General features: G+C 40.1%; 1 protein-coding gene across 2 annotated transcripts; it reads left to right on the top strand.

Annotated features, from left to right (window-relative positions):
* The first annotated feature begins 13,339 nt into the window (after nucleotides 1-13,339).
* NPR3 (natriuretic peptide receptor 3) lies at nucleotides 13,340-53,057 on the top strand. Of its 2 annotated transcripts, none has more exons than XM_048931992.1 (8): nucleotides 13,340-14,312; nucleotides 20,105-20,227; nucleotides 25,159-25,325; nucleotides 39,757-39,892; nucleotides 44,216-44,310; nucleotides 48,115-48,250; nucleotides 50,030-50,114; nucleotides 52,645-53,057. In XM_048931992.1, the coding sequence occupies exons 1-8, from the start codon at nucleotides 13,598-13,600 to the stop codon at nucleotides 52,754-52,756; spliced, it is 1,569 nt and encodes a 522-aa protein (XP_048787949.1). In that variant the 5' UTR covers nucleotides 13,340-13,597; the 3' UTR covers nucleotides 52,757-53,057. The 2 variants fall into 2 exon arrangements, with proteins under 2 accessions (XP_048787949.1, XP_048787947.1); XM_048931990.1 differs by having other exon boundaries at nucleotides 50,027-50,114.
* Nucleotides 53,058-72,089: the final 19,032 nt, after the last annotated feature.

The following is a 72,089-nucleotide window of genomic DNA, read 5'->3' as shown; positions in this document are numbered from 1 at the left end:
CATTCTAATAGTAGCAATTCCCATACTATCTGTACAATGGAAGCATACTCTACGCAGTGACAGCTTATCCCATCTCTGTCCGAGAATGCAAGTCCTCTTCAGTTTTCCTTCAGCCATCCTTCATATCTGCGGCTGTGAGGATAATGCATTCAAATTAGTCAGTACTGAGGGAAGATACAGGTTTGGTTTGTTGTCTACTACCAAGCTTGCTTGTTTTGTTTGTTTGTTGGATTTTGTTTGTTTGTTTGTTTGTTTCATTAAGGTAACAGTATAGGCTGTATTTGATCAAATGTGGGAGACATCCAGTTTCTTTGTTCATGGTTACATATGCTAGGATCACAGGTTAAAAATTTTTGGTGAATCTTAAAACCAAGATTCATTCCTTGACGTTGCAGCAAAAGGCCCCTACTAGGATTAGTTAGGCTTTTTAAAAACGTGAGACAATAGGTGATATTTCTTTTCTTGAATAAAATCTAGTGCCTTCTACCTCAGTAACAAATATGCCAGTGGTAATTCATGTCTCATGTTTCCCTTATACTTCAGAATTAACCCTGCTTCACTTGGCTGAAGAGTTCTAGTTTACTTACAGTTAAGTCAACAATATTTTGTTATCTCACAGCGTGAAAAGTAATAGCTTTTCATTCAGTCAAAGTCAGATCCTAGAAATCATACATGTCATTTTGAAGGGAGCATGTTATTAACCCAAATGGCATATTCAGTAGTAAGTCTTCTGCATTTACAACAAAATGTCCCCTTTACATTATCACTAAAAAGATTTGCACTTTAAAGTATTTAAAAAAAAGAAAAAAAAAATACGAAAACAACCACCCACAAACAAACAAGCAAAAATACCACTACAGAACGCCTATAAAACCATTTTTTGTTTTTCACAGAAATTTCTTTTTGGGTATTTGTCTCGGGAGAAGATAGACTTCCTATGTCTGGATTTGTGATTCCCACTCTATTCTCCACTCCAAATCTTATGAGTGGACTGTGAGATGAAGATTCAGAGCTCCTACCTTCTGTTTCTTGCTTAGTTAAGATAAGATTGTGAGACAATATTTAAAAAGGGAAATAAAATGTTAGCATTGTTATATATTCAGGAGAAGAAATGACAAACTACAAAAATTAAAATAAGATTTTTAACTGTCTTTAATTGCACCTTAGGCATTTTCAGTATCATTTATTTTATTGCCCGAATATGTTACCAGTTTCTTTTTTTTAGGCATGACTCAAACGTTCTGGTGATTTTCCTATGAACATCCCTTTTTAATGACATTTCATGGACACATCCCAATAATATTGCTTCAAGTAAAAACATTCAAGATGATCCAAATTGGGCCATCTTCTACTGTGAATTTTGTCAAACCACTCTTGATGAGTCATGTAAAGGCATTTTTCTTTGTGTCCTTACTATTTATTATCTTAGTAAAATTATTTCAAGATTTTATAACTACAGAGATGGAGGATAGAACATTTTCCTAATTTTATGGGAACTACCACGAGTTGGATTTTTGAGGGATTCGCTCTTAGATATTTAAAGGGGAAGATACTCTGAGAGGAGTTTAAAATTTGATTTATTCACAGTCTACCTGGAAGAATGAAAGAAGGAGTCTTGGCAATAAGTCCATTAGTTCCATATGGAAGGAGTGTAGTACCTCTTTACAGTCTTCTCTTTTCTAGACTAAGCAAACTTAATTTTTGAATCTGTCTCACAAGACATGGTTCCAGACTCTTGTTCTTCCCTTCTGAACGGTCCTGTTTATCTGTGTTTCTCTCATAACAGTGCTCCAAGAGAGCAGAGAAGACTATTACTCATACCTGACATGAAGCACTTCAGATAATTTAACAATATCATATCTTTCACTGTCTTTCAATTAATTGTCAGCCCAGTATTTATCTTGGCATGTTCACAAACTTCTAATATAATACTCCTTCCTTATACAACCTAATGACTTTTTGGACTGGAACCAGAAGAGAATGTTCTTGAAATTTCTGTCCAATTTAACTCAGGTAGCTGTAGCTGTAGTACTTTAAAAAATATATATATATATTTATGCCAGTTTCATCTAACCATGCAAGAATTCAGTAAGCTAATTCCGAACACACTAATGCAGACATTTTGCTGCAAATAAAATAATCATTTACCATAAAGGTGGTGAGGCACTGGAACAGTTTGCCCAGAGAAGTTGTGGATGCCCCATTCCTGAAGGTGTTCAAGGCCACATCAGACAGGGCCCTGGGCAGCCTGATTTCATGGGTGGTAACCATTCCACGACAGAGATTGCAGCTGGATGGGCTTTAAGGTCTCTTCCAACTCAAGTCATTCTATGATCCTATTAGTCTTTGACTGCCAAGGCTATCTGCACTTCTCATTTCTCTCACATCTCTCTGATCTTTCCCCATTTGTCAAGATTCTGGCCCTGTCTTCAAGTGATTCTACCATATCCAACGCTGTATGAGGAAAGCACTACATTGTTGTATACGGCACGTACTTAGATAGCCTGTGCTGGTAGGCCCTATTCCTAAAGGCTTCCTTTCATAAAAATTGTATGGTCCATTACCCTTTTAGACAGTGGTACTGTTTAATGTCTGCTCCAAAGGTAAACCACAGGAGAAAGACAGTAAAAAATGTTATTGTCTGTGTAAATGTCTGTATTCTCTTCTACATTATGAGAGCACTGTATGCCAACTTGGGTGCAGCTGCCTTGGGGTAAGAAATTTGTTTTTACTCAACTGGAACTGTTCACTTCACCAGAAATTATTGTCCCCTCCACACTCTTGGCATTTCTTCATACGAATCTGCTCCCTAGACTGGTTCTGTCAAATGACCTAGTTTAGTAGAAACACCTTTTAAACTCAAAATCAAACTGACACAATTGGGGTAGGTAGCAATTATTATATCTGCCATTGTCCTGGCATGTCTAGTAGGTCAGTAAACTCTGGCAGCAGGAACTAGCTAGCCAGCTAGGGGCTGGATAACAGTACTCAAAGCCATGTGTTTCATTCAGACCTTCTGCTTCCAGTATGGATATGACATTAAGTCTTTTTTCTTGTTATTGCTGTTGTACACAATCCCTAGAACAGTCACACTTCAGCTGCAAATTATGTTATGTTTATTCTGTGCTCTTTGTAGAGACTATCTATAGTATGTTGATGCAAATGTGAAATTTGTTGTGTTAGAGAGCTGGCCTTTCCATAAGTTGTTCCTTCTTTATCACTCACTTAAACTATTCCATTTTCTGGGACCTGCCATCTGTTCCTGACAGTTCTGGATGTTGCATAGCACACCTTGCTATGAAGGACCAACAGAAGCTTCTGACTGCTCTTTGAGACAACACCAAATAGACTTCAGTTTGGGTTCTATAGATAGCGTAATCTTTATATTCAGCATAGATGCATAATTAAAATAGGAATTCCTCCTATCTATTTTACTGATTCAACTTTTGCAGCTGACCATAGCTGGACTATGCTAGGACTATGCCAACTAACTTTTAAAAATGCAGAGATGATTAGGGTTTCTGCCTGTGCTTATTGCTTACATAGATACCTTTTCTATAGTCATGAGATATACAGTGTCTTAGAGGGATACTGAGGAAGAAACCATTGTCCTCCATCTTCAGACAGACAAGATGAATTTTGATCTATACAAGATCTTAAAATTTTCAGTCTTTGAATACACTATTTGTTGGTTGTTTAGTATGGGATTCACATCATCTCTAAGTATCTTGCAAATCTTAGCAGGTGTGCTAGACCAAATACCACCTTTTTTCTCCAAATATGACTAAAAGGAGAATGAAATAGGTATTATATCTTTAATTAATTACTAATTAAATTTTAAGTCACTAGCAGTTGTTTTAGAAGAAAGCATTAGATATTTTTTCAATTTATGCACAGGTTTTAATGCTATCCAAATCTGAGGCAGATTTCTCAATTAGTATTTAAAGGTGTTTTTTTGTGGAGATCATTATGTAGGTGTTCTTCATCGATCAGACTGGGTTTTGACCATACAGTTGTAAAGCAATCCTCCTGAATCTCACATCAGGGCTGAAAGACGAGTCTTACCTGCATAGCTTCAGCTATGAACTAGAATCCAAATATTCCACTAAGCTGTGGTACTTGTAACGGTAGTAGACTTGTAACACTAGGAAGCTCTTTTTATCATGGCTTGATTTCATTTTCACATAATAATCTCTCGAAAGCTGACAGAAGAAATGTGTGGAATAACATCACTTCTTCCTGCATCTAGAATTACCTCTGATGAAATGCTACACACCACATTTAACCATCAGTTCAGGAAGCAGTTGTTTTTCAGCTGAAGGCAGAGAAATAACATCTTTCCTTTTTCACTTTCATTTGAACTGATCTATGGACAGTTACTAATAGTCAGAGCACTGTACTACAGAAAGCCCTTCTGTAAAAGCAGATTACTTGTCAAAAACTGTGATTTGTTTTAAAATAGAGTTGGATTCATCTCTAAATGTCATTCACTGCATCCATTGATTTATTCATTTGTTTGTTTTATACGGAGGGACATATGACTGCTGTTGATAGCAGAGAAAGAGATGTGACAAGCCTGAGGAGTTTAACAACTTTGTGTTGCCTAAAACAGAGGTGTTTCTATTACTCTCTCACAAGCCAACAATACTTCAAAAATTCATTACACAATATCCCAAAATCAAGATAATCAAGTAATTGCATAAAGATTAGTCAACACTACTGAAAGTGGTTAGGTTTTTAATTTGTGGTTTTTGTTGGTTTTTTTTTCTGTTTTCACCATAATTTATTCATTAATTAATACAAGGGGAAAACACCTAGGGAGGCTTCAGCACTAATACCAGCTTTCAGGAGTTCCTGTCTTCCGTCTTAAGGCTTGCTGCTGTCTTTTAGATCCCCTGCTCCACCATGCCAGGACAACTGCAAACCACCTCAGTGATCTGATCAGGCCTAAAAAATAAACCCCATTTTCTGCCAGAATATTGTTAAAGATGAATGCGTTCCTCTGTTGATGGTACTATGTAAAGCAATATTGCCTGTAAGGCTGAATATCCAGCCAAAAATTCGAAGACTTGTTTCTTTATATTGTGAAAATTCTACTGCTTTTATATAGGAATAGATGTGAAAACAGCATATCAGAATGGCTCCCGATTTGATATAACACATAACAGCAATTGGTTGATAGTGGATCTGGAATGTCTGGTTTTGAGGAATACCATGACAGAATTTATAACATTTATTTTACAAACGATATTTGTACCTATCTTAGAGTTATTAAAACTAGATCAGAAAAGATCTTTGCTCTCCAAAACCTTTTCAAGTGCCCTGGTGGAATACTTGGTGAGGTACAGCAGATGTTTGTATTGCAGCTCCTGCTACTTATCTCAAACTGTGACTTGATTCTTTGATAGAGACAAATGCATATAAAAAACAGAGTGGCCATTGCCCCATGCCTGTCAGAGGTGATCAACCAAGGCTAAACTGAGTCCAGGAAAGTGTCCAATGTATTATTTCTTAGTATAAGCATTAATTATCGTAATCATTCATTATTATCATAATCATTGGTCATAATTAATTAGTAAAATCCCAGGAGCAAAATCTATAGGTGTTGTTTTAATACAGGGAAGTGAAAAAGGCAGCAAAAATCTCCACAATTTTAAGTAGTTATCATAACTTCACTTTGATCTGAATCAACATGATTCTCATTGTAATTGAATTCAGTTTTCATAAATGGTCTGTTTTGAACTCAAATATGATCTATAAATTTAGAAATTGGTTCTTTGAAGTGAATCTTTTCTAATGTTAACATTGGCAGAAGGTGGACAAGAAGTATTATTCCTTCTTGAGCAGCCAATGCAACAAGTTTAATATTTGTAATTTATGCAGGAGAAAGGAAAGATAGCTTCCACTCTGTGACAACCTAGTACTTTCAAGGAGTAAGGTTGTAGAGCTCAAATCAAATCAGTGGTATCAAGCTGTCTGACTTACTCATTTCCATATATGTTTACCGAAGATGCCTGCAGCCACTCATTCAGGATTGTCACCCCTTTTCTACAGAATGACAGTTGTACAGTTGTACATTGTACAACTTTTGTGCAGTGTATACTTCTGCTGTTGCTGAAGAATACTTAAAGAAAAAATGGACTTTTTTTTTTCTTATAAGCTAACAAAAGGAACTGGAAAAGATTTCATCCAAAGTACACTGTGATAATTCCTATTAATTCATCATTACCTAGAAATTTCATTTACTTGTTTACTGTGTAGATCCATAAACAAGGAGCTTCTTTTGCAAAGGCTATTGATGGAAAAATCCACATTTTTCAAATTTTTAAAAAAACTATTATATTAATCTTATGGTAAAAGACAGAATTCCAAATTTTATCCTCTATAGGAATTCTGCTCTTTTTTCTTCTAGTTCAATTGATGACAAATTATTGAAAAGGCATCACACTAGCAGAGCCACATTAAATATTTTCAAGAGATAAAAGATATCAAAGTTTTGAAGTTTGATGGTTGTTGAATTTGTACTTGAATTATACTTCAAGTTTTATAGAGAATTCCTATATAGTAATAAAGCTTTATCTTTAATATCCAGCATTTGAGACTGGTTCAGAAGTAAGATTCCTATTTCACAGCCCCTATTAACTGATTTCAACACCACCATTAGATAACGTCAAGTAGAACATTACTCACAGAATTTCTATCAACCCAAAAGAGCACTGGGTTTTGTTTGCCTGTGGTACAGAAACAATGCCTGTGCCATGTCAATAATGATGCTGCACAATCAGGGCATCTTCTCATCTGTGGATTTATGAGTAGTGCCATACTCCAGTAGTCCTTGAGAGCTTCTTATTTCCTAACCTTCTTATTTCCACTTGTGAACTGGGTTATGATCAGCCAATCAGTTATTTCATATTTCATTTCACCTTTCAGTGAAGCTTGCAAGTATTCCATTGCTTCTGAGTGTTTGTCCACATTGTGTATCTGTATGTCTGGCACTGTTTCAACACTGTGCAATCTCTCCTCTAGCACAACGCACAGACAAGCCACATGACAAATTCTGTAGTGAGAATTCAGTGAGTCACATCTAAATGGGTGTTCTGCACTTTTATTGGCAACTAATTACCTTCAGAGTCGATGCTAACAATTGAAACTCAGCTGGTTCTTTTTAATAAGGCTGTGTAAACAAATTAAGCTGTGTTTTCTGGTTGGCCTTTGAACTATCACACCTTTACTTGGTCTGTTACTTGCTGTCAGTAAAATCTAGAGGCTACAGCTTGCAGATGTTGGAATAAGACTGAGTTATAGATGTACATCTACACATAATAAGACTAAATTCTCCTTAGCCCAGTTTTATAATTAAAATATCATGCAAATATAGTGTACTTTCTTATTACTAATCAGAACTATCTAAAATTACTCCAAACTAAATGTTGGCCAAAGTGAATAAAAATAATAAAAAAGGAAGGATTGGTTCCTGTTATCCAGAGTGTGTTTTTTGGCTTTTGGGTTTTTTGATTGTTTGTTTTGATTTGTTTTTGGTTTTGATTTTTGTTTGTTCATTTTTTGTGAAGCATGTAAAGTCTGGTAGGACGCAGAAAGGAATCACTGTGGCTAGCTAGCTCTGGTGCAAGTCCTGGAGAATTGCCAGTGCTGCCAAGTCTCAGGAGGCTGACCAGCTTTTCCCTGGACTATCCAAAGAAAACGAAAGGATCCAGCTTCACGATGTAATGTAATATTTGGTACCTTCATCCAGCATAGTTTGGAGCGGTTTGGGGTCTCCCAAAGTCCTATCCCAAAGGAATTACACTCATCCAATGCAGCATGTGCGCTGTAGGGTGCAGAGGTGCTGTGCAGCTAAAGCTGAGTTAGTAAAGGTAGACTGCGCATACAACACGGTGAGCAAGCTGCTATGGGATGGTGCACACAGAAGACAGATGAAATCTTGCTTATAATCTGTTTATAATTAACCTCTAGCTGCTGGTGGGACTGTTTGTAGGACCAGTTTTTCAAACTTTATAGTTTGCATCTGGTTAGGTGCAAGCGTATTTTCGTGTGTCTGTACCTCACACGTAGTCTCTTTCCTCCTCCCTCTCACCAGCCTGATTCGATTTGAAGGGCTAAAATCAAAAAGAAGTTGCCAGAATTTTATTTCTTTTTACAGGAGTAAGGCAGTGCCTTTCCTTACTCCTTTAAGGCAGTTCCTCAACCTTTTTAGGAATGGCCAAGTTTTTCCAGCTCAATACTCAATAAGAATAAAAGTTTAAAAAAAAAAAAAAAGAAGAAGAAGAACAGAAAGAAAGCCTGCAGTAAACGCACATCTTGAAAACTTGGACCCAAACTATTAATGTTCAGCTGAAATCATAAGCAACTGAAAACAGTGTCAGTATATATTTATATAATTGTAATGTCACTATGTAAAGGGCAATATCAAGTGAACTTACTGCTAGGTAGACGCTATATATAGTAGACACTATATGCTGGGTATTTATAATTACGCTATAGTAGCAAAGGTTTTTTATTGCTACATTTAGTGAAGAAAACTATTGGCCTTCTTTGTAGTCATGTCTTTTTTCAGCTTTCCTTCATTTTGGAAAGAAAAAGCACAGGTGTGGCAAAGTTACGGTAGCTGCTACAGACACACATTGACTGTTGAAGTACAGGCATTCATTTTTTCATGAATATTAGTCACAGGTCAGAAAGAAAAAAGTACATTGCAATAAACCTGAAACAATAACTTCTACTTGCCAGTAATGGGAATACTGAAGAGAAAATTATTTTGAATAGAAGTATCGTTTTGTGCAAACTGTTCTATCATACTTTGAAGCATTTCAGAAGATGATTTTGTCTATTCCTCACTAAAATTGCAGTGCTTCTTCCTGCAGTCAACAGGCAGTAGTCTTCCTGAGGCACTTGACAAGTGTCTTCAGGAACTGAAAAATTTGTGACAACTTTAGTATGGTCATAGAAATGAAACATGATTTCTCTCTATTTTAAAATTAACATGAATTTTTCTCAGCAAGGCCTGTATTTCATACACTTTCTATTTAGACACATTATTACAAAGGTGGACAGTTTATGGTTCATATAGGCTAGGGAAAGGGAATATGGAAGATAATCAAATATAGTTCATGGAATTGAATATAATTCACGGAATATAATTCAGACATGCTGTCCTGGTGACCTGCTACTGTAAAATAATTATTCTCACAGCTTCACAAGCAATCTATTCCTTATCTTCAGCTTTCTTTGACATGGAGTATGTCAGGGCTAATATATCCCTGCCGTAGATTGATGGATTGACCTGAATAAGGAAGTAGAAAAAAAATGAGATGTCTGAAATGTGTATCATACAAGGGCTAAAAACTCTAATTTAAGATCATTACAGTTGTTCCTCCATGGAAGGGCAATGCTTCAGGGAGCCTCTGAAGTCTTTGCTATTATTACATGGAGCATAAAAATAAATCTGTTATAAGACACTTTCTGACAGTGATTTATACTTAGTCTCAAAGTATTAATTTTGGCAATGCAGAAATTGCTCTAACTCCTACCAGTTTGTCAGTAATCTAATTCTGATAAATCAGGGCATGTCGTACATAAAAGAAACATATAATCATGTCTGTCATAATTTTTCTTTTCTCAGGCTGGAGCCTATTAAGACAGTTCGAAGAGGAGGATTTTTCTGTGGGCCATGGCAGCTCTCCTGTCTTTCTTTGAATGTTCTGTCTCTTCAGAGATTTCCTGTTTTGTTGTCTCTCACTGCATTATCTCACATTCAGTATTACCTTGCAGATTTGAAGAAAAACAGCAAGTATTGATTGGTTATGTCAGGATATATAAATATATATAGGCTGGAATTCAGCCCCATAATTTGTATGTTTTAGAAGCATCTAAAACATTTTTTGCTTTCAAAATACTCCCTGTGAGTGTGAGCAAAATTTATGACCAGTTGAAGGGTGAGGGGGAGATGTTTTCATCCTAGAACCTGCTTTTGTGCAATTGAGGAGCACACCTCTCATGTGGCTGAATTCCAGAGCATCTTTCAGGACCAGTGGGAAAGGAAAGGTAGGTATAGCACCGTGTAACCAAAGCAGATCCTCAAACCTTGATTCTGCACTGGAAGGGAAGATCAGCAGCACGGTGAAGGAATGACCCTGATATCACCGTAGATCTTTGATACATCAGGTTTGCCCTCCCAAATCCTGTTCTCCCCAGTCCTAAGAGAAGCTTCACCTTCCCACTTAACCTTACTTTGAGCTGTGAAGCGGAAGCAACAGTAACTAGCTCTGTGAAGTGTTGTTCCTATATGTAAGCCTTGTTTTCTGTGTGCTATCCTGTCACTACGTAGTTCTCGTATAGATATCTACAAATACGCTTGTTTCAATTAAAAGATAGACGTAAACATGACTCCTTTTTATTTCTTAGTATCAGATCTGCTCATCTCAGCTTTCCATGCTACAGCATTTTTTACCTAATGGCAGTGTGCATTTTTATATAACCATACAAAAGTGGGACCGTAAAATGCAAGAAGAGACACCCAGATTCAACACATCACAATAAGAAATATGTTATGGGTGTTCCAGATTCCTTGAAATAGTGAGGATAGATTTCTAGGGGAAAGAAAAGAAAAAAAGAGAAGAGGAGAGAAGAGGAGAGAAGAGGAGAGAAGAGGAGAGAAGAGAAGAGAAGAGAAGAGAAGAGAAGAGAAGAGAAGAGAAGAGAAGAGAAGAGAAGAGAAGAGAAGAGAAGAGAAGAGAAGAGAAGAGAAGAGAAGAGAAGAGAAGAGAAGAGAAGAACAAAGAATTTGAAAGTCTGAATGGCACAATATACTTGCAGTATGGCTTATTTTAAAATATTTCAGCCTTTCAGCCTCTAGGGGGGACTATGTTTTCAGCGAATCTGTCTGTGAAGAATTTTCTTAATCTCTAGCAGGCAACTCAGACTGTTGTTAATGCTAGCTGGGGTGAGTCAAGTGATTCTTGATTTGTGTATGAGTTATTTCTGTGGGGAAAACAGCCTATGTCTATAATGACCTTAGTCCTAAAGGACCGGTTTGAGGCCTCTGCTCTTGCTGCAGTCCATGGGCGTTCTGCCTGCTACTGATTCACAACTTCAGGATTTGTTCCTATTAAAAAAGCATTTATGCAGCTGAAAAAATGTCAGTGGAGAAATGCTGGATTTATAGCTATGGAAAATACTGGAAGTGAACAAATGGTGAGGTGGATTAAGTGACATTTTGAATTGGGATTAACAAGTAAATTCTCATACATAACTGTCTGGCTCAGAAAAATAAATAAATCACCAGGATTCACCTTTATAAATTGCTTAAGATGAAGGGAAACAACTGAAACGTTTGTGACACTTTGGGCCTGCAGAAACATTGCAGAATGCAATTGCTCATGCAAGGACCACATATTGCGGGCCACATCTTTTCCACAAGCATCAAAACCAATTTACACTGCTGTTAAATAGCACTGGCTCAATGTCTTTCTCCCTCCACCCCCCAGGCTGGCCGTGCTTCTCCCTCTTATTCATTCCCAGCAGTGCTTTACCTCACAAGGAGTAGCTGGAGTGAAGGAAGGCAACCATGTGATTTATGGGCTTACTATCTCTTCCATCGTGTTTACACAGCTTACACTCAAAGAGGACAGCTAGGATAGTATGGAGCTCACACGTAAAATGAAGATATTCTGCTGGGGAAGGGAGAATCAAAAGAGATCCTTCCAGATTTTGGTCCTGTAAACACATCTGTAGGTTCAGCATAAAGCAATGACTACAAAGGTCAGCATTTCAAAATGTGTCTTAAGAAAATGTTTTTGCAGGCTTTGTGGTGTAGATGGCTGGCATTCTGTATACTGTAACATTCAGCTTAATCTCCAGTGTGTCATATAGTCATCTACAACAGAAAATGTCTGACATAGTAGAGGAACACACAAAACAAGCTTCACCAGGGTGGATGTTCATGTAAATTTCAAGAACACTCTGATGTCGAATTCAGTAATCAAATAAAACTACATTAGAGGCACATTTCCCAGAAAAGCTATACACATCTTTACATTTGTGAGATTTTTCATTCCACCGAGATCTGTCAGATCAATGCTCCTAAATACATAAATAAATATTTTTGGATGGTTATTTCTGCATGTGATATTACCTGTTTTTTCATTACACTTCTCAGCTGTAGTTGCACAAACACTTACAGCTTTCTTTCCCTTATTATCAAGGAACCTTAAAGGTGAGGTGGTGGTGACCCCCGGGCTCCCACCATCCCATTCATGGACTGCACAGTGAAGACAGCAACAACTGAGTTCACACACTTCTCTGAAAACAATCTCCATGATGAACTAAACAAATCCTTCATGTAAAGTGAGGAGCAGTTCACTCACCTTTCTAATGCAAACCTGGCACTCTCTGAGTAATCACAAAACATCAAACCGTGCAGCCCTGCTCTGGGTTTGAGGATGCGTACACAGAAAAATCCGCAGCAAGGCATCCTCCAGGATTTTATTGTTGAAAAGCATCAGGTGTCCAAAAGCCTCTTTCACAAAACATTCTGCACATTTCACACTGACACCGTTCCTTATTCCAAAACCGTTCTTCCATTTTAAATGGATTGTAACAAAGCATTAAGCATCGCAGCCTGATGAGCAGTAAAGAGAGGTGCATAGGGCTGCATTTAACATGCTCTTATCAGGCAGTGCTCTTAAGAGAATTTAAAAAGTAGGTTTTCTTTTTTTCCCCCCAAGAAAATAATCTCAGAGCAACACTCGTCTCCTCTTCATTGGGGAAATCTCAACTCCTTGCGGCATGAAATCGTGCCTCAGAGCCACACTGGGTTGGAAGGGGCAAAAAACCACAGGGGTCTCAGAAGGACTCTAGCAGACTACAGGGGTGGCAGCCTGTGGGGCTTTGCTGACACGGGCATCTTTCGGGGCGAGGAGACGCGAGCCCTGCGCAGCCCACCCCGCTTTGGTGTGCAGCCTTCACCCCCAGCGCCGGCGCTGCCCTTCTCCTCTCTCCGCACATCCCCCAGCACCGAACCCTGCCCTATTCCCAGCCTGCGGGGTGCTCAAACCCCCGCACAACTGAAAAGAACTGAAGCGCAGCGGAATCCTTTATTTCCCAGCCCCGGCTGCCAGAGCAGACACCTTGGCCGTCCCCCGGGCTCTCGGCGCTCAACCCCGCGCTGCAGCTCCGCGCGGCCCGGCCCGTGGGCGAGGTGTGGGGCGCGGGGGGGCCGCCGGAGGGCGGGGGCGGGCGGGAGCGGCGGGGCCGGCTCCTCCCTGCGCACAAACCCGGCGGCGCGGCGCCGGGCGTGCGGAGAAGCCGCCGCCGCTCCCGCGTTACTTAAGCGGGGAGGGAGCGTGCCGGCAGCCCCGCGGGGGGGGCGAGTGGGGGGAACCGAGGGAGAAAGGCAAACCCAAAGCATTCCGAGCTACGCCGAGATGCGCCGTCCGTAACCCGCAGGCTAGGGCAGGTTGTTCGTTTGGCCAAACACCTGAGCAATAAAGCACGACCGAACAATTGAGAGCGGGAGGGCGGGCAGACGGGGCAGCGCAAACTTTGCCGGAGTTGGGGTCTGCCGGGGGGGGCGGGCGCGATGCCGCCCTGGCTGCTCGGCAGCCTTTGCTGCGTGCTGGCGGCGCGGGCGGCGCTGGGCGGCGGCCCCGCGGGCGCGGAGGCGGCGGCGGCCGAGGAGGAGGAGAAGCTGATCCGGGTGCTGGTGCTGTTGCCGCAGGACGACGCCTACCTCTTCTCGCTGGGGCGGGTGCGGCCGGCCATCGAGTACGCGGTGCGGAGCCTGCGGGAGAGCGGCGCCGGCCTGCCGCCCGGCTACGCCTTCCAGCTCACCTACGAAGACTCGGCGTGCGGCAACCGCGCCCTCTTCAGCCTGGTGGACATGGTGGCCCTGCAGCGCCGCCGGCCCGACCTGCTGCTGGGGCCCGTCTGCGAGTACGCGGCGGCGCCGGTGGCGCGGCTGGCGGCGCACTGGGACGTGCCCATGCTATCGGCGGGGGCGCTGGCCGCCGGCTTCGGGGCCAAGGGCGGCGAGTACTCTCACCTCACCCGCGTGGCCCCTGCCTACGCCAAGATGGGCGAGATGCTGCTGGCCCTGTTCCGCCACCACCAGTGGAGCCGTGCCACGCTGCTCTACAGCGACAGCAACCCCGAGCGCAGCTGCTACTTCGCCATGGAAGGCGTCCATGTGGTCTTCCAGGACGAGGCCTTCCACATGGCCGTGCACAGCTTCGACGAGACCAGCCGCCACCTCGACATCGATGATGTCGTTCGCTCCCTTCAGACTGGCGAGAGGGGTGAGTGGCAGCCACGCAGGGCGGGACGTGGTGTAGAGGGCATGCTGATGATGGGCTGGTGGTTGGACTGGATGCTAAGAGTTCTTGGATTGGATGATCTAAGTGGTTCCATGATGGAGCAGTGGGGCTGCCCGCTGCCTCGCTAGCCCGTTTAGTGGGGACCAGAGCTGGAGGTGTGATGGTTGGAACAGAAAGTTGGGTAGGGATGTCCTCTGGGATAGGTGGGAAAAGGACCACACAAGCATCCCTGGGTCAGGTGTGCAGCAGCTTGCAGTAGACTGGGACTGCCTTGAGCAAAGCTTTGCCTGCTACAGTTCCTTAGAGCTTCACCTGTTGCATCAGGAAGCACGGATTGCCCTTGGGACTGCATTGGGATGGTGTTGTGGCACAGGAAGAAATTGGCTGGTGGTATGTGCTCATCCACAGCTGAAATTGCTCCTTTCTGCTCATACATGCAGAACAATGAATCTCTTGCTTGTTCTCTGAGATTTTAACCATCTCCATGCAAGTTGAAAGGCTGAGCAAAGGTAGCTTTTTCTTCACTGTGCTATGTCCTGCCATGGGGATCCTTTTCCCTCTCCTTCTGTTAGAAACCCTGTGGAGTAGTTAACACCTTTGGTGTTAGTGGTCATTTCAAGGCACGTTTGAATGCATAACCCATGAGTGTGTAGTTACATTGCCACCAGCTGCTACAAAAACATATGCAGATAAATCAAGGAATCACAGAATGGCCTGTGTTGAAAAGGACCACAAAGATCATCAAGCCTCAACCCCCCTGCTATGTGCAGGGTCACCAATCACCAGACCAGGCTGCTCAGAGCCACATCCAGCCTGGCCTTGAATGCCTCCAGGGATGGGGCATCCACAACCTCCTTGGGCAACCTGTTCCAGTGCTCACCACCTCTGTGTGCAAATCTTCCTCCTAATATCCAACCTAAACTTCCCTTGTCTCAGTCTAAAACCATTCTCCCTTGTCCTATCACTATCCACCCTTGTAAACAGTCTTTCTCCCTCCTGTTTATAAGTGGCTTGTAAAGAAAGCTGGGAAGTCACCCATGGGCTGGCTGAGCTGGCTTGGCATCATGAAGTACTAAAAGCATAAAGTACTTCAGGATGTAAAGTTTGTAGTTAAGTGTACTTCAAGGTGAGATTGTATCAAGCAGTGTGTGGATACATGGGCTCATCTAAATGGACCAGCCATAAATTTCCACAGTAAGCTATTGCTAGAAGAAAAGAGGAGCCATTCAGGACTGCTGGATCAAGCTAAAGAAAGTCCTCAGCTGTTTTTCTAGTAGAACAACAGACATAAAAAAATACTTGGTGCTATATTTACATCCCTGTTTGCTTAATATTAAAACAGTATCGAAACTGAGCAGATAAGGATAGTGCTGTGTTGACTCAGCTTGTGCTACCATGCCACAGAGCTTTGACTTAGCAGTCTGGTGTTGGTGCTGTGGTTACACTGCTGTGATGTCTTCTGTGCACTCTGGACACTGTATAGGGGATAGCTGAGATCTCTGGATATGTGGAGCTTTAACTCTTCTTTATAGAAGTGCTGGAGCAGGTGCTTAAAATTGAGCTGTCCAAGGAATTGCCATTTAGGTAAATACACTGAATGGAGGTAAAGAAATGTGTGAGTGCTAGAGGAAACAGCTATGTATGAAAAGATGCCTTTTTTCTTTTAATCAGCCTAACTTGGGTGTATGTTTGGCTTTCCTAGCATAACAGTGTGACTATAGCAGCAGAAGACGAGTGTTTGCTCTTAGCCAGAGGGAGCTCAGGATGTCTGAATGTGCTACAGGAGCATGACTGATGGCTAAGGGCAAAAACCCACTGAACCATACTTGCACTCAAGGAAGAGAGGCTTAGTTTCAGCTCAGATTTAAATGCTTTGTTGAACTGAGACTTCTGATTCAACCTTATTCTGTAAGTTCAGTGCAAGAGACTGAATAAATGCAGCCCTCTGTGGTTCTTCTCTACACCTCTGTGCTGTGCTGGGGAAGAGGGGTACCTCTCTCCATCTCAGCTTGTAACTTGTTTTCTGGTCCATGCTGCTACTGAGAGATGCAGCACGTGAGGCCTTTCTGCCTCTACTTGTGCATTCCTGTCTTTAAGGACTGACTGCATAGCTTACCTTGCATGTTCCTCTGGATCATGGCACTTTAAAAGTTGTGTATCTTGTGATGGATACACCATGTGCCTTGGCTTACTGGGTTAGGTCTTCATTTTTTCTTTGGCCTCCTAGGAGGTCACCCCGTAGGGCAGTGGGACTGGTGGATGATGTGACACTGTTCAAAGCATGTAATTTTTCTTTAGGTTTTAAGGGCTCCACTATCACATCTATAGTGATACCATCCTGTGCACTTACCCAGCATTCTCTACCTTCTTGGAGATCACTGCTGGTGGTGGCTGTAACTTGAGCGATAGGGCTTTTCTGAACAGTTATTAAGTAGTACAGGATATGTGCTCCCAGACCCTCCAGGGGTTGAGAAAGAAGTCATCCCACCAGGTGGCCCATGGAGACCCAGGTACTTCTCCTTACCTGTAGGGCAAAGGCTGGCCCCATGGGTTGGGTTGCAGCTGTCTGGGGGCTGGTGTTAGATTCTTGGGGGCCCACAGGCCCACTTGGCCACCAAACTCATCTTGTTCAGTCCATGCTTTGGAGCCACTTGGAAAGATCTAGAGATGCAAGAAGATCATGATGAAAAATACAATTATAAAAGTTAACTACTTTATTGCATTAACAGTTAAAGCTGTCTAGTAAGCTTGGTTCACTGAGCTGATACTGTAGGCCAAAATAGTCAAGAACTCAGTATTGTGCTTAGACATGTTCTAGATAAGGCCATAGTCTGAGGTAAGTGCTTGGCAAAGAGAGAGACTCCTTTAACTGAAATTAAGTGTTTGCGGGATTAGGCAATAAATACAGAATACAAGTATTAGAATTACTGTCTTCTGTGTGTATAGTCCTGAAGGGATAACACTGTGCCTGTGTGCACGTGCATATTTTTGTGTGTGCAATTAAAAGGTACAGATGTAGATCAAATAAGCATAATTTACATTTTTGGAAGATTGTGAGACTTGCCCGTAGCGTATTTGCTTCAAAATCTTGAAATATGTACTCTTAGCTCTCCTGCTGGGTTAAAAATTACATCCACATTGTTAATATCACTTCCTTTACATTCCTTTAGAGATTTACAAAATATTACTTAACATATTTAAAAGTAGTCTTTTTTTCATCCTGCTCTTTTTTTTTTTTTTTTTTTTTCTTTTTTTTTTTTCCATTTGCTCAAAATCTTTCACTGATGATATGGTGATACGGAAATCTTGATTCCATCTGCAGGCTACAGTTCTGTGATAGACATGAATTACACGGGCAAAGTCAAGGGAGAGTTGGGTGAGCAGAAAGGAAACATTACAGAAGGAAATCTCTCACCTATCCTGAAATTAGGAACAGTGAGACAAATTTATTCCTGATGTTCATCTGGAAAAGATTTGGTCCAGATTTCATTGCAAGAAATTCTTCTTTTATTTCATGCTAATATAGCTCATGAAATATGCCTTGCTCTGCTGCTCTGGAAATTGTTACGTTACTCGGCTGTGATGATCAGTAGGACAGAACTTTGCTTGGTATTGCTCTCCTGATAGGTGGGGATATACCAAACGTGATTCATCCTGGTGGTGCTTCTGAAACTTTACACCTGTGATGACATCCAACCAGAGAAGTGATGAGAGAAGATTCATTGGCTGAGTAAAAACGCCAAATAGGCCAAATGTTAATTTCTTATAATAGCAGACACAACCAGAAAAGTTGAATACGATTCTGATTCATATTTATCATGGGAGTGGAAATATTTGCATTCATTATTGCAGTTTTTGAGCCCTGCCATGCCTGACAGAATTCTTGGAAACATGCGTGTAGTCATCCCAACATCTTACACCCTTAATATAGGATGTAGCCACAAAGCATGCAATGACAAAACATTTTGCAACAGTCTCTTGTCATTAGCTTCATAGTGATAGTCCCATAAATGCGTATAAAAGTTTATGGTATAACATGCTTCATGCAAAAGATGTTTTTCTCCCTGTTGCTGAATTCCTGCTTTCTATCTGCAGGAGGATGGGGTGGCAAGAAGCATAGTTTCCCCTATGATTGGGAAAGTGACTTTTCAGTCATCATAGTTAGTCTAAAGAGAAAAAACACATTAGACATATAGAATCATAGAATTCTTAGAGTTGGAAGGGATCTTTAAAGGTCATCGAGTCCAACTCCCCTGCAATGAACAGGAACATGCACAGCTCAGTCAGGTTGCTCAGGGCCTTATCCAGCCACACCTTGAATGTCTGCAGAGACAGGGCATCATTTACATCTCTTGGCAATTCAGTGCCTCACCACTCTCACTCTAAAAGACTTTTCCCTATATCCAATCTAAATCTACCCTCTTTAAGTTGAAGCCATTTTCCTTTGTTCTATCACCACAGACCCTGCTAAAGAGTCTGTCACTATTTTTCCTGTAGCTCCCCCTTAGATGCTGAAAAGCTGCTATCAGATCTCCTTGGAGTGTTCTCTTCTCTGGGCTGAACAGCCCCAGCTTTTCAAGTCTATTCTTGTAGGAGAGGTGTTCCATTCCACAGATCATTTTTGTCGCCCTCCTCTGGATGCACTCCAATAGGTCCATGTCTCTCCTGTACTGAGGACTCCACAACTGGATGCAGTACTCCAGGTGAGGCTTCACCAGTGCAGAGCAGAGGGGCAGGACCTCCATCATCCTGGTTGCCATGCTTCTTTTGATGCAGCCGAGGCTACTTTTGGCTTTCTGGGATGCAAGAGCACATTGCAGGCTCATGTCAGCTTCCTATCCACTGGAACTCCCAGGTCTTCTTTGGTGGAGGAGCACTGCTATGAAATCTGTCAGGGTGAGAAGCTGTGGATTTGGCTTGCACACTCAGGTTTTAGGCAGGGTTGCCTGAAGGTGATCAGAGGGCTGGAGCACCTCTCCATCAGCATCTGCGTGGAGCACAGCTTTTCGGACCTGTAGGCATAGAAGCCCCTGTTTGGCTTCTATTCCATCGTAAATGAGGCTTTGTGGCATTTAATCTCTCATCCACATTTAGTCTTCTGAGTCTGAAAATGGCACTCATTTAACATGAACATTGTGTCCCATCAAAGGTGGCTGACTAGAATTATCATGTAGTTGTTGAAGATAAAATCATATCTTGAGCAGATTTGTACCACAGAATCCCCAGGAGCTGTCAAGGGATGGAGTGAAACAGCTGAGGAAGTGTTGCCTCTATACTACCATCATAGAGCAACAAATTGTAGACTAGGTACTTAAATGTTAGGTAACATGAGTGTAGGCAAAAATCTACGCCAAACAACTCAATAGAATTGAAATGGTGGTGTCATTGTATCTTACTACTTAATCTTCAGATTGTTTTATGCACACTTTAAAATAATAACCAAGGCTTATGATTGCAATCAACCCTGCAAATAGATGTAATTGAAGAAATCTGAAGGCAGAACTTGTCATATGCTGCACGAGTAAGAAAAGAAGATAATATAGGGCTCTATTTAATTATTTTCAGAGAAGATGCAAATAAAATGTCAATCTGTATTTGATGCCTGTATTCTGTCAGCAGTTGGGTAATAAACTTTGTTCTTTATGTTGTCACATTTGTTGCAACACTGGGAGGACAGCTCAGGTCACTGTGTCTGGCAGCATTCATGCTAAAGAATCTGTTCCATAAAGTTCTTGAACTCCTTCTTATCTGTGTTTTCTGTTTTCTTCCACCAGTTGTAATCATGTGTGCCAGCGGTGACACAATCAGGAACATCATGTTGGCTGCTCATCGGCAAGGAATGACCAATGGGGACTATGCTTTCTTCAATATTGAACTCTTCAACAGCTCATCATATGGTAATGTTTTTCCTGCCTGAGTATCTTGCAAAGTCTTTTGTAAGCCTGATAATATTTTTAGATTTGTTAGTCTTAAAATGTGCTGTACTGAATGCACCACCATTTCTCCCTGTCTTCTACTTAGATTATGAAATTGCAACTGAATGGATTACAGGATACTGAAGAATAGTTTTAAACTAAAAGAAAGTAGATTTAGATAAGACATGAGGAAGAAATTATTTACCCAGAGGATCAGAAGGCCCTGGCACAGGCTGCCTAGAGAAGCTGTAAATGCCCCATCCTTGGAGATGTGAACATGGCTGGGCTGGATGAGGCTTTGGGTAGTCTAGTGTAGTGAAAGGTGTCCTTGCCTTCAAGAGGGATTCAGAAATAAAAGGTCATTAAGGTATTTTCAAAACCCAAGCCTTTCTGTGATTCTAGGAAATACAATACAGGTATTATTTATTTGGTTACTTTTAGGGGAGACAGCACCAAAAAGACATATTAAGCAGCCAAATGTTTGGTACCGCACACTGCAGTGTGCATTTTCAGCATGGGGCTGCTTGTGCCATCCCCAGCCTTGTGACTGGAGGATGTCAGAGCAGGGGCTCTCCTGGCACTCTGGTGTGCCCTGGTTCATGTGGCCAGTTGAGAGGAGGCATGAGGGCTGGCAGTGGGAATGTGTGGCTGCAGGTCCAAGGTCTCCAGTAGTCACTTCTATGCTAGGAGTTCCATACATCCTGTTTACTTTTGATCACAAACTGTATGTGCAGAACTATCCAGCACTGTTGTGTTGAACAGAAAGCACTGACAAGCAAAAGCACAGACTGTCTAAATGTGCTAGGTTTGGGTAGATAATAGCAAATTACTTAATTCCAAATAAATATGACAGGCTGTGTCAAGTTAAATTAACTGAAAAATTAAATACTTTTCTTTTCAAAATACATCCCTGTTCAGTTACATTGTTGTTATGTCAGTATATGATAGAGACTAAACCTGTTCTCAGCTGCCTAAGCTAAAAGGAAGGCAATACTGGAACAATGTGTTTATTGACAGTTTTTAAAAATGTCATATGGCTGAAGCTGAAGGAAGTTTTTGTCTAGATTCTAGAAGTGTCAAAGTGGCTTTTGAACAGAGCAGCTTCTTTTGCAGGTGCAGAGAAAATATTTTTCCCCTGCAGCCTGCCTGCCTGAGCTAATCCATTAAAATAACAGATTCATTTTGAATTGAAAACCAGGAGGAGTTGTGAAAGGAGGAAAACTTGTTGTCTTTCAATCCTTGAAAAGCTGATAAAGATGAAAAAAAAACATATTCACAAAAAGACGATGTATTTTGTTTAATGAATCAGTTAATTGCAAGTTAAATTCTCTTACATAAACTTCATTATCCATCTATCACTAAACTTTGTTATCCATCTATCACCTCTGAGATTATTAAAAAAAAAAAAGTTGAAAAGCTTGTTGAAAAGCTCTATAATGAACATGTGTAACTGCTTAAATTCAGAGTTGTAGGTACGTAAAGAAGCAAAGATAGCACTACATAAGCCTTCTAAGCTAGCTAAGGAAGTGCCAAGTTCTACCAGCCAACAAGGAAATTACTTCTATAACTAAAAGATAAATTTGCAGAGCAAGATCAAAGCCAGTGATTCAAGTCAAGGTGGTCTGTTAGCTGACTGAATTTCAGAATGACTTCATCCCTTGTGTCATAAGTGAACCATTTGTCACTGCAGCTTCAATCAGGACCAGTCTGAAAAAGTAAAGGTTTACTTGTATCAATAGTCACAAAACTCTGATGTTTCAAGCTTTCTGTAGACTGTGGGAGCTCTGCAGACTTGATTTCACTTGTGCCTAGAAACCACTGATCATATAGCCCCTTCACTGCTGCTAGTGCTTCTTTCTGCTATGCTACTGCTCTATTTCATCTCAGAGAGTAAAATTTCATTAGAAGTGATTCATCTGGTCCCAAGTACAAGTCTGCATGTGAGCTGGGCTCCTTTCGGAGTCACAGGAGAAAGTTAGGCACCCCTGGATGGTGATTCACCTCATCTTGAAGTGTCTGAAATGGCCTAGATGAATTGCGCCTTAAAACTGGTGATTTTGTTACCTTGGATGAAGCGAGCAGAGTGACTGGCTGTGTTACAGAGGTCCTTGTGGAGCAGGATTTGCTCATGTAAAAGCAGCAGCTGCAGGATATATGCTGCTGTGTTTTGTAATGTGTTTTGCATTTCAGGATGGTGTTTACTAGGAGGCAATGTTGCAAAAGCGCTCAACAGAGATGTGCCCATTTGTCTTGGAGGTCTCAGCATCCTCTTCCTTTTGCATTACAGTTAGTTCAGTCTACTTGTAGCTTTTCCAAGGGATAAATTACAAATATCTACCTCCTGTTTGAGTTATCAGAAATTTCTTGATGCTTCTATGGAATAATTCTTCTAATCATTTTTTCTGTTTCTTCGCAAATTTTTCCACTGAGGAGCAAAATAACTGTTGGAAACTGACTTGAGGTGGTCATTGCATGCAGGAAGCAAATGTGGTAGGGAAATGTAGAGACATTTTCTGTGAATTCTTTGTTCCCAGTGGCACGGGGTGCTGGAATTTTAAGAGGCACATGATTTAAGAGTTGATGTGACAGACGATTGGCATTTTCCCTTTAAGCTCAGATGACTGTATTGCAGTTTGTTGTTGCCCTCTGTTCTGAATATTTTTAATTTTTCATAAGAGCAGACGCATTTAATGCCAAGAGAGCAATAATTGCAGATAAGTACTGTGGCAAGATTACATCCCACAAAACAATCCATGAAGGAATTTAAATATGGAAATTATTTCAGGAACTCTGTTATGCAAGTGCAACTTCTTGTTTCAGTGTCAGTATTTTTAAAAATAAATATGTATAATGTCCAAGACAGAAATTTATTCACATTCCACCAGCACTATCATTTTTTTAATATGAACCCACTCTTCTTAGTAGTCTGCCTTAGTAAGTGCAAAGCCATAGCAAACCCCTCCATGTTACAGTCTCTGTCATACTTTAAGTGCTGCACTTCTGAAAAGCAGGTACCCAACTGGGACAGAGGTTTTTCAAGCTTTAAGGCTCCAGCAAGGTTTGTACCCCTTTTTTGCATCCTCCAATGTATTTCTTTTTTGAAAGCAGTGAGAAGGACTGGGTACTGGCAAGGAAGGAAGCAGTGCTGCCTCTCAGGGCAAAACTGTGCTACAGGATGATAGCTGCTGTCCAGTGTTTCCACCCAGTCTGATAAATGGAGTCCTGATATACATAATTTTGACCCTAAACCAAGTCAAGTTTCTTGAGTTTCTTTGTAAGAGAATGAAAGAGCTGGAAAAAAAAGCTGGTGGGGAAAAAAAACTGCTTGTGACCAATCCTTGCTGATGCTGAGCTGTGATAAGTAAGGCTTTCCTGGGGTGAAAGAGAGGCAAAAGAGTTTCCATTTAATGAGAGTATTTTTCAGGGCACAGCTGGGTTTGATCTCCCTGCCCTGTGCTCTGTAACAGAAGCTGTCTTTGATCCAGAATCACCATGAGGAAAGAGTTTTTATCCTGAGAGATGCAGGCCTTTCATTGCTTTCTCCACACTCTTTGAGGAAGCAGAGCAATTTTTCCATTGCCTTTATTGCTTGTTGGTTTTTTGTTTGTTTGTTTTTGTTCAATAAAACAAAATCCCAGCAACAGTATCTGGTATACTGGGTATTCACCTGCTTTAGGGGGGCCTGATAGGTCTTGTACATGAATTTGATCTCGCACAGACTCTCCTTGAAGGCTGCAGTGCCATGTAAACATTACTGAGGGTTTGACGCCTGTACTCTGTTGTCACTATGCCATTAGCATCTTCCTTTAAAAAAAAAAAAAAAAGAAAAAAAAATATTTATTTTTAAGCACAAAGTTCCCCAAGCATTTACTTATTTTGGTTCAGACAGCATCATGGTCTTCTAACTAAGCAGAGGAGCACATCCACTCTTATCCCAAGGTCATGTGTGTTCCCTGATTACCTTCAGGAGCTTAGTATTAGTCTTCATCATTGCTCATTTAGCCATGACAGGAGTTTCTCATGGTTGTTCCAAAAATAAAAAGATTGTCTAGTTCTGAATCATTTCTAAGCATTTAAGGCACACTGTTCAGGGCTATCACTGTTCTCTCTTTTATTAATTTTTTTATGCAAAGATAGCACAGAATCTGACCCAGGGCAACCTTTTCACTGAAACTTTATATCAGGTTTTCAGGACCTCTTAGCATCACTGCTTATTAGATAGAAGGATTTTTCTGTTATGTAGCAGCTAGTCAACTATTTTGCTTTTAAAGTTATGATTAATTTACTGGTATTCTGAGTTAAATTATTTCCCTTCTTTGACTATAAAATGCAGCACAGACACAGAATCCTGATTGTTTGTAAGTATTTTTTTTCCATTAAGAAAAATGATGCACTGGCAGCTGCTGCCCACGTGGTTTTCTTCTTGACTGCAGTAGGAGAGCTGTCAGAGAAGTAGATACAGCATCTACCTCCTATTGAGGGTGTTGATCATACTACTGACTTTATTGGAGCCATTCTGACTGCCCAGGACTAAATAGTGTTGCCAATGAGGTGACATGAAATAAAAAATTTGTGGTCAAATCCACCCTCACTTGTTGTAACTTAAATTTCTGTGATCAAGATCTGGCTTGTTCTTTGTTCTGAGATGTATTCTCATCATATTTAGACTTCAGCCCACCCTTTAAAAATAAGCAAGCACAGCATGGGAGTAAAGCTGTCTTTCCATTTGCACGTTTACTTCCCATCAGCCATTCCTCACTGCCTGATTTCCAGCTTCTGGAGGAGGTTCAGTTTTCCCTTGTACTCCATCATCTCCCTAAAGTATGGGAAAGGGGACATTTGGATGGAAAAAGGAAGGTGGTCCTGTAGTGGAACCTAGTTTGCAGCTGAAAATGTGCCTATTTTTCTCTTAGGAAATGGCTCTTGGAGGAGAGGAGACAAGCATGACCTTGAAGCAAAGAAGGCATACTCATACCTCCAAACAATCACTCTGCTGAGGACTGTAAAGCCTGAGTTTGAGAAATTTTCCCTAGAAGTGAAAAGTTCTGTTCAGAAGCAAGGTCTGCACGAGGATGACTATGTAAGTACTTGGTAACACACTTCAGGTATTAGCATCTCTTTCAAGTAACTTAAAGCTCTCTTAAAGCAAAAGTAGCAGTGAGCCTCTTCAGAACAGAAACAGCCTTGTTCAGTTCTAAAAAACTTGTTGTTGCCTATACAGTGTTTTTTTTCCTCTTTCTTCCCTGAGGATAAAGCAAATAGCAGCTACAATAGATGTGTTTAGGTCTGTGCACCATTGTCTGTGGCCACTTCTGTGCATATCCTAAACATTTATGTTAAGAAACAGGTGATGCTTGAAGAGAGTTTGATCAGTCTCCATTTGTAGTAAGGAAGGGCTGTAATATGAACAGCTCACTAGGAATAATGGCTGTTGGGGAAAAGGTTTGAATCTCCTGCAGTTAAGAGTGTGAGACAAAGCTTTTCTTGCTATCATATATGCCTACAAAGAGAGGAATTAACCCATGAAGTCAGGCAAAATTTTGACTTCATAAGCTAAAGCAGTATGTTATGCTGCTTTTCAAACAAATTCAAATGTTGCTGGGAAGTAGACTATGAAATTAATATTCTGCAGAAAGGCTGAATTTGCTTGAAAGCGGTCATCTTGGCTGAAAGAGAGAGACATCCAGAGCATTCCTAAAGGAAGAGTTGAGGGAATTTATGCTCTAAATTCAAGAAAGTAACACAAAACTCCCGTTCACTAGCTTCCGCATAGATACCTATCTCAGCTCTTTAAGAATTGTGTCTCTCTCTCCCCTGTGGTGGTATCATCATCTAGTTCAGAGCAAAAGTGTGGATTTACTTTATTGAAAAGTACTAATTTAAATGTTATGTTGAGTCACATCAGTGGCTGGTATTGTAAAAATGAAGCTTTCACAGTGTCAGAAAATAATCATTTGTTAGCATTCTTTGCCTCATATTACTAGAGAAATCCCAGCAGGCAAGTTCAAGGTGCTACTCACTGAAGAACCTACTAAATGTGTTTTGAACAATGCATGGAACTAATCTGTGCTGTTCCTCCCTTTCCCCTCTACGTGCCTTTTTGCAGATGTAACTTAGCAAGACATGTATCTTGAAAAATTGCCATTTGTTCTTGGTTGTGGTTGGTGAGAAATGCAAATTTCAATATTAAAGATCAGTCACCCTTGAAGAGTCTCAGTCATTTCTGGCATTTCTAATGCAAGCAGTGTGACATTTTCCCAGATGAAAGAAAGCTCAAACTACTGAGAGCTCAGGAGGCTGTCTGCCCAGCTTATGGATGACAGGCCGTCTTAGGGGAAATGATTTGGATCAGGAAGCTTTGCTGTTCTGTAGGATGGAAGCCCACTGCAAACCTCAAGCCAGTTCAGCATAGGTGCTGAGTTGAGGCCACTGGACAGATAAGAGCTGTGCTATGGTCAAGCAGAATTGCATCCATTGTACCCTCTAGTGCCAACAGGGAGAGATTTTGCAAGCAGGCTGTTGGACATACTCCTTCAACATTTTTGTACTTGCTGCTGGAAGTCTTTCTTTCTCAGGCTGTGGTTGCTTATATAATCAGGGTTGGTCATGCTCCTGGCAGTCTCAAGGCAGCTGCAGGGGTGCCTGGCTTCCCACTGCCTCAGCATCAACCTTTTGCCTAGCTCAGAGGACCGCCTCATCATATATTCTCTTCCTACCTGAGATTCAGAGCTTTTGCTTTGTTCCAACTGCTTCCGTGCCCAGGAATATCAGGCTTTGCCAAGCAGTAGCATGGGGCTCCCACTGCTGATATTTCTACTTGTCTGCCCACTCTTTCTTTGCCACTTGGCTTTATGAACACTTCCCAGAGGGGAAGGGAGAACACAGGGAGGACTCATGATTTATCTACACACACTGCAGTTTCCTTGACTTGCAGGAAACTCCTAGTGGAGGCTATGGGAATTTTGGACTCCCATGTAGGAGTTACCAATCTTGGCTATGGGGAAAAGAAGTTAGGAAAAGCAGAGTAGAATGTCCTAATATTGGATGCTTAATGTGTATACAACAAACTCTTCCACACCTGCTTTTTCACAGCTTTCTAACAAAATGGGGAAATACAACTTAAGAGCACTGGGCTTGGGTTGAACATAACAAAAACACTGAGTGTGTTACATTCACGTGTGTACATGAATTTTTATAAAATTTCTGGTGCAAAACCATTTATGATGGATTTTGCCTTTTTTCAGTTTTGACAGTGAGAAAGAGATGGCTCATATTCTCTAATGGTTGTCTTGCTGCCATGTTGAGAGGGAAAACATTTCAAGGAGAAGTAAGAAGCTAAAGTGAGAGCCAGTTCCTTCCTCTCTGAAGGATATGAGCGTAGTGGATAGGCACCTCATTAACAGTACCTCTTTTGGCAGCATAAGAGGAAAGTGGCAGTGTTAGCTTCAAAGCATGCTGACCTGCACTGTTTTCTCCAAGGGAAGCTCTCTAGGGAGAGGTCATTCAGCCGAGAGGGCTGTGAAGTGACAAAGACAGATTTTCTCTGCTGGATTCTGCTCCTCGAAACAAAACCTGTGGGGAAAGATGATCTGTGGTACAGTCTATCTCAAGTCCTATCAGCGGGTGTTGAAATGTAATCCTCATCCGTTTCTGCAAGCTGTGTCCCAAGAGGACAAATTCAGAGAAATTTGGATTTGAAGCATTTAGTGTTTCTGCTTCTCTGTGTGGATTTTTGCAGTGTTATGGGAAAAGTGGGCCCTGGATCTATGGCCTAAATTATCTCATAGTGACTCTAACTCAAACAAAAGTAGTTAGCGCTGCCATTTTGTACTGGCCTCTTGCCAACATAATCCTAAAGGCATTATTATCTAGTAAAAAACAATATAATAAAAATGGAAAATAACCAGATGACAGAAGAAAAGATAAGGGAGACAGAAGGGGCAAAGTCCTAAAACACCAGCTGTCAAACTGCTGGACTAGAGAACACATGTGGCCCTTAGAGGACTGTTAGGTCAAAGGGTATTTGTCATCCTCATCTCCAGCTGTGAAATCACACAGAAATAAGTGGGGAAAAAAAAATAATCAGGACATGTGTTCTGGATGCATCTTTTCCATGTCAGAAATTGCTGTTGTTTTTGCAGGGGTGTTGCACTGTGATGGTGGGAAAAGTAAAAGAGTCCACATCTTTTGAGTGAGCAGGAAGGTGTGAGAAAGACAATTTCTGTCAGGGAATCTGTTGTGTAGGAAGAAGTTTCCTTAAACACTTTTTTAACAAAACAGCTGTGAAATTTAAGGGATATGAAGTGGTTCTGAGAAGTTATCTTATAATTGTCTGGATAGTCAGTAATTGTAGAGGATAGCGTTCCCTGCCTGCACAATCCTGTTGCATGATTTCAAGAAGCACCACGTTTTTGGTAGAAAGCCTGACCATTTTATTTACTGCTTACTTAGAGGCTGTTTTCTATAAAAATATACCCAAAGTGGGATTTTTTCCAAAAATCTGTTCAAATACAGAGTTCAGGCATAGAGACAATAGAATTGCTTTAATGTTATTACACTTACAGCATTTTAATCAGCTTCCAATGTTGATTTATTGCCAAGATATTAACAGCAACATGTCCTGGGCTTTCTGGAGCAATTGAGACCCTTGATTTAACAGCAAAATATGGGAATAGCTCTGCTTGCAGACCTGTAGCCTAGTTTAGGCAGCAATGGGAGTTGCGTGCTTTTACTTGACAGAAGAATTTGAAACTGTCTTTGAATTGGTATGTACATAACTCCCAGCAGATATTCTAGTTAAAAATGTTTATGAATAAATAGTGTTTCAGTTAAAGTATATGCATAAGCCATTTTTATTAAATAATGATGAACACATAATGAGTTGGCAGTATGGTGCAGTTTGGAAGTTCTTAATGCATCTTCTGTTCTTGACTCAGGCCTAGGATTCAATAAACACTTTTTTAAAATCTAACCCGTATTCTGAGCTGGGTTGATTTTACAGCCTGGGATATTTGCTCGTCTGAGGTTACAGACCACCCATGGCTTGTTTTTTCTTCTCATTTAAAAGCTGAAAGTGCAACTAATTAAATATTTCTGCCATGTTAACTACATGACAGTATTGTTTGCTGGGTGAATGCATGGGGTTTATCCTACCCACAGACCTTTTTGCAATGCTGAAAGTAGGCTGCAGGAGGAGGGAACTGCTGCCCAATTTGCATGTAAATCTTACTGAAAGAATGAGCACAGAGTCAGAGCTACATAGATTAATTAGATCAGCGAGATGCTACTACCTTTTAGAAAGGGCAAGTCTGTTATCTTTTGGTTTTAGCTTTCTGAAATGAGAAATGATCAGCATCAGAAATGTTCAAGCTCCAACAGTTAACAATAAAAGCTACGTGGGAGGTAGCTGTGCTCATAAAGTTTATCATCCCATCCACAACATCCGTGCCAGACTCTTCCCTGTGTGTATTCCTTACGTCAGCCTTTTAATTAGGATTGTATACCAGCTAAGATAAGTGTTGGGAGAAGCAAGCAATTCAGTCATGTCACTGAGAGAGATGGTAAAAATATAACTGCTGTATTCAGCAGTGTATGTCCCACTTGTGTTTTTCAGACATAGCCAGGCAAAATTAACGACAGGGCAGGCTTTTGTGTCTCTTCTGACTACACCAGAATGGGAGAGAGTTTGGGGTTGATTTTTTTAAAACTCTGCCAGGGAATAATTTGTTTAAATGAATTGGTCTATTCAGCTGCTGGAGTGCTTTGCTAATTGTGCTCAAAAGAATAAAAGCAAACCACAGGCTGCTTTCAGCAGCCGGAAAGAAATGGGTTCACATGCCAGCTTATTAACAAGATGATTTCTATTTGTAAAACATATTTAGGATTTTTGAGACCAGCTTTTCATCCTGTGAAATTAATGAGACTTTTTTCAATTTCCATAGGAATGGGGTTGATCTCTGAACAGCTAATTTTTGTGAACATAACGGACACTTTTTTTTATTCTGCTGAAGTTAATTGTTTCTCAATAATATGAAAGATCACTGTCTTCCAAACTGGAATCTTAGGGAAAGCTACAGTGTAATAGTATGTTATTTGCGGTTAACAGATGTCATAAAAGACAGGAAAAGAAAGAAATTATCATTCTCTTCCAGTAGATTTCTGTTTAGATTTTCTAGTCTGCCTAAGCATATTTTTGAAGCTGTTCAAACTATGAATGCGATAAAATAAAAGTAGGTATACCTGAAAATAGTAACATCTGAACTCTTTGGGAATGTAGAAGTTTAGAATTGATCCTCATATATATGTTGTATATTTTCCATAGCCCCATGTTTTCACTTTGGTTTCATAGACATTCACATTCCACTTTACTGAACAGACACACAGACATTTATGGGAAGGCACTATTTCTTTGAAGAACCTGCTAGAACTGCATTTTATTTTCCACTAATAAAGGGTGAAAAATATGCCTTTTAGCAAGGTTAATAAACTGTTTTCATTTATAAGGTGTCTTCATGCTAGTTGCATTGCTAGTGATCCAAAAAAACAAAAAACAAAAACAAAACAAAACAAAAAAAAACAGAACCGACAACAAATTCACATAAACCATGCATAAATTGTGTCCCATGTTGGGATGCTCCTTGTAGCAAGATGCGGTATAAAAACAGTGTACTGGGTGGGAAGCTGCCTGCTGTGTGCTAGCAGAGACATCTGCATGGCTCATCTCAAGCTACAGAAAAATTTACAGAGCAAAGATTGCAGTATTTTGTTTTCTTTAGGGATGTTAAGAAAGGGGCAATTCTTCAACACCCAAATTGTGTATTCCTGTTTCAAGGGCTGTGGAGCAGAAGAGCTGCTGCCTCCCCAGAGGCAGATCCCACATAGAGTTTCTTCAGCCACGCTTTCCTGTACTCACTTGGGCTACTGATACTGCAAAATCCATCCCTAAGAATAGAAGGGGACCCTGTGACATTCAAGTGACAGTCTTCCAGGAAATTTTACAAAGGTGGAAATCAGTAATGCCACATGTCTGTGAGCTCTTGCTACACTGGCACTCTCACTGCCAAGTGCTGGAAGCTTACACTGCCTGCAAGTAGCATTAAGACAGACCCATCCTCCAAGGTCACACATCCTTTAACTGTAGAGGGCGCATAGCAGCCCCCATGCCTGAATGCTGTCCCCACATGCAGAGAAGGATTAAGGAGCAAGCAGAATGTGTTTTGTCAGGTATTCAGTATCTGAAGGAAAATAACAAAAATAAGTCATCTATTTTTAAAGTGTTTGGAATGAAAACAATTAATAGCTGCCTGGGGGTTTGCATTAGTTCCGTGTCATTGAGGTTTACAAGTCAGTATGGCCAGTTACCTTGGTATTTAATGGTAAATGATTTACTTCTCCCCCAGCACCTGAGTTTTGGTCCAGGGCACGCATGCCCCAGAGTGCCCTGCAGACGGGTGGCTGGTGCCAGGCAGGGGAATGCCAGAGTTCAGGCTCCGCCAAGGAAGGATGCAATCATGGATTACTTTCATGCCAGCAAAGCTGTTGCAGCCCTGGGGCTTTTAGATGAAAAGAGCAAGGGATTTGAAATAACTGTCTGCCTGTGGGTTTTTTTTCTAAAAACTACTGTCTGTATGCTGCAACGAGTTTGTTACCTGCCTGGGTGAGAGCAATGGGGTCATGTCTGACTGTCCTTGACTTTCTCAAGGAGGTGGAAGTCAAGAGTGAGCCACTGTGCTGAAGCTTATGAATCCTATTTTTGTGTACCTATTCCTCGCCCAGTACTGAATAAGGAGCTTAAATGTCTAATCCTAGCTCTGAGGGTACTTTTGAGCTAAGCACCGCTTTTGGCCATGCCTAAATGGTCCATGTTTATCCATACCTTACAATAGTTTTTAAAGCAAATGCCACGTTGGATAGCTTTTGCTAACTTGCTGCAAAGCAGAAAAAACACTTTCCTTCCGTAGTTCAGTGAGTAAATGTGATAAACTTATGTGGCTTTTTTCCTATCTAATTTTTACCAGCCCACCCTCATAGTATTTATTCACAAGCTAACACACCACAGGTAAATTCAGTGTGAGCCTGAGTTTCCACAACAGTGATATAGTGGTTTTTGCCTGAGTTTTGCATGAGAACTGATGCAATCTTGAGAGTTCCTAGTATAGGAAATAAAATACTTCTATGATATTTGTGGTTTGGTGATAAAGTTGAAGTCCAAAACTCCAAACAATTGCACAAAGATAAACAGTTAACAAAAAATGTCCTTCCTGTTTGTCCTAGCTCTGCATTTATTTAAAATAGTTAGCTTATTTTAGCAAGTGGAACTGATTTTTTTCAGTTGAGTGACTCTGTCACCCTGAAAACTAAAACATCTTCCTGCTTGAAAAGCTAACTCATTGGCATTTAAAACTTAATACCTAGTGAAAGTACCGGTGTGGTTTTTTGGTTACGAGATATTTATCTGCAATTAAAATGTCCTATCTGTTGCATAAAATGCTAAGTTAAAATGTAAGCATTCATTCCAACTGTAGAACAGGTTATCATCGAACTACCAATCTACAGGGTCCTTAAAATAGTCTCTTTATGACAAGCATGTTTTAATTTCTGTGTGTTCCTCTCTGTGCTGAGAAGAATAGCCTGTTTAATACCTCGTGTTTTGCCACTGTGAATAGAAATACAGCTTCTGAATGTAGTTCTGTAACTCATCACATGAAGGACTGTTTGTTAGAAGGCAGGAAATCCTATAAATGTCAAATTTTTTAAATGATGGTTATATCTTTTATAGTTAGCATCCTTTCAGCATTCAGCCAGTGGTTATATAATTCTGTGTGCTAAAGATCCTTTGTGTTGATCAATTACGTTTAGAAATTTCTTGTGAATATGGTGAGATGTATTCCACCTTAGCTGTGGGAATCCATTAATACATACTCTGCCTCAATAGGGAGCTTGGAGTCCTTGGAGAAATGTTAAATACATGAATATTGTGTATGTAAACTATACATAAAGGAAAAATTCCCCTAAATGTTTATTCTGGAGGTAGCTCAGTTCTGATACAAAGCAGTGCTGTGTAACGGCTACAGCAGTTGTGCTCCTTCAGGAACAGCATTAAAACACAATGTAGAATCCAAACTACAGATGGGTAAAGTGGCTGAAATCAGCTTGCTGATGAAATCAGTGTGCATGTTTGGCAGAGCCAGGAATTAAGCCCATAGAGGATTGCAGGGGGGGAAGTCTGTCTCCAGGTCTCCAGAAGTGTTCTTGATCCCCAGACTGGGGCAATTCTCACTCGCCATCCCTGTGCTCTGGCTGTGCTCCTGGAGATCTGCGGAAAGTCCTGGGTTGGGTGATGTCAGACCGCAGGGTTTGGTCCAAAGTTCAGCAGCGACAGTGAGAGCGCCTTTACGTGCGTTGACTGTGGGTAAGGCTCTATCTAATCTGCTGAGCTGGAGATTCCCGTGCCTGTATTTAATGGAAAGAGCAGGTTTGGGTTACATCTGGAAAGCTCTCTGTGCAGCCTGTTGGCAGCAGTCACTAGGTGTTTAAAGCTATTTCCTAGATGATGATGCAAGAGGGTTGCAAGCGATAAATAAGCAAACAATGGGCAACTCTCAGAAGCAGCATGGTGGTGGGGCTCCTCCATTGTGCACTTGCACATTGGCTGGGCTGCATCGTGCAACACCAAAGTTTTACAGTGAGGCTCTCCTGCAGTCTAGAACTGAATAGGTCTCTGCTTCAATTCACTGCTGAAACAAAGGAGCAGCTTGTGGCTGCTCTGGCTGGATGACAGTAAGTAAATCTCCCAGTTTTTCAAGAATGGGATATTAAGCAAAACAAGGAAGAGAACATAAAGAATGAGGAGGAGATAGAAAAGCAGAGAGATGGCTCTGTGGTTAGTTTTCTTCCCCTACCAAGAAAATAAACTTAACTGACAAAATCCTATCTGAAATTAGAGGCTTTTTCTTTTTTTAAGTAAATTCCAGACACTAGTTGTTAATTAACGAAAATAAAAATACATTTCTTTTATTTCATTGTTGAACAATGGACCAGTTTCTGGTTTGCATCAGGCTTTGAATTGGGTGGCAGTTTTTCACTGTATTGCAGGTGGTAAGTCAGGGGAAGCATCCCCTTGACTTGTGGAACAAGGGTTTGGCATAGCAAGCCAGCCCTAGCTAATCATCTGTGCAGGAAGAAAATCTAGGAGAGAATTTTGTTGCCCTTTCTCCTGCAACTGAGAGTAGATGCAATTGCAAGAATCAGTAGAAGCTGGGATCTGTCTAAATATTTTGTCTCTAAAATGATGCTTTCAGGCTCTTTCATGCTGGTGGTCAGCAGCAGATTTGCTACATTACACTGCTCAGTCTCAGGGGTACTCACATTCCTATTTCATCTACCTGTGTCTTCTCTCTTACACTTGAAACTGAAAACTCTTGTGTCATGCATTAGAGACAGGCTCACATCTCTGTCTCCAGTGCAGTCAGTATCACCACTGTACCAATACCAGGAGATGTAGAAGAGCAGGCAATATTCTTGGAAAAAGCCCTTTTAAGGTTAAAGGGAAGTGATGTTTTGTTCAACTACAATGCTAATAAATTTGTCGAGGCTGATATTTTAACCTGTAATTTTAAAGCAGTGTGACCCTAACTTTGCAGAATTCTCTAACAGAATAGCGTGCACCTCTGTATAAAAAGGCTCATTTGGATTTCTGCATGCACATCACCTTCCTGTAAAAGTCTGAATTCATGATCCATTGAGAAATGCAACAGTGTTTGAATAAAGTAAGCAGGATGATTTATTGCTATATGACATCTCCTCACACTTGGGAATGCTCATCATCCTCTTCTAAGATGTGATGTAGAATCCAGCCCAAAATTACAAATGAGGCTTTGGAAAATTATTTGTCCTTTTGAAAACCAAGTCTTAAGCTCTGGTATAATGACTTCTTGAGTACGTGCCAGCTTATGTATTTACACAGAGTTGGTATCAGCAGCTACATTAAGAGTTTCTCCTTGGTTACATCTGTGTTGCCCAGAATTTGGCATAATGCCATGTGTGCTTTCCAGTTATGAATTAATACTGAGTAAATAGCATTGTCTGGAGAAGGCAGGTTTCTGTAATTATAGCTGTGACAGCACCCGTGGCAATAGCACAGTATCAGCAAATAGAAGTTCCAGTTCAAAAATTTCTGAAGAGTGTGTTGCTGGACTGTGAGTCATTCAGCAGAAGATGACCAGAGTTAGACATCCAGGAATGGATGTAGAAAAGTGAACAACATGAGGGTTTCTTGGAAAAACTCATAAAATAAGAATAGTTGTTACAATTGAGTTGCTGAAGAAGGATTAAAAAGTCTGGGTATGTTCCATGCAGTTCCTGCAGAGTCCTCACTAGTTCTGGCTGGGGCGGTAGTCCAACAACTGGAAAATCCCTGTGAATGTACAGGGAGGTAGATCCAGACATCTGCTTTGGGGAACGCTAGGTATTTGTTTTTGCACTGAGAGGTAGTAATGATCATCATTACTCCCCACCTTACTCTGAAGTGGTGTAAATTACTCTAATTGTTTGGATTCAGATCTCAGCAGTTTCAGATGGAAGAGAATAACGTTACTTAATAGTCAAGAGAGCAGGGTATGGAAAATTATAGGACCTGCATAGTTGCAGCTTGGCTGTCTTCCATGTCGGTACTATTTTGCGTTGCTGTGTATGTTGTTAACACCTTGGTATATATGGATTGTGTGGTCACACTATAGCTGCTTGGGGAGCTATATAACTTTGAACTGCATAAAATTAATGTGATTTTTTAAAAATTTTTTTCTGACAAAATATGGTTAATTAGTAGAAAGGATCTGCTCATTAGTTGTATTTTACCCTGAATCAAGTGTGAAAGTAATAGGGAATATATCTTGGCAGAGGCCTTCCACTTATTTGCACTGCAGCCTCCAGAGAAGTTCAGTGCTGCCTGATGACACGCATGGTTGGATGGCTTTGCTGTGCAGTAGAGATTGGAGCCAGCACTATTTTAATAGACCTGATATTCAAATTACAGTCACAACATTTGAAGCTCAGCTTTAATTAAAAACAACAACAAAATTAAAAGCATAAACCAAAATGGAAAATCCTATAAAAAAATATTTTTATTAGAGCTTTAATTACCTATAATATTAGTGTATATATTAATATACCTATTAATATATTAATATTAATGCCTTTTTTTAATCTGTGTAGTTTCATCCAGAGGTCTGTCTAATGTTGAATTACAGATTATTAGTTACTGTGGAGACTGTAACTGAAGCAACCTGTGAAGATGTCTCCACAATGACTTGACTTAACAGTTTGACACGAAATGCAGAACTCCTCTAGCTCTTTTTAATCCTTTTTCTCATGGTTGTGTATTTCTTGCACTGAAGGAAGGAGGGTTTTGAGCTCGCTGTTGGGGTTTGTTTTTGACAAGTATTTGTTCTTACTGCCAGATATTCTGGAATACCAATAAATTCAGGCCAAAAAGTGTAAAAAACTGGAGAGAGAAAATAGTCTGCTTAATCATTTCTGATAGCCAAAATTCAGACTAAATGTAAAACAAAAGTCACATTTAAAAAAGAAAATGGAGAATAATAAAGAAAAGTCTTTGTACCAATGAGATACATGAGGTATAGTAACATTCAGAGTTATTATTGTCCAAGAAGGAACTCCTGGAACTATCTGGCTTGGGACACTGCTCTAGTAAATCGAAGGTGGTATCATGCACAGTCTGGCACAGTCTTTGCACTCTTTTTATTCTGAGGGGTCTGTTGTCAACAATCTTAGTCAAAAGTGAACAGGAGTGCGAAATGGACCTGAATAAGCTCTGGGCAGACAGAAGAGGGAACAAATGAACAACAAGCCCTTAAAAACTCTCAGCGTTACTGATCTTTGTAAAATTCTTCCTGTTTCAAGTATTGTGTACGTTGTAGGTTAGAGTACTCCTGCACATCCTGCAACCCTGTCTCTGTGTAGGAGCATGGCATCTTACAAGTGATAGAGTAGGGTGAAAGGGAAGAAAACATTATGCCCTTTTGGTATGCTGTGTCTCCTTTCAAGAACTGGTGCTTGAAAATGTTACTGGAATAGTATGAAAGCAGTCAGCATGCCCAACATACAGCTTTAATTGGAAGTGCTTTCAAGCTATAATTATTGAATAGTATTGTTTTAGGAAAAGATGTAAAATGATACAGGTTACCAGTTTTACCTTGCTTTATAATGAAAGGTAAAATGATGGGGTTTGTGCAGGATAAGCTTTGAGATGGAACAGATGATCTTCTGATGATTTTTCAGTGTGATTTTTCCCCTGTAATATGAGGGTTTTTGAGCAAGAGGCAAAGCAGGTGTCTGCTGCAATAGCTCTCCAAACTGCTAAGTGAGATTTGCCAGCACTCATCTGGCAAGTCTGCAGAGTCTACAGGAGGATTTTCAGGCCAGTTGCAAGGGGAGATCGAGCAAGTTAGCTGACAAAATGGATTTTGAAGGTTGCTGTGCTACACTGAGAGGTCTTTGCCATGGACAAAGGAAGCGACAAAATAACTTTCCTTGAAATTGGTGCCAGCCACAAGCTGTAAATCACCCAACAGGGAGGTAAAGCAGCTAAATGGACTCATTTCTCTCCCTAAGAGAATGCGTGTCACATCAATAAAGCCCATGTTTGACTATCCAATGGCCACTTGGGCTCTGAGGCTGGCATATAACGCAGTTGTTGAGCTCTGTGAGGTTTTTTTGTTTTGTTTTGTTTTTTAATCCTGAAATATTATCCCCCCTCACTGGCAAAGTTTGTCCTTGTCTGCACTCTGTCTATCAGCTTTTGTTATTCCACCAAAAGCCTGACTTTCACCTTTTCTTTCATCCTTTCTCTTCAGGTCAAAGTAGCTGCAGCTGCCAATTAGTCTTTGGCTCTCAGACTGAGCTAAGTTGTTCTGTGCCTTGGGTAGCACTATTGGCTTTTCCCCTGTAGTTGTGGTGCATTTTCTTAATGAAATATAGGCCAGACTTATCTAAAAGTCCAATTTTAAATGTCAGAGAAATATAAACTTTTGTATTATCAGTAAATAATTCTGAAATTCTCCTTACTGTTGGCAACTGGTTTAAGAGTGAAGGAATGTCTTGCATGTAATTACATTACCAGGAGTTGGTTAGTTCAGCTCAGCCAATCAGCTGTGTAATGCTTTTTATCTGTGGGGCAGTTATTTACTTAACTGTCTGCATTTTTTTATCTTTTAACTTTTTCAGTGCCTAACTAAAACTGTGGGAGTTTGAGTATTTAGCAACTTTATTTAGCAATATTTTTTGTTCTGTCAATATACTGCAGTGGAGGATAAGCTTAGTCTTTCTGTCCAGATTATTTACAGAAATGTGTTGTTCCCTGGAAATGGCAATAAGAGACCCCATTATATGGTGCAATCTGTACTTAGGCCTATGCTAGTTTTAGTACATCAGGAACTTTTCCATTGCAGAGAAACTATGAGTGAATGAGGACATTATTCTTCCAGCTGAAAAGATAAATCTTTCTAAATTATTTTACACCAAGCCAGATTGAGATGTGAATTGCTGCCTACAGGACAGAAATACCTGAGCTGCTCAAGCCACATGTGTCTGGTAATAATAATTCATTGCTTCATCACTGAAGCAGACCAGACTCTTGCATACAAACCTGTAATGTTTCTGCAGCATTCTGCTTTTAACTTGTTGTTTCTCACCATGATGCAGACCAAAAACTGCGGGACTGCTTGTGTTGACATGTGGGAGACAGAACTGGTTTGGCACACTGATACTTTATGTGAGTTAGAAAGCAACATTTCATTCTGTTAATGTCGCGCAGTGGAAGAAAAAAAAAAACAAAAGGAAACTTCTATTGGCAGTTTCAGAGAATGCATTACTGTAGAGGGTAAACAGTTTCCTACATTGTTCATTTGCTATTGGAGAAATGCTCAGCTGAACAGGGGCCAGAAATGGAAGTGGTAATCATTAAACAAGTGAATCCACTAGTTGCGTGCTCCAAAAAATTCATGGTGGAACATACTTCTCAATGCAGAGTTGCTAAGGACTCTGTGCAGCGGGAGAAGGTCATACTTAGTGCTGTGGGGTGAAGGCACTCAGCATCTTAGTTAGAGAAATTCACATGGGCAACCACAGAATTTGTGTGGCTGGGCATAAAAACCAGGATCAGAAAATTTCCTCCCTATCTGCAGAACTATTCAGACACAATATTAAAGCACATTTTGAATGTTTGGAATAGCAGATAGTGGTTAACTCTTTTCAAAAGCTGTTTTCATTCAAAAAAAGCTGTTTTCATTCAAAAATGTTCTCACATTTTTTCTTTGAGAGGCATTCCTTCATGTGCTCACAGTTGGGGAAAAAAAAAAAAAAAAGAAAAAAAAAAACGTCCAAATTTTTTGTTTTAGTTAATTTGGAAATTCTCTGCAGATAATTGGTTTCATTGGGAACACATGCTTTTTCATGTGTCAATTGCCATTGCTTCTTTTTCTTCTTTTTTTTAGGTGAACATGTTTGTGGAAGGATTCCACGATGCTATTCTTCTTTATGCTCTGGCTTTACAGGAAGTCCTGAAGTTTGGTTTCAGTAAGAAAGACGGGGAAAAAATTGTTCAGCAAACACGTAATAGGACATATGAAGGTAAGAATACATGTAGAAAGCCAGCTTTCACAGTAAAAAAATAAAAAATAAAAAATCAGGTCTTTTTTGTGTGCAGAATAAGGACTAGTGCCTGTTCCACTCTTAAGAAAGAGGAAGATATCTGTGTGAAACTATAAAGATCTTTAAGACTAGCTCACTTTTTTTACCAGTCTGAACTTTTTTTGCACTGACCCTAGAGGTCTTATTCAGCTTAAAAACTCCTAACAATTTAATGACCCTCACAGATGTTGTAAAGAAATACCAATAATTTTCTCAGGCTCTTTCTTTGTTTTTGAAAAGATTACAACTGCTCACTTTACTCTTGTGTATCTATTAGCTCTGAGATTGCCTCATTTTTTCCATTTGACCTTTTTTTTTTCAATCTCAAAGCCTGGGAATGGATCAGGGCAAGGAGATGCCAGGTTTTTTGTTGTTGTTATTTCTTGCCAGGGCTCTTTTGGGCCCTAGAAGGATTTTCCTCCTTTCAGGAGCTGTGCTTGTTATCACGGAGGCAGCAGCACTACTAATCCTGTAGGCTGAGATTATGTGCTGCAACTGGCAAACGAATGTCATCCCATTAATGCAAAGCCATGTGAGAGCTTTTGCCAAGTGAGGATCATCATAAATTGAAGGTTGAGTGTGATGTCGTTGGATTCATCCATCATGTAATATTCTCATTCATCTCATAATATTCCAATATCACAAAATAGTCTTTTGCTTTATAATTGGCAAGATTTCCTATGGAAATCCCTAAGAGAGAGAAACATTTCCCTTAGATAAGAAGTGAATAATTAAACATGTAAGAAAAACTTGGTAGCCAGATGCTCTTAGAGTGCACTGGACATTGTGAAGGAAGGCCAGAAGCACAGCAGCTCCAAAACTCATTTCTGTTTCTGAAACAGTGATCTAACCAAAAGGGAGAATGGCCCCCAGCATGGATTAAGGTAACATAAGATCTGCTTTAAATTACAATGGTTGCAGTCATCCCATAAAGAGCCCTGCATAAGCTGGAGATTTTGCTGAATGTGTCTCTACCTCCCTTAGAACTTATGACTTCCCAGAACACACAATTTTAAGAGATGGATTCTGGTGTCTCAGGACACAGTTCATGGTTAGGCTATACTGTGTTCGTGGTTTGACTATACTGCATGTGAACAGATACTCTAGCATAGCCTATTTTCTTGCTCACTTTTTTGCTCCAGGAAGCCACCAGCTGTTGTGCCCATACCATTATTTTATAGTACTATGTGCTCCCTGCAGGTTATGTGTCTGATTCTCACACCTGACTTGTAAAATCTGACAGGAGCACATGTTCTCTTCCCCTGCTTCTGAAAACCAATTTGTTGTTTCTGGGTGACTTGTCAAAGGTATACTGAAAATGTAGCTGTCCAGGTGAGCTGAGAGGTTTTGGTTGAAAAGGTCAAAATGCCATATCACATTGCCATTTCTTCTCTGGCAGTACTTTACCGGGTGTAATTTACAAAAATAAACCTGCTTTTGAAAGAGATCTTCAACTTGTCTTGCAAGCCATCCGTTGTTCTACCATTAAGCTCTTCTCTGAAGTGAATTGCAGAATGTTGTCCATCCACTTGCATGTGGGACAACGCTAAAGGAGATTTGGTTGTGTCAGTTTGATGGCTGGACTTGATCTTAAGGATATTTCCCAATCTAAATAATTCCATAATTCTATATTCTCACCAGAGTCTACTGCAGGACTGAAAGTTTGTAATTTGCTTTTGTAGGCCTTGACAATCAGAGCTCTGGTTGCATTAAGGATACTCATTTAACCGATGGCATCTAGATATCTGATTGCCTGGGCACCTCATTTTACAGCTTGCTCTGAATTAGGTGACCCCCCCTTCCCCAGAAATCCAGCAGGGTGAGGATGCCTTTTTCTGCATCATATACTTCTGCCAGCAACATCTGCACAGATAACATTGTTTGCTTAGAAAAGGGTATGGCTGAGGTGATCAAATGATTGCTTAGTGCTTAATTGTCAAAGACACCATGATATGACTGCAGGAACATTTTGTGGAGAATATTTTCTTTTCCTTGTAATATCATCTAAAAAATAACAGAATTGTCTATATGTAAGTATGTAATGTAATGAAATAAAGAGAGCCCAGATAAAATTCTCCTACCTGGATTGAAACACAGTTCTTCATTAATTAAAAATTTCTAAAAACATTTCTTAAGGAAAAATGTTGCAGGAAATGTTAAAATTTCATACTCTTTGATTCAGATGGAAAAGTAACATACAAGTGTTTCCCATTAAAAATCCCATAGGAATTTTAGTTTCTGCAAGTTCTGGTACTTATTTCTAATAATCCTGTCTTGTCTTTCTTAGGCCAGGGAGGTGTCTGGCCCAGTTAATGTCTTCTATCAGATGTAGAAACCAGACAGCTGTGTAGGCAAGGATGTTGCAGCTCTTTGTGGTGGCCGCTTTCAGTTATTCAGTAGCTGAGCGATTATACCCATTCCTGCAGTAATCAAATTTCCAGTTGTCCAGTTTTGCTTTACTGTTATACTAAAAAAATACTTGCTTGACAGTAACTCTTTTGGTGAACACTGAATATTCTGAAAATCACAGTATGTTGAAACCCTCCTGGCATCTCAACAGGGAAAAGATAAATAGATGTGTGTTAATCTGTTGCATATCTAATATTTTTAGGTTGAAGGGAATTTATACTCTGGCTGAGTACCTGACCTCTCTTTTCTGATTAACAGTCACTGAGAAGCTGATTCTCTACTTCGTGGCTCAGTCATGTAATTGGTGTAGCATGGCTGTAAACTGATGCCTGTTTAACTTGCACTGCTGTAAGTGGCTGTATTTGGTGTCAGGCAGTGGATCACATTTTAGAATATCTAGGGTGACAAAGTGTAACAGCAAAGTCTCGAGTGTCTTCATTATAGTTAGGCTGGAGCTTCATCAGAGCTAACAGGTATTTTTTGATGGGTTTCAAGGACCTGTTTGATTTACACAGAATCCTAGAGTGGCTGAAGTCGGCAGACCTCTGGATCCATCTGGCCTAACCCCAGCTCAAGCAGAAACACCCAGAGCAGGTTGCCCAGGGCCATGCCCAGGTGGCTTTTGGTGTAGGTTCCACAACCTATCTGGGCAACCAGTGTCAGTGCTCAGTCAGCTCTGTCACCCCACGCAGCAAGAAGGTGGAGCCGTGTTCATCATAGGCAAGAGCATACACCAAAACAAGAGGATCAGACTGAATGTATTTTCATCATGACAGTTAAAAATTCGACAGGTTGCCCCAGAGATGTTGTGCAGTTTCCGTCCAAGGAAGTTTTCAAAATCAGGTAGAGCCAATCCATGAGCAGCCCATTCTGAATTGCTGTCTGCCTTTGCTCTGAATTGAATGTTGTGCAAGAAGCCTCCTGAAGTTCTTTCAAACCCAAGTTATCCTATGAGTCTGTGATTCCAAGTTTCCTAGAGTTTCCTGGAATATGAATGGTAGTTGAAGGCAGAGATGGTGCTTCAAGACTAGAAAAATTCATAATGAATGTTTAATTTATTCCTCATAATCAAAAACAAGTACTGAAATCATCAGGATTCAGACGTGATTTCACATGCAGAATTTTGAATGTGACTTCATTCTCAGAAGGGCTGCTTGGGACAGTGCCATAATCTGTCAAGTTAGTTTTAGAAGTCTGAATGCTGTTGAAGTCTGTAGAGCAAGACTGGGATCTAACCTGAGGGAATATCAGATCTTTCCCGCAGGCTTGTAAAAGGAGGAAATGAACTCAGGTCTAAACTATAAGGCATAAACATATTGTACAGGCAATCCTGTGTAAACAAATGCAAGATTTAATGCATGCATAATGCACATGGTGCCTCCTATCCTTACTCCTTCAGTATCCCATCAGGTGGAAACAACTCTGAACTGTCTCTATGCATGCAGCAACTCTGTAAGTCTGTGGAACATAGGGCTGTGCCACTGAGTTCTCTGCCACACATGAGCTGGCCTCTTATTGAGGCATCGATAGATGTTTCAGGGCTCTGTAAATAACCCACATTAAGTGTATTTGTGTTCTTGCATGCCAGCTTACTGGATGAGGTTTTTCTCACATATTCACCAAACAGGCTCACACATTTGATATTTAAAAAGGAGAAATGTTAAGAATTCAGGAATGCAGACACTGAGATGAAATTACAATTTCTTTTGGAATGCCAACAAAAATGCTGGGAGACTGATGAGATTTCCTGTCATATCAGTCTGTAAAAACCTGTCCACTGTTTTCTTGTTTTGCTTGGAAAGGCTCAGTATTTTAACTAATTAATTTTCTAATTCCTCACATGCCATTCTTTAGGCATTGCAGGGCAGGTGTCCATTGATGCCAATGGGGACAGATACGGGGATTTCTCAGTGATTGCAATGACGGACCCAGAGACTGGCACACAGGAGGTAAGAAAACAGCCTGTCATCTGTTTACTTGGAGGGCATCTGTCTGTTAAATATATACATTAAAATAGTGTTGCTTAACCATGTCAATCTGCAGCCCATATCATTTCTTTAAAAAAACTTCTTGAAGTAATTATTCTAAACAATTTTTAAACTTAAAAATTCTTTGACAGTTCCAATGTATTTCTTCACTTTACGCTAGTCTTTAAAATTTAACAGATGAAACCTGACATGCTAGCAAAGCCTAATAAATTGTGAACGTAAGAAATTATTGTTTAAAATATTTAAGTCCTTTTACTCAGTGGTAAGAAGGACCATTGGGCACAACATATGCCACACTGGGGTTATTCCACTGGATACAGAAGGAGGAGTAGAAACAGAAGTGAAAAACAGCCTGTACAAAATAGCACCAGTTGCACCCAGCATGGCTGGGTTGTTTATTAATGCACGGCCCTAATTCAAGCTGTAGTATACAGCTTCAGGTAGTTGTGCTGTTAGCTGCAAAGTAAACATCAACATAAGTTTTGCTCGTAATCTTTTGCTCTTCATCTTCATGAAGAGCCCAGCAAGCTCAGAAGCGAATCAGTAGTCAGACTGAGCTGGACTTTCTCTATGTGGAGTCTGGTGAAATTATTATTTTTGTCAGTCCAGCAGCAAAAACAAATTCAAGAAGCCTTTTCACATGAGTAAGGATGTCTCATGCATTTTCTTGTGTAAAAATGATTGAAAAACTCCAGCAGTAAACTGCAGGCACTGTCAGAGGTAGGACTAATCATAGAATTGCAGAATTGCTCAGGTTGGAAAAGACTTTAAAGATTATCGAGTCCAAACACAACCTAACCATACTACCCTAATTAACAGTCCTCTGCTAAATCATGTCCAAGTGGATTTTAAACACATCCAGGGATGGTAATCATCTCCCTGGGGATCCTATTCCAGTGCTTAACCCTTTCAGTAAAGATACTTTTCCTGATATCCAACCTACACCTCCCCTGGTGCAGCTTGAGGCCATTTCCCCTCATCCTGTCACCAGTGAGAAGTGACCAGCCCAGCTCTCACTGCAATCACCTTTCAAATATTGGAAGAGAGCAATATGGTCTCCCCTCAGCCTCCTCTTCCTCAGACTAAACGTCCCCAGTACTTTCAGTCTCTCCTCGTAGGACACATTCTCCAAATCCTCCACAAGCCTTGTTACCCTTCTTTGGACCTGCTCCAGCACCTGTGTCCTTTCTGTACAGTACTCAATGTACTTTCTGCCCAGTACAGGAGCAGAATGACTTCCCTAGTCCTGCTCACCACACCATTCCTGATAGAAGACATGATGCCATTGGCTTTCTTGGCCTCCTGGGCACAGTGCTGGCTCATATTCAGCTGACTGTCCATCAGCACACCAAGGCTCCCAATCCATCAGGCAGCTTTCCAGGCACTTCTCCCTAAGCCTGCAGGGTTGCCTGGGGTTGTTGAGACCAAAATACAGGACCTGACACTTGGCCCTATTGAAATTCATTTGGTTTACCTTGGCCCATCGATCCATTCTGTCCGTGTCCCTTTGTAGTGCCTTTTTCCCCTCAAGCAGATCAACACTCCCTCCCAACTTGGTGTTGTCTGCGAACTTACTGAGGGTGCACTCAATCCCCTCATCAAGATCATTAATAAAGGCATTAATTAGAAGCAGCCCCAGTGTCAAGCCCTGGGGGCCACCAACAAATCACTGATCATCATTAAATGAAGCTAGGAGTACAGATTAGTTGGGATAAGGCTGGTGTGAACAACTTGTATCTTTTCTGTTTGTTCAGCCCATTAATTCTTTATCCTCTTTAACAGTTTAATCTCTTGCTCTTAGCCTTCTATTGTTTTTTCCTTTGCAGTTTTAATCTTCTACTTCTTTCATATTACCTTTTTTAATATGTTGCTCATTTTAATTTCTCTTCTACTTTATGATGCATATACATACAATTAGCATGCTTTATGTGTGATTACTTATTTGTATTTGCTACATTTATTTCTGTCCCTGTGCCTCACTCTAGAAATATTGTTTCGTTGATTCTTGTTTTATTAATTTTGCCAGTTTCTGCTATGCCAGTACATGAACTTTTATTTCTCAACTGAGCTGAGCCAGATTAATCCTTTTGGGCAGAGCTTTTCTCCAGGATCATTCAGAATTTAAATCTGAAAGGTCCTGGTAAAACAACAGAATACCTGTTCCGACAGAGCTTCACTGCAGGTGTGTGGGTTGTTAACCCTTGCGTGGAGCCCTGCAGTTTACCATGGGTAGTGCTTACACTGCAAAAGGCACTCATTTTTCATTTGGAGACAATGAAGAGCTGCCTCCCAAACTCCCTCAATGCATGTGTCAGTGTTTAACCACTTTTACTTCTTGAAAATCTGTATCCTATTTCTGATTTGAATCTGTTTGGTGTCTCTTCATAGCTATTTATTGTTCTTAAGCCTTTCTGCATGCTTTCACATTTTCTAAGTTCTGATGATAGAGGAGGACTCCCCCACTCCAATTTGACAAATTAAACAATCTCCCAATTAAATCTGTTGCCTGCCAATGCAGCAGATTTCTTACAAGTTTTTAACTCCAGATGAAATACTGGAAGATAAATGAACTCCTTTATAACCAGGGCATGTTATGTCTTTTAACTCTTCCTCTTCAAAAAAGAGTTTAAGTAAAAGTCTGGAGCAGTGTATCAGTGTCTTTAATTTGAAAACTATAATTCTAAAACCTAGTTCTATCTTAATAGATATTTATAGATATTTATAGACTAATACTGTTGATGTGTTTCTGCTGTCGTTGCTATTTCAGTGTTATCATATTTGGACTTTTTCCTTTACTACTGTGAAAATAATTTTTGGAATTATTTTCAGATGAGTTACCTAGTGCTAGCACAGTTTAGTCCTGCAACTTTGCAGTAGATCCAAAGCATGCTACTTTGAATTAAAGCCTGAATTTACAATTGGGGATGGGACTGAAATTGTGAATCATCTCGATGGACTGGTCTGAAATAACAGACCTTGCTACCAGGATGATAAGCATAAAATGCCCTTCCTGAGTAAATACAGACAACAGCAGAAGTAGAAGGTACAGAATGACTGGCTCTGTAGTAGTTCTGCAGAAGATCTAAAGATATAACTGAAATTGATTGTGTATCTCCTAGACCTTACAAAATAGAGAAGTCTAACATGCAAAATATTTTAAGTGCTTTCTCCCGGTCTCATGACAGTCCTGAGCATTCATTCTGCTATGGAGGATTTGAAGAAAGGTCAAGGAGAGCTTTCAAGAAGGAATATGAAAGAGTTTAAAAAACAAAAACAAACAAACAAACAAAAAAGAACAACACCTTGTGTGAACTGGGTTTATACAGAAAAAAAAAAAGACTAAGGGTAGAAAGGTAAGTGTCTGTGAGTATGCAAAAGGATATTTCAGGAAGAGTCTCTATGTCGACTGGTAATTGGGTAAGTAGTGATGGCTAATTGCAACAAGGGAGTTTTTGCTTACATGCTAGGGAAAGTCAGTGATGGGAAAGACAATTTCTGGAATGATTGCCTGCGGAAAATGTCAAATCTCCAACTTCATTGGCTTTGAAGAGCAGGTTGGATAAACATCTTTCAGGAATGCTCTTGTTCAGCTGATTCTGCCTTGAAGCAGAGCATGGACTGCATAACTTCCCAAAGACCCCTTCAGCCACATCCCTTGTGATTCAGCATTCAGACACAGGAGTCCAAGCAATTGGTGCAGCATTCCTTTTTGTTTTACTTCTCTAATGTGATAATAAAATCTTTCATTCCTTTCCTTTTGCATAGGTGATCGGAGACTACTATGGAAAGCAGGGGCGTTTTGAAATTCGATCAAATGTGAAATACCCTTGGAATCATGGCAGGCTGAGAATAGATGAAAGCCGAGTTTCGGAGCACACAAACAATACACCTTGTAAATCATGTAAGTTTAGAGACTTAATGCTTCTGTGCAGCTGTCAGAAGGACGAATCCTTGTAGTGAAGCAGCGTAACAGGCCTTATTAAACTGCTTAGCACAGTCATCTTAAGTCGGACATCGTGAGTGTGTCCCTCTGCTGATTCTTTGTGAAGCCAAGGTCTTGCAGCCTCTGGTAGTATGTGTTCTGAATCACTTTCCTGAATTTAAATGTGATAGTTGTTGTAATGCCTGCTTGAGGCGCAGCCCAAGACCCTGAGGCTTTGTGACCTTCCAAGGGTTAAAAGGTAAAGTCTGTCTTAGCCATGAGGAAGGATAGAACTGAAACCCTGAACAGAGAATAATTATATCAACAATTAGCAGGTGTGGAGCTCAGTTCTACCAGTGCTCACTTACCAGTGCAGCATGATTTTCAATGCTATTGGAAGGCATTGTGAGGGGACAACTAGCCTGGGAAGAGATGAAGTAGATTGAACCAAAACTATGAATCTGGAAGGCTGGGGTTTCCATGCACAGAAGAGAGGAGAGGGGAGGGGAAGAGAGGGGAGGGGAGAGGATTTTCAGATGACCTTAAGCACACATCTGATGTATAGAGACAAACCCCTCAAATGCTCAGGGATAACATAAAAGGAAGGAGCAGTTTAATTTCCTTAATATTTCTCTGACTAAGAGGGCTGGGGCATCTCTCTCATGAAAACAGACTGAAGGAGATGGGCTTGTTCTATCTGGAGAAGAGAAAGCTACGGGGACACCCCATTACAGACTTTCAATATTTAAAGGGAAATTATAAACAAGAGGGAAATCAACTTTTTACACAGGTAGATAGTGATAGGGCAAGGAGAAATAGCTTTAAAGTGGAAGAAGGTAGATTTAGACAAGATATCAGAAAGAAATTCTTCACTGTGAAGGTGGTGAGGCACTAGAACAGGTTGCCCAGTGAACCTGTGGATGCTCCCTTCCTGGAAGTGCTCAAGGCCAGGCTGGATGGGAGCTGTGAGCAATCTGTTCTAGAGGAAGGTGTCCCTGCCTATAGCAGGGGATTGGAACTCTATGATCTTAAAGGTCCCTTCCAAACCAAACCATTCTATGACTATGATTGAGCACTTGGCAACCTGATGATCTTTGAGATCCCTTCCAATCCAAGCCATTCTGTGGTTCCGTTTTCCAAAAATTCAGATAGGCACGATAAAAGGGAGCAGGCTGTATCCACATAAAAATGATTTTCTTTGCAGAAGACTAGTCCCTACTTGGGCTCTGCTGTACCCACTGTGTCTATGGAACAAGAAGAAGCTTCCGTGGTTTTAACTTGAAAGGGCATAGATTCTTGATACTGTTGAGTAATCAGTCATTTTAATAAACTGGCTGATGACAGGTCATGATCCTAAACCAGATGAAATAGAATTGTTTCTGTTATAATGGCTAAAGGCATATCCAGGGCTGATTCCTGTTGTGCACAGTGCTGCAATCCTGGTTTGTGTTATGATTCAGATCAAGCTGTCCAGACCAGTTTCTTAACAGCATGTGTATAATCTTTATTTTTGACTCTTTTTTTACTTTATTGGTTACTGATCTTGGTTACTTATTTAACTGCAAGGAAAACAGGGACAAAAAATAAGCAGTCAGGAACTAGAGTAGAAGAGATTCCCACTGAGTCTTAAACTCTGAAGACTTCACTTATTATCTGGTATTGGTCATTCATTTCCTAGTCATGTGTGTTTTCCAATGTGTGAATGCAAATAGTCCTCATCATGAACTCTGATTGTTGTTTTTTCCATTTTTCAAGCAGGTGGTCTAGGAGAATCAGCAGTTACAGGAATAGTCGTGGGTGCCTTACTTGGAGCAGGATTGCTAATGGCTTTTTACTTTTTCAGGTTAGTCCAATTCACTGAATGTTCCTTCAACTCTTTGCTCATCACCCACACCTTTTAGCTCCTGGAAGCATATCTCTGCTGGGAGACACCATTATCATCTGTGGTAACACTTCCCTGTAGACAGTGAATATGCTTTGCTTGTACTTTTGTGTGAATCAAAATAACTGACTCGGCCTCATCCTGTAACTGTTTACATCTCTGAGTAACTTTACTTGTGGAACTAGTTCCAGTGAGTTCTGTTCACTCACAGATAACTTATTAAATTACTTTGGCCTTGAAAGCCTTCTTTGATTGGTATTGCTTGGCAGAACAATTGCACAGTTTGTGATCATGTAAGAAATTTATGTCATTTGCCTGGTACCATGCTTTGTTTTTGAGCAATGAGTGGAATTGTAGTGGAAGCTGGAAAGAGATGTCTGGTTTGGTTTAAGAGAGCATTTGGAGTTCAAAGCTGTGCATTTAACTTAATAAGCTGAGGTCAGCAGAGGGTGATCGGTGTTTTATTCCTGTTTAGGTAAAATAATTCTTACATTGCTGGCCAATGTAAAGTCTTGAGACTTGATCCTACGTTGTCAGACCAAATTATTTTTATATCAGTTCAGCATCTTATATATGGTATGATTTATCCTTTCATGATATGAAGAGCAAAAGCAAATAGGAGGGTAGAATTAACCTCTACAAATAAGAATCAAATCCTTTTTATCAATGAAAATACATCTCTATTAAAAAACAAAACAAAAAACAAAAAACAAAAACCTTAACAAAATGAACAGGCAAAACCTCGGTCAGTTTACTAGCAATTAATGGGGTTTCAAAAGATCTGAGAACCAGAACTATCAATCGAATACTTAACAATATTTGGTACTTACATCATGTGTTGTTTGGATCTGAAACAAGACAAATTAACAGTAACTAAAAAAACTAAAAACCTAAAAAAAAAAAAAAAAAAAAAAAAAAGGAAAAAGAAAATACGACTGTATCTTCATATTGTAGCTCATCAGAAGCTCTTGCATCTTTTTATACATTCCCAATCTGAGCTGGTAATTCTGGGTTTTTTTGTTTGTTTTTTTAAGTCTTGCTGATACTGAGAGAAATTAGTAGTTGAGTACAAGAAATAGGGCAAAAGGCCTACTTGAGCAGACACAAAAATATACAAAGGTCACTGTAGGAACAGGTCTTAGACTCTAAGTCATCTGACACTAAAATCTGAGTTGGAAATCCACCTGAACGAAGATGGGTTGGCAGTCTTTGTATTTGTCATCAGAGGGGAGAAATGAGCACCTTTTTGGGTGCTTTTAGGCTGCACACGCACCTTCCAATTACTCTGTTTTTATCATCTGGATCTGTAATCCGTACAAATGAGCATGGAAACTCAGTGTTAAGTGAGCATGCAATCTCCGCTGAAAGATTTGGATTTAAAAGGATTTAAATTCAAGGAGCTGCATTTCTGAAAAAAGGGCATGTCTGTGTAGATGAGCTACTGCTGAGTGTGCACTGTCTCACCTGTGGAAGACTAGCATAAATTAAGTAAAAAACATGTATTTTTTCTAATTACTTCTGAGCCTATGGATACAGATGTAGTTGTCTAGGAACCTGTGGGTAAACAATTTCTGTTGAGTCATATTATCCAAATTAAAACCTTGTTGTTTTGAAAATCCTTCTTCCACCACCGCATACCTAGCTTAGACCAATGCTACACATGCAAGTGGAACAGAAGATGGAATCATGACATGCAAAGATTTTGTGATGCATCTACACAAAAAATACTGTGTGCAGGTGGGGCTGAACTAATGCCTTTCTGAAGCATTGGTCTTGAAACTCAGTGGAAGCATAAACACATGAAAAGTAAACATGGTAGTCTGATGGTTTTTGGGGAAGATTTGGATACTAAAGGGGAAACTGAAAGGCAGTTAGAGGCAGAGGGATGTATAAATTAGCATATCAGGATCCATCACAAGGCCCTGGAGGAAGACATGCAAGAAAAAGCATGTCTTCTGAATGAGCAGTTGTATTTACATCTTATCTATGTGCTACACCGCTTTTCTTGATTCATCTTATGATATTATAAACATAGTAGTTTCTCAGTGGGAGATGGGACAGTTAGTTAGCTAACATACAGTTTCAGTCAGAAATGCAACTGAATAAAGAGTCAAATCCATTGTTTAAACTCTGCAGAAAGTGCCCCCTGTACACAGGAAAGAAATTTGGCTTTGATCAATATAAAGCAGTGATGTGACACAGTTCACATGACATTTCACAAAAACTTCCTAATCACTTAAATCAGAATTTTTCAAAGAAGCAAATGTCTGTGTCGTGATGCTTTGAGACTGCTGTATGACAGTCATTCTTGAGGCTGGGTAAAATATTTCAATGCAAACTACTTTAATCTTTGACCAGGGTTTCACATTCTGTCACATTCCATTTTTCAACTGGAACACAGCTGTCCCCTACAGGCATTCTTTATAAGGAAGGTCCTGTTATCCTATAGCTGAAGAAGGATTTCTCACTCTGTTCCTCTTCTTTCATGCAGAAAGAAGTACAGAATAACTATTGAGAGACGAACTCAACAGGAGGACTGTAACATGGGGAAACATCGGCAGTTACGCGAAGACTCCATTAGATCTCATTTCTCTGCTGCATAAAGAAGAAGAAAAATAATCCCATTCTTCCTGGGGGGAAAAAAAGAAAAGATTAGGGGAATGGGCACAACCAAAGACATCAGTGTAAGAAGAGGCTCTTGAGGAACTCACTCTTTTAAGCAGTAATTCAGTAATTTTGTCTTAATTTTTTTCAGAAGCTCAGGAATGATTTACTAATCACATTATGCCGCATGGTCTTTCATCTCATGAACAAAAATGATGCAGCTTGATGTTATAGGATGTACGTAATATGTAAAGACAATATTTCTTAAGACATGTATTAAGAACAGCAGATTTGTTTTAACTGATGAGGATGCTGCATTCTGTTTCCCGTTTTTTAGCTCCTTCCACTGCCTTCCTTAGTTGCACTTCACTTTTGGGTATCAAATACAGATTCACAGACACAAATGCTGGTTTGCTGTCAAAATGAAAAAGTTGGTTAATGTGGGGTATGATCCTGCATCACTGATTTGTTGTGCCTGACTGCAGGAAATGCAGGATTACACACATGAAGTTCAATCCTGAGAGGGAGCTGGTACTTTGGATGTAATGAACTCTGATGACAATCAGGAAGGTGGAAACACACATGAATCATTCTTCCCTTTTTTGTGTAGTATTAAGAAAAGTACTGATTCTCCCTCTTACGTACTGGGAGCTTAGAAAAACTACAGTGAGCGATGTGGAGTTTCACTGGCATGAAACAGTGAAAAAGAAGAGGTCTCCAGAGCAGATGGGCTAATTCTGCAATCTTATTTGTGTTTTTATTGTGCTCTTTTCTCTCCACTGCCATGACCTTTCAGAGAGGCACAGTCCATGTGGGACCTGTTCCTGTTCCCAATGAAGTCAGTGGCAAAATCCCATTAATTTCAGTGATCACAGGATTGCATCCAAAACGTGTAAATACAAAGGGGTTTGTATAGCTGAGACAGTTCAAAAGAGGGTCTTTTTTTCTGTGTAAAAATGACATTAATGCTACCATTTTAGTTTTATGATATTTTTTATCTTGTATTTTTCTATTAAAATATCTATTTTTGCTTTGGTAGGATTAAAACTTAAGGGGGATAATGTTTTGAGGACATATTTTTTATGATAGGAGTAACATGCAGGGAAAGTCAGCAACAGTAAATGCATTTTAGAACCAGTATTTAGGGGAGAAGGAGTGACTTTATGGATAACAACAAACTTTTTAACCCTTTACTTCTCCAAGCATGTGTGTCCTGTGTACAGTTATTTAAACAATATAAATGCAGTTACCAGATTGCTTATATGATGATAACACTGATCCTGAAGATAATGAACTGTGTGTATTCAGTAGTCCCACATTAGTCAGTGAGGCTAACTTCACCTTTGTACGATTAAACACACAACTATCTTCAGGAATCGGGATGGTAAAACTCTACTCTAGGACTGACTTTAATCTCACTGCCATTAGTATGCCTGGGAACTTTGCCATTGACTTTACCAGGAGCAAAACTGAATCTGTGATGAATTAGCTACTGATGGGTTATTTCACATTAGACAGATGAGAGGTCTTTCTGGTCAAGAAACGGAAATGAACAGCACGTAATATAAACGATGAAGACGACCTGTAAAAGTACTGTCTGTGAGAAAACCCAGCTATGACTATTGTAATGCATGAAATCTTCTGGCTTATCTTATTTTGATTTCATAAGCAGAACTTTTCTGGTCTCAGGAGTCATAGTCAGACTTTACACAATAGTTATTCTGAAAACTGGCTCTAAAGTCTGTATTCTACAAAATTTTTGTACTTTGAGAAGCCAGAGTGAAAATTCAGAGAAACCATTTTGAGGTGGCTGGAAGTGAATGAAGGGCAAAAGCTGGCTTTGTTTTCTTTCTGCTGTCTTTTGTCAGTGGAGAAATACTCCATGGAATAATTCATATGAATATTTTTGCTATTTCTTTCATTGCACTATCTCTTAGCATATGCAGTGGTCATCACCTGCTTGCTGATGGTCAGGAGAGCAGCAGGATCAATGATGGCCATAAACTGGGTAGATTTTAGGATTTTAGGCATCTTTAGGATTTTCTGTGATTGCCATTATTCACCTGATAGATTTATATCATCCCATTTTTCAGTCAAGACCTTTATGACTTTTTCAAAGGAACAGTATCCAAAGTAGCACTGAGACTAATGGACAGTTTTCAGAAGTGTATACTCTTTGTCTCATGGACACCAGAGCTGGGTATAGGCTAGAACAGCATTCATACTGTCATAGAGTTGGAGTGAAAGAAGACTTCCTGATTAGTTTCTGGAGATTTTTAAAAATAATCGTGTTTATCTAGTCAATGGACATGGTTTTGTTTGTTTGTTTGTAGTTCTTGGTTAGTTGGTTGGGTTAAAAAAAAAAAAAAAAAGCTAATTTCAGAGATAACTTCGATCTACTTTTGTTTTGCAGTTAAGCCTTTCATTATTTTTACTTTCTTTTATCCTTTAGACTACTTTGTCATAGCAAAACTTAAGGAAAATTTTTAAGGATGTAGAGAAAAAGGGTATGATTTGAAGGATACAATTTTTAGAAATGGTAATGGCTATGAATTGTCCTTCCAGTCTGAAGTGCTACTGACCTAGCCACTAGTTAGGGAACAAAGCAGTGTTGGCCTGCCTTTTTACTGTGCTTTCCACAGCCGGAAAGCACAGGAATATTCAGAGCAGAATATCAGAGCAATGAGATCTGTCTGGGGCAACAAGTTGTTAGGAAAACTTGTTTGTTTTGTGACGTCTTGTTATAACGAGGCATTTTTTAAAAAGTAGAATGAAAGGTCACTCAGTTAAAATGACAGTTCCTCTTACCAGGTTTATATAGGATTTTTAATCATGGCTTCAGGAAGTTTTTTCCTGAAATGTCTGTTGGTGGGATGCTGATGGTGGCCTTTACAACTTTACATCCCAACGCCTCTCGTCTTCTAAAGGTGAACCTTTCTCATGTGTTGGAGTATTTTAGATTAATGGGCAAAATCTTTCTAAGTTGGTATACAGCTGTGAATTTTTCCCACAGAAGAGTGGAGATTGTGTAAGGTATTTCACATAAGTACATTCCTCTACAGCATAAACAAACTTGCCCTTCATAGCTGCCCTCCACAGGCCTCATGCTAATCTTCACAGGTCTTCCAAGAACCACAGATGAAAAACTGCCTTCAGTTTACATTATTCATCAGAGGTTCTTTACTATCTAATGTTCTTTCCCTTTTTGATTCATATGCATTAGCTCAATGCCACAACTTTTATGCTTCGGTAAGGAAATGTTTAATCAAAGTAATAATAATTGATTCTCCAAAGAGTTTTCAAAACCCACATTTTTGGCTTCAATTAGTTACCTGTGTTACAAATATGCATTACATAGCAGCACAAGGAGGGCCTTGATTCAGCCTACACTTTAGAACACATGAAACATGCTCGACTTCAGCTTGTAAGTGCTTTACTCACTTGGGACCAAAGGGCATCATAACTGGCCACAGCCAAATCCTAGGGAATCTCACCTTGCTTGAATTGGAGCAAGGCTAGCCCCAGAGTCCATATGTTTATTTTGAAGTCTCATAGCTGTGCCTGTAACTGGTGAAATTGAACTGGTGGCTTTGTGTTTTGGTCAGTGGCAAATTCTGATAATTTAGTTTTTCACTGAATTCCCAAATATGCCAGCTTAATAGCTGATACACCTCAAAATTCTTTTCCAGAGAATAACATGAACAAATTGTTTGACTTTACTCCCTTACTTGAATCATATATACTTCCACTGCAGCAGCATACTCTATAACAGAGAAAGATGAAGCAAAACTTTCAATAGGACGTGTGATTTAGTATGCTGAGACCCACAGCTTTATTCAGCTGCCTGATGCTTTGATGTGGACCTTAGGTAGTTTGAGAAGTTCTGTTTATGGACAGTTTATGTGCCTCGGGCTGTCTGTTTCTCTTCATAACCAGTTAATTACCAGTTCAGTCAGTGATGTGCTTCGCTCAGAACATTCAATCAGTGCTAAAAACTGCAGTAGGAATGTTGCACATTTTGCAGGATTGTGGCCAGAATTTCGCTTATTAAATTCATTCATTTTTGAAAATAAATTTTATTGATCTGTTTTCTGTTTGTTTTTAAGAAATGCTTAATTGCATTATTGAAAGTATTTCATAGGGTTTTATTGGAGAATTATTAAGGTGTAGTTAATACTTTGAAAGCAGTGGGGAGGATGGGAGCTAGACAAAATAAGAACATGCTCCATGACAGCATGTTCTAATGGGAGGTTGAGCTCTCTTTCATTTTTTGGCTTGCAGATCCAATCACTCTCTCCTTAAGCAGAACAAAGAAAACCTCTCATTGATTCAAAGGAAGCAAACTCAGACCCTCACTGAAGTATCTTCAGTCTTTAAACTCAGCATCTTGAAGCAGTTCAGAGTTAATTTCTCAGCTTTGCAGTAGAACAGGCTGCATCAGCCTTAGCTGACCTTGGCTCTAGAGCGATTTTCACCTCATGAATGCCATAATGCTCCTGGAAAGCTAAGAATAGACATCAAAGACAGGAAGCTAATAGTCCTGGTCGTAAATTTCTTTGGCAATTCAGTCCACCTTTTCCGGAGCTCAAGACAGTTCCACATCCTTCACCACCCTCCTCTGTGCTTCAGGGAAGCCATGTAGCCGTTCTGTTTCTTTAAATAAAGCAGTTGAGGTTTTTTGCTCATTTTCTCCCAGAGTGGAATAAACACTGTTGAATTCCCTATTTTTTTAATGCCCTTTTCTCCAGCTTCAGAAGTACTCTGAAAAGAGACAGCTACTTTCCATCACGTAGTCAGACCTGCTCCCAGTTCCCTGGAAGGCCGCTTTTCTGTAATTTCAGCTCATGCTGCTTGTTGTCTTGCTGTTCAACAGCCTGCACACCTTGCATTGGCCATGCCAGCCAGCTGCTATCGGAGTTTCAGAGCCAGAATTGCCTGATGTTGCCTGTCAAGTAAACAAAGCTGAAAAATTGGATTAGCTAAAAACTTCATGGAGTTCAAGTGGAATTTTGAGGCTGGCATCCTTTTAAGAACATCCATGGCTGGCACTGCAAATTGAAGTTCTGTGATTCCTAGGCACCCTGTGCTGCAGGGCTGAGCTCACAGGAAGCGCAGTGCTCCAGACACGAGCAGATGACGTCAGGTGTTGTGAGCAACAGTTTTTACCCTAGCAGTTGTAAAAAATGACATCAATATCGACCTGCCTGTGGGGCAGATGGAAGCAGACATGTTTCCAGTGGTACATCTCTTTTTCTGTGAGTCAGGAACACGTCCTAGTAACTTCTCTTGCAGCAGTGAAGGATGAAGGGATGCGTCCTGCGGCACATCTTTTTCAGGAGGCAGCATTGGCCCTTTTTAGAAACAAGGAAAACAAAAGTTACTTTTTGGAATATATTTTGAAGACATGCTGGAAAAAGCTTTGCCTTCAGATATGCTGTGAGTACTCCCTCCCTGCCCTTCTTTCTTGCTGTTGAAAGCACAAAAAGATTTGTATGTGTGTGAAACCTTTCAAGTGGAAGGATGGAAGTGTGTGCACTGTGCCGATCTCTGTTTGGAGGCAGAAATGAATTCTGATGGCTTCAGACCTGTATTTTTTCCATTCTCAGATATCTTTCAACATTCTGACTCTGAGACTGGTGAAAAGTGATTAATGAAATTAATACAAGTAGCTGTGAGAGATCTCGGTCCTGGCTGTCTACAGGGGTCAGCAGTCTGTGCAGCAGGTTTTGTTCATGTCTTTTCTCTTCTGGAGGATGAAAGGAAGCCTAAGAACTTCAGCTTACCCCAGTGAAGCCTTAAGTCTGGCATGAGTGCATCTCTCCCTTTATCTCACTTATAGGAGAAAAAGGATAAAAGTTAATATTGGAGTTTTTGAAAGGTCAAGGTGGGTTTTGATCGAGATGATAATGCTGCCATGGCTTTGAGGCTTTTTTGGGCTCATGTTTAGTTATGTCCAGTGTATCATTACGTAAACTGTTTTATTATGCTATTACTTCTTCCAGAATTTACCTTTCAGAATGCCTCTTAACCAACATACATCAAATTTATAGCATACAGAACTAGCTTTCAGAAGGAGAGGCTTAGAGTTCATTCAGGATCTCTCACTAACCACTAACTTAATATTCTTCATCAAAGGCAAAATCTTCTCAATAATATGACACTGTTAAAATGTGTATGTTAAGCTATAGTACTTCATAAAATCTTATGTGGACTCATTAGGTGTTAAATTTTGGAAAGGTTAAAATCCACTCAGTGTGAACTATTGCTTCATGTTACTGTCATGTGAATGTTTCTAGAGGACACTTGAGCACACAAAGAAATGTACCAAAAAGGGTATTTTAAAATGATCTTGTTTTAATGGTTTATTTTGTAATCAAATGGTATGCACAAGGAACATACAATTATCTCCCCTCAAACTATGATCAGGTGTTTTGCTATTGGTATGTGAAACCTTCAGCAAACATAAACAGTACAGCTATGCTGATTCATGGATGTTGATGGTCTGGACTCCTCTTCCTCTGCAAAATTCATATGCAGTGTGACAGACAAAGAAGCCACGCTAAAAAGTCAGTATCGTGGTTCCTAATTCATGGCCAGTTATCCTTGTGCCACATGAGGTGATAAATGTGTCCTCTTTTATTTGGTATATCTCTTATGTAGTTTTGTGGCAGATGATGCAATGAATTCTGCAATATAGGATGCAAAGCTTGAAAATGTCCGTTGTGGATATAGGGAAAATACTCAGGAATTGATTATTCTCCCCTGATGATACTATTGACTGTACTGAGAGTGGGATCAAGCCCTGGCTGCACAGCACATTGTCTTTATTGTTCAGTAATTAATTTTTAGGGGATCAGCAGGAAGCTTATTTGCATTTTAAATCCTACATAGCCCCATTACCTAACATTTAAATGTGATTTGAGGGATACATAGGACCTGGCCAGGTTGTATCATGCGCATACGCAGATACATGTAAGTAAAAATATCTTCCTTGCTGTGCAGGCCTGAAAGTGCTGAGAAGACACTGAGAAAGATATCACTGAGAAGATAGAAAGGCAGGATGAAAGCAGTGGGTAGAATTTGCTGTGTCTCTTGTGCATACGGTGTAATTATCACAGAACAAAGAGGACTCAGGATAGACACTGTGGACGTTAACTTTGTCCCCGATTTTGGGTGATACTGTTCATTATTAATGTAAAAATACTGGACAACAGAGAAACCTATTATCAGTCTAGTAGAAAAAAAAAATGGAAAGCTGCACAGTATATTGTACTGATGTAAGTAGAACTATCTGCATATAATGTGATTTTATTTATTGTTGTTTTTGTGTAGAGAAGAGTGAGTATTCATGACTGTGGATATAACCTTTTGTTTATTTGTGTAATGTATTTTACTTCTTTTACAACTTGGTCATTTTAATATCTACATTCATTGGTGTCCTTTTGACTTTTTATTATGTGCGTTTTCTTTTACACACTTTAAAAATGCAAGAATATCACATACCTAAGTTGTAACAAAATGTTTCCATTAAAGAAATAGGAATATGATATCATCTGTTTCCCTGGTGTCTTTTGTCACGTGCTCACTACATTTTTTGGTCTGTTTCACTGGAACCTTACTGTGTGAGCAGTCATTTCTATATCACGTAGAAGAAGCAAAACTTACACATTTTACCAACCTACAAGCTCATTTCTTTGCAGCAATCTTATCAAATTGGGGCTGTTATTTCTTTACTGTGCTTTTAGATACATTCTTTAAATTACCCTGTTTTGTCTAGCAGCCTGCTTTCTGTAAGCATGTGTCTGTTGTAGCAGTGTTGCCAAAGCTAAGATTCATGCTTGAGACTATGCCAGGCCTTCATAATCTCAACTAGCCGGGAAATGAGTATCAGGAAGAAATATCTGATCACACTCATATCAAAACTGCAAGTACCAACAACTTGCTGGGGAGCTGATAAAGAGGAGGAAACATCCTCTGAGTTCACTGTGGGCTTAAAATCTTTCTGCAGCCTAGGAAAGCAGAACGGTGAAAACAGAGGCTTGGAGAGACCCATTGAATCAGTAGAGAATTTAACTACTTTCATAGCTGCAGTGCTCTTCACTGGTAAATATCCAAATGTATCATCCCTGGAGGTGTTCAAGGCCAGGTTGGATGGGGCCCTGGGCAACCTGGTCTAGTATTAAATGGAAGGTTGGTGGCCCTGCATGTGGCAGGGGGTTGGAGATTCATGATCCTTGAGGCCCCTGCCAACCCTGGCCATTCTGTGATCCTGTGATTCTGTGATTAAATTTAATAAATTCAGTACTGCCAACAAGTAAATGAATGTTATGAGTTTGTACAGCTGATTAAAGGTGAAAGAGGTACGAAGTTGTACATCCACAAGTAACTATTTCACCTAGCTTTGCTCAATGTTTTTAGTTATTTTAAAGCTCTTATATTTTTGTCTAGTTATGATCAAGAATTGTTTGGCAGTACCTAGGGATTTTCCAATATTACTTCATAATTGTATAAGTACTGTTTTGTGTTCCTGGTAATAGCAGTAATCATTAAAGGAGTTCTATGATATTTTTAAGAGTGCACATTTTGCACAGAATCATACACAGGCTTCTCCAAAACTAATGCCTGCTATTTTGTTATATTGGCCCAAGACACTAGAGGCAGATGTCAGTAATATGGCCATAAAGGTTGAATCTTCCCACCAATATCCTGGTACATTTGCTTGCCATCTGTGTGGCAGATGGCAGCAGAGGTGCAGTCTGTCAGAATGGCATTTGACAGGGAAGTGCAACTGAAATAAAGGTGTGTCACTGAATTCCTCCATGAGGAAGAATTTGTCTCCATTAGCATTCACTGACTCTTGCAGAATGCTAAGGGAGAACTAAAGGTGGATGTGAGGCTGTGAGTTGTGCATTTCAGCAGTGACTACATTGACAGTAGGTCACCTCCGCTGATGCAGATTTTTTATGTGTGGCATGCAGGTATTTGTTCTTGGCTGGTGAAAATGTGTAACTAATGATAGTGACTATGTTGAGGAACAATGTTTTGTAGCTGAAACTTTGCTATAACAAAATGTTACTGTGCTCTTTGTTGTAGTTTCCATGGAAATAAACAGGAGGCATTACTTCTGGAGCAGCCTACATAGACTCACATGGCCATAGAATGGCTTCATTGTTTTTAAGCTGCTTTTAAGTACTGAAAGGCCACAATGCAGTCTCACCAGAGTCTTCTCCAAGCTGAACAAGCCCAGCACCCTCTGTGTAAGAGAGGTGCTCCATCCCTCTGCACACCCTTGTGGCCCTCCTCCAGACACACTCCAACAGCTCCACATCCTTCAGGCCTGGGCACAGTACTGCAGGTGCAGCTTCATGAGGGCTCAGAAGAGGGGAAAATTTACCTTCTTCTCACTGCTGGCCACCCTCTTCTGATGCAGCCCAGTTGGTCTTCTGGGCTGCAAGCATACACTATTGTCTCTCCTCAAGCTTTCCGTTCACCAGAATCCCTAAAACCTTCTCAGCAGGACTGCTCTAAATGGGTTCAGCATGACTCACCTCTAATGCCTATTAGAAATTTAGGATTCTAGTCGGGACGCACTGAAGATTATTCTAATTACAAAGATTATTTTACTGATGTTTCAGTAGTTTACAGAGATCTTGTATCAGAGATCAGAGTAGTTTATCAGAGATCTACATTGATCTCTGTTTACAGAGATCAATAATGTTATGTGCTTCATTGCTGTTATATTCTAGGGATATGTAAGGAACACAGCAGGATAAATTTTTAATATCTTGCCTTCATTGGTAGCAACGTAAAGAAATCTCATCAGCTTCTACAACGTAAAGTTTTGACTCAATCTTGAGAATATGTCATAAGTTTACTGATTGAATGTATGTATGTTCAGTATGGCTCTCAGGCTATTACTGCCTTCCCAGTGTATTGTTACCTCCACAGTGGTCAGACTTTCTTTTACTGTCACTGAGATTTTTCCTTCCTCCCTTCCTCCCTTCCTCCCTTCCTCCCTTCCTCCCTTCCTCCCTTCCTCCCTTCCTCCCTTCCTCCCTTCCTCCCTTCCTCCCTTCCTCCCTTCCTCCCTTCCTCCCTTCCTCCCTTCCTCCCTTCCTCCCTTCCTCCCTTCCTCCCTTCCTCCCTTCCTCCCTTCCTCCCTTCCTCCCTTCCTCCCTTCCTCCCTTCCTCCCTTCCTCCCTTCCTCCCTTCCTCCCTTCCTCCCTTCCTCCCTTCCTCCCTTCCTCCCTTCCTCCCTTCCTTCCTTCCTTCCTTCCTTCCTTCCTTCCTTCCTTCCTTCCTTCCTTCCTTCCTTCCTTCCTTCCTTCCTTCCTTCCTTCCTTCCTTCCTTCCTTCCTTCCTTCTTTCTTTTTTTATAGCTTCAAAATGAGGGCTTGATATGTGTGATTAATTGTGCATATGCATAAATAAATCAGTATTTATGAAACAGATTGTGCTATTGTGCTAACTATCTTTTTGTCAGTCTGTTAGCAAGCCTGACAGGTAGAAGTTTAACTTGGTGAAATTACTTGTGGCAACTGATCTTCAGTGGTAGCAACTTTGGAATTTTTGGATAGCGTTCTTGATACCTTGTAACCTGGTTGGGTGGCTTTCCTGGAAAACTGTTTCTTGAATATTTATCACATTTCTGAAAAACTGTGGTGGCAGTTGAGCCTAATCTTGGTCTTGAAATTCAGCCAATGTTTTCTTGACTTGAAAGAGCAGTACAGATGAAAAGTAGTTGTACAACTGACAGAACCTCTTTTGTTGCCTCTTAGGAATAACCATCATTTACAGTCCATAATGCCAGGAAGATATCCCTGTGTACGTATGCTACCATTCATAAATTTTTCTGAGTCATCTTAGCACTGGTTTGATGTCTTTAGCCATCTGCCTCAGGAAATGAATGTTCTTACTTACCACGTACTAAGTAATTACTCTGACCACTACAGTGATCTGTTCTAGCTATACACTGGTTTATTATCACAGGCTGTTGCTTCTTGACAGTGTTATTTGACATACACTATAAACTTGCTTTCAAATTTTAGGTACATATATATATAGTTTAGGTACTAGCTGATGTTGAAAATTGTCACTAAACTTACATTTGCTCAGGACATAAGGGGACAAAGGAAGACCAGATCCTTGGAAGCCTTGTTCATCTTACACCCATATTTCTGCAGTACTGAAGCAGTTTCCCCATTCTGATCTAGTCTAAGTTCTCACTGTATGAACAACCTCTGAAGAACAACTACTGCTGTGCTGCCTGTAAGACAGCAAGCCTCACAGATAGCTTTTTCTCCTGCCTCCCTTTTGGGGTGTAGCAGACTAACAGCACACTTACTGAAACCACAGAAAACATACAGCAGGAGCTGTCCCTGTGCCTTCTCCCTACCTCTTGGCTAGTGTTAAAATAGTAGAGGCATGTCTGGGAAAAGCCAGGGTCCTGGATTTAGATCAGGTGTATAATTGATTTTTTTTCTAAGAGACCAATGATATTAATGAACCAATGAACTCACTGAACTCTGTTGTATGAAAACTGAAAATGCCTCAGTATAGGCATTGAAAATAATATTCACCATAATATAAATGTCTCCCTAGACAACTAGGCTGCAGCAAGGACTTCTTAATTATCTCTCTTGCAACAGAAGAACAATTACTTTATTGTCATTTAGCTTTAAAAGGAATAGATCAAGAAGACACACCATCTACTATGGCTTAGAGGTCATTCTGACAGAAATGTGGGCTACTGGATATAAACACCTCTGCAAACCAAACAGAGGAAAGAGTTGATCAGAGTTGTGTCATAGCCACTGTAATTATTACTAACAGTATGACTTACATGTTCTGAAATCTGAGTTAGGAGAAAACTGCTCTCACACTGAAGTATTTCAAACAGTCCTGACAGTGCTGTCTCTGAACTTGCATGCTTAAGGTGCACCTGCTGAAGAGTGTTATCTGTAATGACTGAACTACTGCTTGGGCAGCCTTCAAGCATGGAGTATGCTGAGATGCCACTGCTGTGCCTATCTCCACATGCGAACAACAGCTCTAAAGGAAGAATGATTCACAGCCCCTGAGTGATTGTATTTTTTCATACAAAATCCTTTCATAACAAGAGAAAGGATCCCACTTGCTCCCATTTGATTACTGAGAGTTAAATAAGATATCAGATCAGAAATAAGCAGGAAGAGGTGGAAGTACAATTAGAAAACTATGACCTAATTACTATCACAGAAACATGGGACAATTGCACCACTGAAATACTATGATCAAAGGCTAGAAGCCTTTTAGAAGAGACAGGCAGAGCAGGAGGGATGGAGGAACTGCCCTCTATGTTAAGAAGTGGATAGACTGTGAGGAGCTGCCTCTAAAAAAGACAGCCATTATCAGGTTGAGAACTTCTGGATTGTAATTAGGGACCAGATCAATAAAGGGAATCTGTTTGTTGGGGTTTACTACTGGCTAGCTGATCAACAAGAGCCTGTTGATGAAGCCTCCTTGCTTCAAATACAAGAAGTGTTGGACTCACAGGCTCTCATCCTAATGGGAGATTTCAACTACCTGGATATCTGCTGGGAAAGAAACAAGTGCTGCAAGCAATCCAGGAGACTGTTGGAGTTCATTAATGGTAACTTCCTTGTCCAAGTATCAGACAGACCAACCAGATGTAAAGTGTTAGTGGACCTTGCGATTAAAAATGCTGAAAAGATCATTAAAAGGTTAAGATTGGAGGCAGCTTGGGCCATAGGAACCATGTCCTGGCTGAGATTGTGATCTTGAGGAATACTGGCCTGAGAGAGCAAAGTCAGGACCATGAACTTTATAAGTGCATACTTCACGGTGTTTAAGGGATTGTTGAAGGAGATCCCCTGGGAATCTGTCCCTAGGGACATAAGAATGGAACAAACATGGCAGTTCTTTAAAGTCCCTTGCAACCCAATGCATTCTTTGATTGTATGATTCTATGTTATTACCTGGAATAACCACTTAATAAACACCTGTGTATTGGTTATGCATCACAAGAACAGGTTTAATGAAAAGTTATTAATAAACAAACCCAACCAGTTCAGAGAAAGCAAAAAGCACAGCAAGAGCTTGATAAGCAGAATAAATTTGTTGGAAGGAATCATATCTATAGGTATTAATGAGGAAAAGGTATATAACAGGGAGGAATTAGAGATTCAGGACTTTATTGCCTGTTCTCAGAAGAGACTTACCAGAACAGACAACTGGCCAAAATTCAACCTTCTGTCCTCATAGAATAGAGAGAAATGAGGTTCTCTGTAGGGCCATGGGCGGAATTAGAGAAGAAATAATGGACCTTGTCAGGAAGGCACCAAAAAGTTTAAAGAATGTGGACTAGACTGTCCTTCTGCATGCCTGCTTGAACAGAAATAAACCTCAGAACCACCTGGGATTCACCCAGCACTTGTTATAAATAGGAATAACAGAGTAAAGACTTCAAACAAAGGAAAATGCAGGCTATGTATCAGGAAAAATTGCATAATAGTGTGATCTATTAGCCCTCAGGCACCCCTCCCAAAGGGAGTGGAGCTGGAATTTCTGTTGCTCAAAGCATCGAAACTCAAAGTCCCTGGGAGCGTGCTGCAGGAACAATCCCGCACTGAATAGAGGCAGGATGAGGTGATTTAGCTGGTGGTCATTTCCACCTCCAAATCCCTTTCATGTACATGCCAGGATGCTTTTAGTGACAAGCTACAGTTCAACGCCAGAGCTGAAAGAATCCTGGACACCACTTGAGAGAGTGATTCAGAAGAAGTAGACAGGAAAGGAGGTATAGAAAGAGGGGTGGGGGGGTTAATTTAACCGAGACAAGCCAAAGACTATAAAAATTTTTCCAGTTCAGTTTGGGATGGGAACTGAGGTTGAAACAAAGAAGGAGAGCTTAAGTGATCCCATCAGCTCTTGAATATTTATAGATGCATGTCACATGGCAGCAGCAAGTATGTTAAAGCCTCATTAACACTGCATTCCTTAGTACAAGCCTGACAAATTATGACAGATATTAAGGGCTCCTGCCTCCAACACTGACACCTCTGCTCTGTAAGCTCTCACCTGGATCTGACCAGTCTGAAATTCTTCCTTTGCCTGAGCTGCAGCTGAAACGAATGTTTCCATCAGTGCTAGCACCAAACAATTTCCTCCTCCCTACAGCTCCCTGTTCTCTGCCAAGGAAATAAAAATGATGGAGAAATAACCTCTCCTAATCATGAACGTCTGTCTAAGAAACATGTTTTATTTCACCTTCTTACGTTGTCAGTCCGTTCTGTAGCCCGTCCTTTCATCACTTGTTTTCACTTTATCATTTATTTCCTTTATTTCCTCCTTTTTCCTCCTCTACTCCCTGTACTCCATGCCTAACCTCCTTTTCCCCCCACTGCCTGTAATTTCCTAAGTGTGCTTTCCCTTTCTTTAAAGATTATTAAAATTGTTGCTGTCTTGCTTTAAACAGTTCACCAGGTTTGCCCATGCCTGGAGAAAAATCTTCAGCGGTGTGTGCAACCTGAGGCTGTGAATCTCCGAACCAGGAGCCTTTCTTTGCGTCCCCCAGGCAGTGAAGAGGATTTGTACATTTTGCTCCTTTGGTCACTGTCTACCTCTTTGTGTCATTTTACCTGTGTACTGCTGCAAGGAAGACTGCTGGGAAGAAAGTACCTTTCTTTAATGTATGTATGGCTCTGATTTTATTTCTAGCTCACTGTAGAAATGTAAATAATCGCAACCGTGCTCCTTCAGAGGACATGGCTTATGCCACCTGTCCATTGGTGAAAGCCACACAGTGACACAACCTTTTTCACAAAAGGCAGCACAACTTGCCTTGGGACAGTTTGAAGATATTTTTATATGTTACAAACAGTTCATCTCTTATTTCTCAGAACATAACCTACCAGACTGGAAGAATGATTGAAATTCAATTGCAACATTGCAGCCTTCAACTATATTTGGACCACCCGTTGAAAACAGAGTTTATTGTCTGCCAAACAGATAGTACTGGAGGCAGTGTTGTGCTGGGACATGACATACCTAACTTGGCAGACTAATGTTAATAGAATAGTACTTCTGTAGAAGGAGGAGGCAAAGGCACACCTGTTTGCATTCCATGATACCAGCACAGTTCCTCTTATTCCCTTAGATCTGCAAAATTTGAAGCTGGTTGTATAATCTTCATTAAGAGTTACAGCCCTGTGTTCAGACAACCAAGAGATCTACGTTCACGGAAGAAAACCTTAGAAGTGATGGTAACTGCATCTTATGTAAGATTTCACCAAGATACAAAGCCCAACACAAATGTCAAGCAACACACACCACACCACACAGCACTGACAATGAGTAGTGCTGCCTCTTGAAGAGTGTTTTAATGTTTGGAATGCCAGACAGTTTTCCTAGCTGGGGAGATTCTTTGACTGAGAAATTATGTGTTCCATGGCAGAGCAGGCGTCTGATACTCCTCTTGCATTTTTGTTGTTGATCTGGGACAGTCTATGGTAATATGACTTTCCCAGTGGTAAATCTTTGCTCTGAGAAAATCAGATCTTATTCAGATTTGGTTAAGCAGTCCCAGATATAAAGAATACATCCAAAATCACTAGTCATTTGGAAAATATAATTATTAAAATATCAGTCTTCAAGTCCTCTTCAGCAGTCCTTAAAATCTGCTTATTGCATCTTCTTTTTGATAAGCAATTTCTTTTCACTAGTAAATATACAAACGCATGCATGTGGAATACACTGAAAACAGAAAAAAAAATTGTACAGAAAATTTGAAAGACTGGAAAAAAAATCAAGGAAATGATTGCTAAACAAACTAAGTACTCATATAGAAAGATATGCTGTTCTCATTAAAAAGCCAAGAGTCATCCTAAATCCTAAATTCCTTTTTGCTGTTGTGAACAAACACAATCACCTCCTTGAACGGCAGAAGCCCCACTAACCCTGTGGATATAACAAACCAGAAGCCATCATTTAATATGTATTCCTATTCAAATTGCAATCTGAAGCTGGGCTTTCAATCAAAACCTCACCTCTCTGGTCTTCTGCTACCATAGATTTTAACGCATACATTTGCTTACACTGCTCCAGAGCTCTGTGTTTCATGTGTTGCTTAGGCTTCCTTGTGGATGCAGGGCTACCTGGATTAATCCAAGCTCCCCAGGAACGTTAGTGTCCTAGGTGTGAGGCAGGAAACTGGACTGTTTTGCAAACTATTCATCTATTTTGCTAATAAAGCATATCATTTCCTACTGCACTTAAAGTTTCAGAATCAAGGAGGTAATGTTATACTAGGTAGGTAGTGCATTGCCAGGATCATAATGATCCTAATAATCCCAACTAATCCGTATCAATGCATTTTTATGTGCAACACGTTGTCTTTGATCAGATAATGTTGTATGTATATCAGATATACTACAATCATGCATTATCTATACATTGCAATCATAGCTAACTTGTGTATCAATGTGTTGTCAAAGGATTAGGGCTAAATGCTATCTAATATCATAAGATCCATGCCTCTACTGTACTCTTAGAGATTTCTCTCCAGTGTCTGGAGAGAAAAGTTGTGGCTAAGAAACAGCAGTTTTTAATGGAAATGGTGGCTCTTTTTTCTTCTCTCTTCCCTGGTCATGCCTATTTTCAGTACTTTTCTCATGTACTGTAGCATTTGGAAATGGAAATATAGCTCTTAAAATAAAGGACGAGTTTCAGATTTATTTAAGATCTGCCTATATGAATATGGTAGATTCAGTTCCACTGTCCCATAAGTGAAACTGGTCCAGTTCTACATTTGTACATAATACTACTGAAGCAAAATACATCTAAAAGTGAAAGACATCTTTTCTATTCCAAGTTATGAAGCTTCTTGATGTTTTCTATTTGTTGCCATTCTTGCTCTCTCTTTGATGGTAAATATGAAAACCTTTGTAAGTTTATCAGTGAAAAATGTTTATCAGTGTTACTTTTCCTTGGAAAATTACTGGCTTAATTTTGTTTGGAAAAAAAAAAAAAAAAAACAAGCCTATTTTCTAATGAAAACCATTATTTCAATTTAAGGTGTTCCAGTGTAATGATGCCACCTTACATGACTTTCTCCTCAGAATTAGCCTCACAGACCAGGCTTTTCTAGCTTCTATGGAATAGAATGCACATTGTCCTTTACAGAGGAGAAAGCTGAGTATTGCGAAGGAGGGAGGTCTGGTGAACTCTGCTCATAATACTTTTTCCTTCAAAACTCTTAACTGTTACAGCTTCTTGAACTAAAAAAATACTTTTTTCTGTCAATCTTTAGAAAATAGGTGTTTTCCATGAGGAAAATAGCTCTCTTTATTTTGAACAGCTCTATTTTCAAGCGTACAATACAAAGAAATTACTCAAAGGCAAGATAACCATATTAAGTTATATTCATCATTTTTATAGAAAAACACAGTTTCAGCTAGAGTTTTGTAGAGGGTAGAACTTACAGGTACGGTTTCTGAAATTAAGGGCCTCATCATACCATCTCGTGTTTGCCTGGTTTACTAAAGGAGTGGGATCATTGTACTCTAGTAGTTGGTCTATCACATTTTGAATCAGCTGTCTGAATTCAAGCACATTTGACAGAGAGGGTCTGAAAAATACTTTGTCTTAAGAATTTTTATACAAATGGACAACTAAATACAGGGAGAATATGAGAGAAAGGAGACAGAAGGAACCAAAGCTGGCTTCAACATCTACCATCTCCATTGGCCTGTTGTTAGCCAATATAAATGCATACACCGAGTGGGTGATCAAACAAGCGATCCTGTGCCCATTTCGTAACAACAATTTTGAATGGTAGTGTAAGTTGGAGTCATTATTTTCATGTGGCATTGAAATAAACAGAGGAAAAGGACAAGGAAAGGGAAGGATAAATATTTTTGCAAAACACATCTAAGATACTAATGAACATTAAATCATTTCTACAGGAGTTTGGATATCAAAGGAAACAAGGAAGAAACCCTCCTAAATTTGTTAGATAGAGAACAATTACACTTATTTTCATGTTTTTTCCCCTTCTATTATATGGAATTTTCCTTCTTCATAATTGCTAACTTAAATGAAAGTCTATGCTAAGTCTGATTTAACACATAAGATACAGACAGAGAGGTCTGGTTTTCAGTATCAGAGGCATCTTTGTTGTGGAAAGTTGTCAGCTCACAAATGTTGTCTATACCACACAGATCTGTGTACTTTGGTGGCTTTATAGCTCAGAATCCATTTCCCCTGAGACTTTCTGCAACTTGTAAACCCATAAGGAATTTTTCAAGCCAGTTCTATATCCTAATTCATTCACTTATGAGAACAGATCCATTATAACACTTTCCAAAGGCATTTTCAAATACCTGCTTTTCTTCATCACTCTTGCATTAACAGTGACTTGAAACACTGACATGGATGCCAAATTACTTCCTCTAAATTTCTTGGTAGAACTCCCAAGTCTTTGGTTTTCTTAGCTGAGATACAGAAATATGGAATGGAAGGAAAATGTTTCAGTATTTGTCCCTGGCTTTTTCCTTGGATTATTTCTAAATGCACCGTTTACCCTGTAGGTCAAATGCCTTTATCAGCTGTGCAGTAGGGCAAAATAATTCCAGACGAAAAGGGTAAAAAAGTGAACCAAATAATCACCAAATAAAACATTTTATTTTGTACAAACAAGTAGATTTCAGACAACTTGCAGTATTTTGGAGTTTCATTTTGATCTTCTGTGGAAAGACAGTCCCCAATCTCTTAGTCTCTTTGCAGAAGTTTTCATCTTGTTTACTTATTCACCAATTAAGAGAAGGCATGAATGGGACAGTATATTACAGTGTTGTTTAATCCCATTCTTCCACTAAACACCTACAAATCTTTTCTGTAGATTAGTCAAGAATTTCCAGTTCTATGAAAATATAGGTTTTTTTACAGTAGAATTTTTACAACTTGTTCCAAGGATTATAGACTCTTTGGCTGCCCAGAATCATTGGCTTGGATCATTTATCTTTTTTTTTCTCATTAGTAGCTTCCACTCTTACGCTAATGCCCTCTTAGTCTTTTCTGTTCACTTTATCCTCTCTCCATTCTTCATAACCTTTTATTTACAACAGTAAAGGCGCAGACACAAATTACATCTTGTAAGACACTCCAAAATTTGACTGGTTCCTAAAAGGCAAAAAAACATTGCAATGCCTTCAGACAGCATTCTGTGAGGCCGTGAGAATGAGCGCATGCCTTTGCAGGGCATGAGGTGCAATTGTACAAAGAGTAGTCAAAGCATTGCTGTACTCTGACAGTCTGTGCCTCAGAAGTGGCCCA

This window comes from Lagopus muta, chromosome Z (genome assembly GCF_023343835.1).
Source record: "Lagopus muta isolate bLagMut1 chromosome Z, bLagMut1 primary, whole genome shotgun sequence".
NCBI classification, from domain to species: Eukaryota; Metazoa; Chordata; class Aves; order Galliformes; family Phasianidae; genus Lagopus; species Lagopus muta.
This window is presented reverse-complemented; position numbering and strand designations above follow the sequence as displayed.

Excerpts from the sequence above, each read along its gene's own strand:
- NPR3 (XM_048931990.1), top strand. The coding sequence starts at position 13,598 with ATGCCGCCCTGGCTGCTCGGCAGCCTTTGCTGCGTGCTGGCGGCGCGG. Across the intron at positions 14,313-20,104 it reads CCTTCAGACTGGCGAGAGGG|TTGTAATCATGTGTGCCAGC; the intron begins GTGAGTGGCAGC and ends TTCTTCCACCAG. Across the intron at positions 39,893-44,215 it reads ACGTAATAGGACATATGAAG|GCATTGCAGGGCAGGTGTCC; the intron begins GTAAGAATACAT and ends GCCATTCTTTAG.